The sequence below is a fragment of the Lactuca virosa genome, chromosome 8 (genome assembly GCF_052849685.1).
Source record: "Lactuca virosa cultivar CGN04683 chromosome 8, Lactuca_virosa_CGN04683_v6, whole genome shotgun sequence".
Classification (NCBI taxonomy): domain Eukaryota; kingdom Viridiplantae; phylum Streptophyta; class Magnoliopsida; order Asterales; family Asteraceae; genus Lactuca; species Lactuca virosa.
In genome coordinates this window covers 218,945,394-219,017,482 of record NC_136433.1, presented here as the reverse complement: position 1 = coordinate 219,017,482, position 72,089 = coordinate 218,945,394, and the positions used below count along the sequence as shown (strand labels likewise).

The window sequence follows — 72,089 nt, the reverse complement described above, 5'->3', positions numbered from 1 at the left end:
CAGTGGGAGGAAAATTGATCTTGAAGAGCTTCAAGAGTCAAGCGATGAAGGAACCTCTAACACTAGCGCTCAACCTGAGGAAGAGATTCCCGTTGAACCGATTGACGAGTCATTACCTCTAAGACGTTCCTCTCGAGTTAGAAAGGCACCGGAGTTTTATGGTTTTCATATTACTACGGAAGGTGATACGTTTATTTGTGATAGTACACTGGTAATTTGGATGAGCCTACTAACTACAAGGAAGCCATGTCGGGGCACGGGTCTGCAAAATGGAAAGAGACAATGGACAGCGAGATCCAGTTCATGTATAACAATAAAGTTTGGAACTTGGTTAATAATATACCAGGTCGAAAGACAGTTGGGTGCAAATGGATCTTCAAGAAGAAGACCGACATGGATGGAAAGGTGCATACATTCAAGGCACGGATAGTTGCGAAGGACTTTACTCAAACCCCGAAGGTTGACTATGATGATACCTTCTCCCCAGTGGCCAAGATCAAGTCTATTAGGGTTATGTTAGCTATCATTGCGTTTCATGATTATGAAATCTAGCAGATGGATGTCAAAACCGCTTTCCTTAATGGGAAGGTGGCTGAAGATGTTTACATGTGTCAGACAGAGGGTTTTGTGGATGCTAAATACCCCAATAGAGTATTGCAGCTTGAGAAATCCATTTGTGGATTAGTGCAAGCGTGTCGTAGATGGAATCTTTGCTTCGACGAGAAAGTCAAAGAGTTTGGTTTCTCTATAAGTGAGGATGAGTTCTGTGTGTATGTCAAGGCTAGTGGGAGTATAGTTAGCTTTCTAGTATTATATGTCAATGACATATTGCTCATAGGAAACGACGTTCCAAACTTGCAGGAAGTTAAGTCCTGGCTTGGGAAGTGTTTCGCTATGAAGGATCTAGGGGAAGCTGCTTACATTCTGGGGATAAGGATTTTGAGAAATAGGAGTAGAAGACTAATTGGACTTATTCAAAGTACTTAGTTGGATAAGGTTCTAAAATGTTTTAGCATGGAAAATTCCAAGAAAGCAGAGCTGCTAATCTAGAGTAATACCAAGCTGAGTAAGACTCAGAGTCTGAGTACTGATGCCGAGATAGCGGAAATGAGTCGAGTTCCATATGCTTCCGCCGTTGGCTCGATCATGTACGCTATGACATGTACTCGCCCTGATGTGGCTTTTGCATTGAGCATGGTTAGCTGATATCAAGGGAACCCGAGTAGAACTCACTGGATAGCAGTTAAGAACATTCTTAAGTACCTACAAAGGACTAAGGACTGGGTCCTTACACTTGGTGGGAGTGATAACTTGAGAGTGACAGGGTAATGTGATGCCAGCTTTCAAACCGACAGATATAACTTCCGCTCTCAGTCGGGCTGGGTGTTTACCCTAAATGGAGGAGCAGTTACTTGGAAAAGTTTCAAGCAGGAGACCGTGGCTGATTCAACGTGCGAATCAGCGTGCATAGCAGCGAGCGAAGCATCGAATGAGGCGATATGGTTGAAGAACTTCATTGGAGACCCTAGAGTTGTACCAGCCATAAAGGAGCCCATGGAGATTTTTTGTGGTAATGAAGGAGCGGTTGTCTTAACCAAGGAACCAAGGGATCATGGTAGATCATGACATATCGATAAAAAAATACCACTTCATCAGACATCAGGTAGAAGAAGGACTCCTCGTGGTCAAGAGGGTATCGTCAGAAAAAAAATCTTGCGGATCCCCTCACAAAGGGTTTAAGTAGGATCAAGCACGGTCAGCATGCGAGGAGCATTGTTCTGAAGGACGATATTAGTTTTAGTGATTAGATAGATGTTTCGAAACTTGTAATAGATAAATGTAATTGACATTTTGGTGATTATATAATGGAGATTTATATAAAAGTATTGTTTACTATCTTGTGTAGATTGTTTACTATTGTTTCACTTTTGCATATTTTATTTCTTGAATAATTAGATTGTTCAAATTATCCACATTTAATCATGCTTTGGAAGTAAGTTATGAGGTTAGACTGTCATGAATTGGTTTGTAGATTGTCTAAGTGCTTAGACATAGCAAAAGTTTGCTGCAACATTCATGAGTACTCTTGAAATAAGATTTGAGTATTGGATTAAACCCATGCTCATATGAATCACTTCATGGAATTTATCACGAGTGATTGTGAGACGATAATATCGTATAATCTTTAAACCGATATATATGAGTTGTAACACGCCGACTCCCAGGTATAAATTCTCAAGTTTAATATTCATTTTTGGGCCTACTTGACGAGTTGGTTGCCCCCAACTCGTCATGTAGAGGCGGATATTGGCTACATGGTTTATGGAAGCTACTTGACGAGTTGGAGGACCCCAACTCGACGAGTAGCTGATGTGCATGAGAACCCTAATTTTTAGGATTTGCACCCTAAAGGTGTGTTGTTGGTGCATTTCTTGAAGAGATTTGAAGAGCTAGCAGCTTGGAATGAGGAGAGGCTTGTAGATCAAGTGTCTACATCATTTTGGCATCCATTTGAAGGTAACAAGTCGTTACCTTCACCATTCTAGTTCTAGATCTTCTCATTCAAGGGTTCAAGGCCATATCTAACATATTTGTGGGTCATTTTGGGTATTAAGCATGATCTGAAGTTGTAACTTCAGATCTGGACTCCTCTAAGTCCTCATGGTCATAAAGTCATCGAATTTATCTAGCCTTGGCCCTTCCCTTTGGCATACACCTCTTCCTTAGCTTGGTTTTGGCATTTAATGCCTTGCATGCACGTAGAGCTTGCAACTTTACGTGGTAACTATGCTCTAGGAAGTTAGATCTACAGTTTAGAGCTTTGGGGTAGCTTAAAAACGTCTGAATGAGAAATGGCTGAAGGAACTCGACGAGTTGGATAGCCAACTCGACGAGTGAAGATAGGTTTTCCCGTTTTCTGGATTCTACATGAACTCGGCGAGTTGGGAAGGTGACTTGACGAGTCAGTTAGGGTTTTCCCGACATATTAGACACTACATGGACTCGACGAGTTGTCTGGAAACTCGACGAGTCAAATGGGATTTTCACGGTTCTTTGAGTTCTGAAGGAATTCGACGAGTCGGGTCAACATGGACTGTTAACCTTGACCATTGACCTTGCCTTTGACCAACGGTTGACCAGTTTGACTTCTGAGGGTATTTTGGTAAATTGGGTATTTATGGAAATGGATCATTGGTGGTTGTAGGTGTTGGTGTTTGGAGCCGTATTTCGGGAATTTGACATTCAATTCCGGTCTACATTGTGAGGTGAGTTGTCCTCGCTATACTAACAGGGTCGAAGGCACCAATGCCGACCCTTTTCGGATTTGTATCCGGGTTTATTGCATGATTATATGCTTAGTGACCTGTTAGGTCGGTATCCTGGTATATAGGATGATGCTATATTAGTGACCTGTTAGGTCGGTATCCTGGTATATAGGATGATGCTATGTTAGTGACCTGTCAGGTTGGTATCCTGGTATAAAGGATGATGCTATGATTAGTGATCTGTTAGATCGGTTTAATTGTTGTATATGCTAGCATTTGATATTTATGATTTGATTGTGTGATTAGGGATGGGTTAAGGCGTACTTGCTTTGTGTTGAAGGCCAACAAACCCAGGGCGGACCTTAGAGACCGTAGACCCGTTAAGGGTGTACTAGTCAGACTGGATGCCCGACGAGCGGTCCGGATAGACTGAAGGCCCGCGAGGCGGTCCAGACGTGTTGATGGCTCGGAAAGCGGTCCAGATAGGCTGATGGCCCTGTGAGGCGGTCCAGTCAGGCTGATGGCTCATTATGCACGCTGTTTGCTTACTTGCCATGATATGGCTATGATTGTATGGTGTTAGTATTTTGGGGGAACTCACTAAGCTTTGGGCATACAGTTTTGGATTTTGTTTTAGGCACTTCAGATGACCGCGGGAAGGCAAAGGCGTGATCGTGCACCTCCTCGCACTTTTATGATTTTGTTTCTAGGATCTCTGATATGGAATTTTTTTGAAAACAATTTTTAATAAATCATGGTTTTTGAATGTTTGAAAAAGTTTTAAATTGGCTTGAATTTTATGGATGTTACAAGTGTTGGATAAGGTGTCTAAGTCCATAACTATATTTGAGATGTACTTGACCCGACTCGGCATGGTCCATTTGGGTTGCACTTCACCCAAACAAGTTATATGGATAATCTTTTCAGAATAGTATAAGTTATGATTTATTAATATATTATAAGTTCTAATATATTAATATGAAATCATATTATTTAATTAGTATTGATCTAAAATTAATTTAGAATTAATTTGGTGATCAAAAGGGTGGGCTAATTAAATATGGGCTCTTGTATTTATATAGTGTGGGCTAATGCTTATTTAGAATGGGCTAGGCGTGCATGGAAAGTCCATGGAGCTTTAACCCATGGATCTTATGGAAATGAAAGGTCATGGGTATTAGGGTTTATATGAATGTAACCCTAATCCACCACACTATATAAAGGGGTCCTTGGCACTTGAAATGACACTAGTGTGTGTGAGAAATAAGGTGTGGCCGATTTCTAGAAGTGTGCTACTACTCTCTCAAGTTTCCAAAGTTTGTGGTGATTTGTGACTTCCATTTGAGGCATCCACATTATTGGTGCTAGGCTCTCAAACTCCAAGCAATCAACCACTACCAAAAGGTATGTAATTCTACTAGTGTTTTATGATTCAAGTACCCCATAACATACTAGTTAGGATGTAAACCTTGGAAAATTATTGTCACACCCCCGAACCGGGACGACAGAAACGTCCGGGGGTGGTTGACGTCATTGTATAGTATCATAACAATTGAATATGAATGAAGCATAGCAACCAAACATCATACATTAGAAATACACACTTACATAGTTTACATATTGAACTTGTTCATCAGTTACACAAAAGTAATAAAAGTAAAATTTCTTGAAGCCACACCACTCGATCTCCTAGTCGAGCATATTACCTGCTACTGGATTCCTGAGGATACAAGTCGATTTGAAAAGCGTCAACTAAAAAGTTGGTGAGTTCATAAGCATTTTTGTATAAAATGGTTTTGTACTTGTTTAGAGTAGTTCTCATAGTGATTTCATAAAATCTGATATTTTATAAAAAGAAATGGTTTGAAATATTTGTGTCCGATCTTATATTAATGCATGTGTATTAATGTTTGCGAAAATAGAAAGAGAATGATTCCACAAAACCCGATGTTGTCTGCGATAGAAAATGCTGGAATATCAACCCCCGTGGTTGAGTACCAGTGCGTATAGATTACCGTTTTATCAAAAGAAAATAGATTGGTTTCCCGTTTTATCCAAAAAGAACATAGAATGGTTTCCCGTTTTATCCAAAAAGAACATATAATGGTTTCCCGTAAATTTTATAATGATAATTCCTCTAAGTGAGCCATTATAACCATACTTGATAATAACAATTTCGCCTGTCATGACGTCTATTAGACGCCAACTTGCTTAAGGATGGTTTGTCACCCTAGACTGGCCTAGTCTAACTGTAGCGAACAGCTCAGGTGTGGGGTGTCACCCCCGTATAGATCTATACACAAACTCACGCTCTCGCTCCGGGAGACTCTGGTTATAACTACAGGCTACGTTTGTACACTCATATGGTGCCAAACGAAACGTCTCACTAGATCCTTAATCAAAGTTTACGCGGAAAAAGAAGAAAAACATATAAAACTCATTCCCAGGCCCAATGAACCATGTAAGTGAACCACTAAGGCATCGCTAAACATGTAAGTCATTTCAAGGCCCTATAGGAATGAGATTATATAACTTGGGCCCAAAATATATGTAAAAGGACAACTAAGGCCCATTTCACATGTAAGGTATTTACAGGCCCAAACAGCACGCAAATAGAATCCAAGGTCCGTCGCACATGTTAATGGGTCAATGAGGCCCAATAACATATAAATAGTATTTAGGACCTATCAAACATATTAATGGGTTACTAAGGCCCAATAAACGTGAAAATAACCTAATTAGCCCGTTTGTTATTATATTGCTAGCTTTAGCTTGATTATTTACTAAATTGATATAAAAAGCCCACTTTTTGTAAAAATGACGTTCTTGGCCCAATAAGCCACAAACTTTCAATTAAGGCCCAATTTTAATAAAAATAACACTTTAGTCCCCCTTTTGTTCAAAACTTGTATTTATGGCTAGTTTTTGGTAAAGATAACATTTTTAACCCATTTTCATCAAGAATATCATTTTTGGCTTGATTTTTGTGAAAATACACATTTTTCTGGTTTTTGACTTTTCTGACCCGGTTGTTGGAAAATTTGTAGAAAAATCATCGTAAGTCGAAATTTGGATCCGTAAACTCTGGAAGTTTGGAAATTTTGTCTACTTTGTTCACAATTTTTCTCATAATTTTTAATTGCCTCAAACAAGTGGGAAATTGCTCACCTTCACAGGCTGGTCCGAGATTATTTTAAATATGATAGGCAGTTTTGTAAAATTCACCAAAAATTGTAGAAAATCGTATGAAAACGTGAGAGCAGTCATTTTAAAGGTAATAACCTGAACTCTTTGCATGTAAAACAGTTTTGAATACCATTAAGGGGGTCAAAACAGTTCGAAACTAGACCATAACGTTCCTGTTAAAGCTGAATTTTTGAGTTTAGGTTATAGATGTTTGAACACAACACTTGTTTTTGCTATTTAGGGTGTATAATCTCAGATCTACAAGTTTACATATAATATATGAGACAAAACATACTTTTCTCATGGTTTTTATGAAGATCTAGGTGATAAACTTCATTTTCAAGTAAAGATCTAAAAGTTAAACACATAAACATGCACATATACATAGATCTAACACAAAAGCACTTGTATCCTCCCCCAAAAACATTATAAAACCGAAAACAAGGGGGTATGAAGCTCACATGAGAGTTTTTGAGATGTAGATGAAGAAGGAGACGAATCTTTGAACCTAGCTTGAGTTTTTGGCGAGATCTCGAAATGGAGGTGGTTCAAGGAGCTTAGAACTTGTTCTTTGATGAAGAAGAGCTCGAAATCTTCTTAGAGAGAATAATGGAGCTTGAGAGGAAATGAGATGGAACAAAATTTGAAGTGAAAGTGGTGAGGAGGGAGTGTTTGGACGAATTTTTAGATAGAGGAGGGGAAATAGAGAGGCTTGGGTTTATGGTGGACAAACATATCATGCCTTGAAGTATGGTGGTCAATGCTTGGAAACATGAGAGGTAATGTTGTGGTGACAACTCCTTTGTCCATCACCTTTTCTTTTTTTTTTCTTTTTTTTTTCTAGATGGGCCAACCTACCCAAAGGGGTCCTCGGCCCAAAAGAGTGGCCCAAAAGGAAGGGGATTTCGGCCCAAAAACCAATTGGAGAAGTTATCGGTCCATTAGGGCCCAATAAAAAAAGTCTTGGTCCAATAAGAGATTTGGTCTGAAAACTCTTGGGCTAAGGCCCAAAGTTGAGTAGAATTAGCTTATTCGATCAAGTTCTGGGTTTATATAAAGTGGTTTCTACTTGAATTACAATTCTTGAATGTGTAACTTATATAGTGGTGAAGTTTGATTTAAGTCAAAGGTAGGGTTACAAGGTTACACTAAGAATTTATCTTGTATAAGGATGGAAAAAAAATAACCCTAATTTTGCCAGTTGTGACAATTATTATTTGCATGTATTCTAGAGAAAACATAGATCCAAGGTTTCTAGGGTTGCATGTACACCATAGGAGTGTTAGAATGCTCAAAACCCTTCAACAAGTTGGTATTAGAGCCTTGGTTTGAGTGAATTGGAGGAACACTCGTGTGAATCCAGTCTCAAACCCAAGAAAAGATTTTAAAATGTTTTTCAAATGGATTTCAAAATAATAAAGGAGGATGCAGAGTGTACGATCAGCCGGAGCTAGTAAGTAGACCCCAAAATACCATACGGATATTTGATATTATGATATGATAGAATGTCACACCTCCGAACCAGACGGCGGAAACGTCTGGGGGCTTGCGCGTGACTTCATCTTGTAATATCATCACAATTGTATATAATTGAAACAAGACAACGCCATCATCATACATATCAAGATACAACCAGCATTGTTTACATCAAGTACAATATCATAAATTACATGTTCAAAATATTTAATGTATGATGATAACAAAATATAATAAATTCCACCATTTCCTGCTGACCTTTCTGCTTAACGATTTCCTGAGAATACAAGTTATTTTGAAAAAAGTCAACATATATAATGTTGGTGAGTTCATAAGCATATTTGAATGAAAAGTTTTGAATTGTTTGTAAACACCAGAAAATCCGATACTTTCTGAAAATGGTTTGAACGTGATGTATCAAAATCAAGTATTAATGCATGTGTGTTTTCTGTATTTGGAATGTATATAGAACGTAATCCAGATAAAAACTTTGTATTTTCTGTAGCAAGTAAAAGGTATGGTTTAGCTATATATTACCCCAGAAAATCCTATATTTTCTGCTTATAAAAGTGTTGTGGTCTCAACCCTAAGACTGAATATCAGTGTGTGTATGTTCTTGTATCAACAAGATTTTATAGGTGTTCCATAAAATTATGTTGGTGACGATCTCTATGTGAGCCGTTTTAACCATACTTGATTATGACGAATTCGCCTGTCGTGGCGTTTTTTTTAGGTGCCGGCTTGATTTAGGTAAGGTTTGTCACCCTAGACTTGCCTAGTCTAGCTGTAGTGAACAGCTCAGGTGTGGGGGAGTCACCCCCGTATAGATCTATACACAAACTCCCGCTCTCCCTCCAGGAGACTCTGGTTATAACTACAGGCTACGATCATACACTCTAAGGTGTCAACCGACATGTCTCACTAGATCATTAATTGTTTTCACACGAGTATTGAATTACGCTATGTATAATGTTTTCGTACATATAGTTAAGATTTGCAAAGCCCAAAAAGAATATGTATGTGACTGTATAAGGCCCACCAGACATGTAATGGAGCAGCTATGGCCCGCTAAGCATGTGATGTATGGACTGGGCCCAATAAGCATGTTAATGGGTCACAAAGGCCCAATTTAACATGTAATAAACATATTAAGCCCAACAAACATGTAAATGGGCCACAAAGGCCCAAATGGACATGTAATGAATATATTAGGCCCAATATCACGAAATTAACATTTTTGGCCCAAAGTATAAAATAATATTATTTTCGGCTCATTATTGTAAAGATTTACATTTTCTGCCCATTTTTAAATAAAATGACACTTTTCGTCACAAGTTTTATAAAAATGACATTTTCGGCCCATGATTATAAAAATTTACATTTTTGTCTCACTTTTCATAGAAATTACGTTTTTGGCCCAAGTTTTGGAAAAATTGCATTTTTAACCCATGAAACCGTAGGTTTACATTTTAGACTCAAACTTGAGTTAATTGACTATTTAGTTCATAAAAATCGAGATTTTTACAATTTAGGCCCAATAAAACCGAAAAGCCCATTTTTATGGCCCAATATATAAAAATTTGCATTTTTGGCCCTTTTATTCCCAAGAATATCATAAAAACTCGTTTTTGTATAAAAGTGACTCTTTTAGTCTTTGTAAAACCGAAAGTGTCATAAAAATCTCATCTTTTTGTTTATTTGTCAAAAATGGTCCTATTTCAAGATTTTGTTTCATTTTTCCAACAATCATCACATATGTACACTTTCATTCCCATGTTATGGTGTGTAAAGTGTTATAGTTTGTAAATTTCACAATCTTTTGTTATAGATTTCGAGATCTATCATATTTCATCACATAATCACAACATAAACCAAGAAAATCACACATAACATGCACTAATAGATTGATCTACACATATGTACTTGTATTCTCCCCCCAAAACAAAGTAAAACCGAAAACAAGGGGGTATGAACTCACCTTGAGGTTTAGATTCGGTTTTTGATGAAGATGTGAGAAGATCTCATCCCTAGGAAGCTTTTTGAGAATGATTTTCGAACTTAGATGGTCCTAGGAAGCTAGAACACGAAATGAACCATGTAAGGGGGTGTTCTTGGCTTAAAAATGGAAATCAATGACATATGTATGATGACAACTTACCAAGTAGATGATGCTTGTTGAAACACTCTTGGTGTCTCACCCAAGATCACGAAAAATGGAAAAGGAAATGAGAGAGTTTCTCTTTGAGCTTGAGAGGATTTGAGAGGGAGTTTGAATAAATTTTGAAGTGAGATATGGAGAGGGGGGGGTCTCGGCCGAATATAAAGAGAAGAGAGAGAGAGAGATGTGAGGTGATGTTGCATGGAAATCCACCATGCAACAAAGATGTGTCACTTGCAAATTAATTCCCTCTTTCTCTTTTTTTTGTTTGTATGCATAATGGGCAGAGAATTGGGCTAAAGAGAGATGTGGATGAAATGATTTTGGGCCCAATATTGGCTTTGTGTTGAATTTTTGGAAGCCTAATAGTATTTTTCGGCCCATTGGGTCCTTAGGGGGGGTCTACAGCCCAATAGAAGTCCAATAGGTAATTTATGGCCCATTAGGACTAATGGAATCATTTATGGCCCAACAAGGCCCATTAGGGATAAGAGAGCCCTTTTAGGTCCACATGGCCCACAATGCTAAAGTTTTACAAGTGTGAGTCTAATTAGAGCCCAATTAGGGTTTCTAGGCCCAAGATAGTCAAGTTGAAGGTTTAGTGGTCCATTAGGCCCAATAAGAGAATCCCAGTTCATATTAATCTTGAACCAGAATTTTTAGGGTTTTCAACACATAATTGACTATAAGAGATGTATTGTATAAGATTTTGAGCTTTACTGAAGAATGTTAATTAAGTTTGTTGTCATTGAGTGGGCATAGGTTACACTATAAAATTAGGGTTACAAGTATCACAGTAGAGAATGTTTACATGAGACTAGAATTTCCTAGCCAAAATGCTAGTTGTGACATCATCCCCCCGTTAGAGGGAATTTCGTCCCGAAATTCTTTTGAAAGATGGACTTAAGAATGAGAGAATAGGTGAGGGTACTTCTGCTTCATCTGGTCTTCATGTTCCCATGTGAATTCCGGTCCATGCTTAGCGTTCCATCGAACCTTCACAATCGGAATGTGACTCTTCTTCGTACGCTTCACTTCCCTATCCATAATTTCGACTGGTTCTTCGATGAACAGGAGATTCTCGTTTATCTCGATTTCTTCCAAAGGAATGACAAGAGTTTCATCTGATAAGTACTTTTTCAAATTCGATACATGGAACACGGGGTGTATATTGTTGAGCTCCGAAGGTAGCTGCAGCTTATAGGCTACCAGACCAATTCGGGCAAGAATCTCAAACGGTCCGGTGTACCGCGCGTTCAGTTTTCCCCGTTTCCCAAAGTAAATCATTCCTTTCCCGGGAGAGACTTTCAATAGTACCCGGTATCCGACTTGGAATTCCATAGGCTTTCGTCGTTTGTCAGCATAGCTCTTCTGTCGGTCTCGCGATGCTTGAAGTCGGGCTTTGATTTGGATTATCTTTTCGGTCGTTTCCCAAATGATCTCTGGCCATGTGAGGGTGCTGTCTGGTGATTGTCCTTTTTCCAGTTGGGTGTCACCCACCTCAGGCCAGCATAGAGGCGATCTGCATTTACGACCATAAAGAGCCTTAAAAGGAGCAACCTTGATGCTCGTGTGATAATTGTTGTTGTATGAGAATTCAACCAAGGGCAAGTGGGTATCCCATGACTTGCCGAAGTCAATCACACAGGCTCGTAGCATGTCCTCGAGTGTTTGGATGGTTCGTTCGCTTTGGCCATCGGTCTAAGGGTGATAAGCGGTGCTCATGTCCAACTGTGTTCCCATTGCCTTCTGAAGTGACTGCCAAAACTGTGAGGTAAACCTACTATCTCGATCCGAGATAATAGACACCGACACTCCATGAAGCCTTACGATCTCCTTGATGTAGATTCGCGTTAGCTTTTCCATCTTGTAAGATTCTTTTATTGGCAGGAAATGAGCGGATTTTCTTAACCTATCAACGATTACCTAGATAGCACCCAACCCGTCTGCTGTCTTTGGTAATTTGGTCACAAAGTCCATAGTAATCCTTTCCCATTTCCACTCGGGTATCGCTGGCTGTTGCAATAGTCCCGAGGGCTTTTGGTATTCCACTTTCACCTTGGCGTAAGTGAGACACTTGCCCACATAAGTGGCGATCTTTGCCTTCATATTTGGCCACCAATAATGCTGCTTTATGTCTAGGTACATCTTATCCGAATCCGGATGAATGGAATATCGTGTCTTGTGGGATTCGTTCATGATCATTTCTCTGAATCCCCCAAGTTTAGGGACCCAGATTTTATTCATGAAATAGTAAGCTCCGTCCTCCTTGACTTCAAAGTTCTTGTTCATCCCACGCAACACTTCATTTGCGATGTTCTCCGGCTTCAATGCATCTGTTTGGGCTTCCTTGGTTTGCGAGGTTAAGTGGGATTGGATTGTTATTGTTAAGGTTTTCACCCGGTGACCTGAGTATTCTTTTCTGCTCAAGGCATCGGCTACCAAGTTAGCCTTACCCGGGTGGTACTTGATCTCACACTCGTAATCATTTAGCAGCTCAACCCATCTTCGCTGCCTCATATTTAATTCCTTCTGATTCAGAATGTGCTGGAGGCTTTTGTGGTCGGTGAAAATGGTGCACTTTGTACCGTAGAGGTAGTGCCTCCAAATCTTTAGGGCGAAGACCACCGCTCCCAGCTCGAGATCATAAGTGGTGTAATTTACTTCGTGTGTCTTTAGTTGCCTGGATGCGTAGGCTATCACCTTCCCACGCTGCATGAGGACACATCCCAACCCTTGATTCGAAGAATCGCAGTAGACTACGAAATCTTCGGTTCCCTCTGGTAAGGATAGCACTGGCGCACTACAAAGGGCTCGCTTCAGGGTTTGGAAGGCGGTTTCTTGCTTTTCTGTCTAGTTGAAAGACACACCCTTTGTTTCAACGTGGTAAGGGGTTTGGCTATCTTAGAGAAATTCTGGATAAATCTCTGGTAGTAGCCTGCGAGATCCAAGAATTGACGGATTTCTGTTGGGGTTCTCAGGATATCCCAGCCTTCAATGGCCTTTATCTTGGAAGGATCTACGTGAATCCCTTCCTTGCTGACTACATGACCCAAAAAGTTTACACTGCGGATCTAGAATTCGCATTTGGAAAGCTTCGCATAAAGTCTTTCAGCTCTTAGGGTTTCCGATTTGGCGGAGATGTTGACCATGCTCTTCTTTGCTTCGATAGTAGATAAGAATATCGTCGATGAATACAATCACGAATTTATCTAGGAATGGGCGGCAGACTCGATTCATGAGGTCCATAAATGCAGCGAGGGCATTTGTTAGACCGAAGGGCATCACGACAAATTCGTAATGACCGTATCGTGTTCGAAAAGCAGTTTTGGGAATATTCTCTTCCCGAACTCGGAGTTGATGATAACCTGATCTCATATCTATTTTTGAGAAATAACTAGCTCCTTGAAGCTGGTCAAATAGATCGTCGATTCGTGGAAGTGGGTACCGATTTTTGATGGTAAGCTTATTTAGTTCCCTATATTCGATGCACATTCTAAAGGATCCGTCCTTTTTCTTGAAAAACAAGACCGGAGCTCCCCAGGGTGAGAAGCTTGGTCGGATGAACCCTTTGCTCATCAGCTTGCTTAATTGGCTGGATAACTCCTGTATTTCGGTGAGAGATAACCTGTAGGGTGATTTGGCAATTGGTGTGGCTCCTCGTATTAGGTCGATTCGGAATTCGACCTGTCTTTCTGGGGGTACTCCCGGAAGGTCTTCGGGAAATACATCCGGGTAGTCACATGCCACTGGAATGTCTTGAATGTTTACTTCTTCTTTGGTCTTATCCACCACATGAGCGAGGAATGCGTAGTTCTTCCTGTGTAGGCACTTTTGTGCCTTGATGCACGAGATAAGGTGAAGATTTGCACCAGATTTATCACCATATATTATTAGGGTTTCGTGATTGGGGAGATGAATGCGAACGGCCTTCTCGTAACACATAATATCAGCATGGTGGGGGCTTAACCAATCCATGCCGATTATCACATCAAAACTCCTAATATTTACTGGCATCAAGTCTATTTGAAAGGAGTGATTGTTTAATGTTAATGTGCACCCTACATAGATATCTTTGGTTGTTTCAGTTTTCCCATTAGCCATTTCCACCGTGAAGGCGTCGTTGAGCTTCTGGGGTTGTTGATTTAGTAAGTGTTTGAATTTATTACTAACGAACCTTTGCTCCGCCCCACTATCAAATAAGATGCATGCGTACGAGTTGTTAAGTAGGAACGTACCAGTAACAACTGCTGGGTCCTGCACTGCTTCACCTTGACCCATTGTCAACACTCTTTTTTGGAAGTTCCTACCCCCTGATTGTTTGCCTTGGGGAAGTTGCGCCGTAAAAGGCCGGTTTCTCCACACCCATAGCAGGTGTAACTGGCCCCAACATTGTTGTTGTTACTGTTCTTGCGATTGATATTGTTGTTGTTGTTTGACTGTTGGTTTTGTTGTGGATAAGCCCTGCAGTATCTTGCAATGTGACCCTTTCGGTTGCAGCTTGTGCAGTGCATCTCTCTACATTCTCCATGATGGTGGAAATTGCATTTGCCGCACTTGGGTAGGGTCCCTGTGTATTGCTTGGTATTATTTGGTGTGGATGAGGCTGGAGCATGTGGTGTTGTGGTAGCTTGAGTAGCGGCATGGACAGTCACAGTTTGTTGTTTCTTTGATGATTCAGAATTTTGTTTTCCCTTCCGCTTGTTGTTTTTCCCCTTCTTGTTCTCACATTCTTTCTTAACTTCCGCTTCTCCTGCTTTGGCACCCTTTTGTTGCCATGATCGTACAGTTTCTTGGCCAACCACTTTGCATTATCATACGTCTCAGGTTTTGCTGCAAATTACATTCCCTTGGATTGGCGCGGTTAATCCCCAGATGAATCTCTTGATCTTCTTCCCTTCGGATGTGATCATTCCGGGACACAAGAGAGATAGCTCACTAAACCTTGATATGTATGCATCGATGTCGGAGTTTTGAACCATGAGGTTCCACAGCTCTTGTTCCATTTTTTGGATTTCTCCCCTTGGACAGTATTCAGCCAACAACATTTCCTTAAGCTCCTCCCATGGCATCGCGTTTGCCACCGGGAGTGTCATGGATTCTACGTGACCATTCCACCAGGAGAGAGCTTGATCAACGAATGTGCAGGCCGCAAACTTGACCTTGTACCCATCCGGACATCCGTAGATTTCGAACACTGATTCCACCTTCTCTATCCATCGTTTCAGGGTTATTACGCCTCCCGTTCCATTGAAGGTTCGAGGCTTGGCATTGGTGAAGTCTTTGTAGGTGCAGGTTCTTGTGGTTTCGTGGTTTGTTCCCTGATTTGTGCTTCCAGTTCCCTGCCTGTTGCCTTCTCCGTGGTTTCCGTTGCGAATCTACGCAAGTGCTGCAGTTACCGCAGCCGACACTGCTGCTCGGAATGCAACTGAGTTTATCTCTGGTGGAGTCAGTGTTGCGTTGTTTCCACGGTTTGGTCTTTGAGGCATCTTTAGGTCAAAGAACGGAAAGATGCTGAGTACCTATTGCACTCCCAGTTTTGAACGTCAGAGACTCGGCGAATCGATTTGTGCATCTAAGTGATTCCATGTATTAACATAAAACAAGGAAATAAAACACATAGCAGATAACAACGCCACGATAAAACATAGAGCATTTCCATTAATAATAATCATTTTTAATACATGAAAATTTGCCAAAAGGCATACAGTACATGGGGAAACATATGATTCCAACAGCATGACGACCCTATGAGTAGTATAATCACTTAAAGATATGGTCGATAGTACATAGAGTAAAACATAAAAAGAAAATCATAACGATAGTACATGAACAGGTACTAGTCGCGACGGGGTGGGTCTGGTCACGAAATCACATGCCGAAATGTCGTGCTACAAGATCTGCTAGCTCGGCCATCTCCCTAACTACCTTGTCTCTCTCATGCTCGGCTTGCACAACTCGGGCTTCTGTCGCTAATAGTTGTTGCCGAAGAGTGGCAACCTCCTCCTCTAGGGAGTGAGTCCTATCTACGGGATCCCGTGGCACTGTGGAGTGATCCTGTATTGTCTCGGAAGTGGGAGGTTCACTAGGTACTTCATTAGTATCTCCACCCTCCTCTGTGACCTCATCGAATTCCTCAAACTCATAGCCCGTCTCCACGTACTCTTCGGGCCCGATACCGGGGGCCGCCTCCACCACGGGGTCTTCCTCAATTATTCTGTGGGCCACTAGGTTCTGATAGAAAAGAACGCCCTGATGTGCTCCATCCATGGTGACTGAGCGAGAAACTGGAAGTGTGAAGGGAGTGTGTATATATAGTATTACCAAAATACTCCTATAGTATTTTAATCATTTGTGTTTGAATTCCTGAGAAGTTTTGGATACGAGGTATGTTTCTAGGTCAATTTCCCGCCATGATTACCCCCAAACACATGTTGGTCATATTTTGAATAAATATAGTTGATCAGGCTATATTTATCCCTAATATGACTACATAACTACCCGGGTTTAATCACAGTGTTCCATTTCCTCCAGAGACTTTTAGTGTTATAGTTTTAATGTATACCTAGGTATGCATTTTATTCAGAGTGTTTTAGTCCCATTGTATTTATAGTTGCATATCAAGTATGATTAGATATGCCAGTTTACTATAAACAATGCTCTGATACCAATCTGTCACACCCCCAAACCAGACGGCGGAAACGTCTGGGGGCTTGCGCGTGACTTCATCTTGTAATATCATCACAGTTGTATATAATTGAAACAAGAAAACACCATCATCATACATATCAAGATACAACCAACATTGTTTACATCAAGTACAATATCATAAATTACATGTTCAAAATATTTAATGTATGATGATAACAAAATATAATAAATGCCACCATTTCCTTCTGACCTTTCTGCTTAACGATTTCCTAAGAATACAAGTTATTTTGAAAAACGTCAACATATATAATGTTGGTGAGTTCATAAGCATATTTGAATGAAAAGTTTTGAATTGTTTGTAAACACCAGAAAATCCGATATTTTCTGAAAATGGTTTGAACGTGATGTATCAAAATCAAGTATTAATGCATGTGTGTTTTCTGTATTTGGAATGTATATACAATGTAATCCAGATAAAAACTTTGTATTTTCTGTAGCAAGTAAAAGGTATGGTTTAGCTATGTATTACCCCAGAAAATCCTATATTTTCTGCTTATAAAAGTGTTGTGGTCTCAACCCTAAGACCGAATATCAGTGTGTGTATGTTCTTGTATCAACAAGATTTTATAGGTGTTCCATAAAATTATGTTAGTGAGGATCTCTATGTGAGCCGTTTTAACCGTACTTGATTATGACGAATTCGCCTGTCGTGACGTTTTTTTAGGCGCCGGCTTGATTTAGGTAAGGTTTGTCACCCTAGACTGGCCTAGTCTAGCTGTAGCGAACAGCTCAGGTGTGGGGGAGTCACCCCCGTATAGATCTATACACAAACTCCCGCTCTCCCTCCAGGAGACTCTGGTTATAACTACAGGCTACGATCATACACTCTAAGGTGTACATGTAACCCTAGAAACCTTGGATCTATGTTTTACTATGATACATGCAATTTTGATTTTCCAAGGTTCATAACCTATCTAGGATGGCATGGGGAACATGGAATGTAAAAGCTAGTAAGAAAACATACCTCTCTTGTTGCTTGAATTCCTTGAGAACCTTGTGAGCCTAGCACCCCAAATGTGATGCCTCAAATGTTTCACACAACACCAAAACACTTGGAATAACTTTGAGAGAATATCCACACAGACTCAAAATTCGGCTAGCCCTCTTCTTATTTCTCTAGTGCCAATTTTGCATGGTATGGGGTTCCTTTTATAGTGTGTCACAAGTAGGGTTACACCATGTAAACCCTAATTGACATGGCTTTTCATTTCTAGGATCCATGGGTTCAAAAACACCATGGAGCATGCATGGAGTATCTTATGGGTTTTAGCCCGACTTGACAAACCATGGATCATAAGCCCACTATTCAAGAATGGATGATTTACACAATCAACCCCATATATTTAGTTAGTCTCTTTTTGATCACAAGATTAATTCTAAATTAATTCTTGATCAATACTAATTAAATGATATTAATATATTAGAACTTATAATATATTAATAAACCATAAGTGTCCTTTCTCTCATTTTAGTCTACCCAAATGTCATGATGCCATGCAACCCAAATGGACCATGCCAAACCGGGTCAAGTACATACCAGAAATAGTTATGGACTTAGACACCTTATCCAACACTATGCTCTAGGAAGTTACATCTACAGTTTTGAGCTTTGGGGTAGCTTAAAAACATCTGAATGAGAAATGGCTAAAGGAAATCGACGAGTTGGATAGCCAACTCGACGAGTTAAGACAGGTTTTCCCGTTTTCTGGATTCTGCATGAACTCGGCGAGTTGGAAAGGTGACTCGACGACTCGGTTAGGGTTTTCCCGACATATTGGACACTGCATGGACTCGACGAGTTGTCTGGAAACTCGACGTTTCAACTGAGATTTTCACGGTTCTTTGAGTTCTGAAGGAACTCGACGAGTCAGTAAGCTGCACTCGACGAGTCGGGTCAACATAGACTATTGACCTTGACCATTGACCTTGCCTTTGACGAAGGGTTGACCAGTTTGACTTCTGAGGGTATTTTAGTAAATTAGGTATTTATGGAAATGGATCATTGGTGGTTGTAGGTGTTGGTGGTTGGAGCTGTATTTTGGGCGTTTGACATTCAATTCCGATCTACATTGTGAGGTGAGTTGTCCTCGCTATACTAACAGGGTCGAAGGCACCAATGCCGACCCTTTTCGGATTTGTATCCGGGTTTATTGCATGATGATATGCTTAGTGACCTATTAGGTCGGTATCCTGGCATATAGGATGATGCTATATTAGTGACCTGTTAGGTCAGTATCCTAGTATATAGGATGATACGATGTTAGTGACCTGTCAGGTTGGTATCCTGGTATAAAGGATGATTCTATGATTAGTGATCTGTTAGATCGGTTTGATTGTTGTATATGCTATCATTTGATATTTATGCGTTGATTGTGTGATTAGGGATAGGTTGAGGCGGACTTGCTTTGTGTTGAAGGCCAACAAACCCAGGGCGGACCTTAGAGACTGTAGACCCGTTAAGGGTGTACTAGTCAGACTGGATGCCCGACGAGCGGTCCGGATAGACTGAAGGCCAGCGAGGTGGTCCAGACGTGCCGATGGCTCAGAGAGTGGTCCAGATAGGCTGATGGCACTGTGAGGCGGTCTAGTCAGGCTGATGGCTCATTATGCATGTTGTTTGCTTACTTGTTATGATATGGCTATGATTGTATGGTGTTGGTATTTTGGGGGAACTCACTAAGTTTCGGGCATACAGTTTTGGATTTTGTTTCAGGCACTTCAGATGATCGCGGGAAGGCAAAGGTGTGATCGTGCACCTCCTCGCATTTTTATGATTTTTTTTCTAGGATCTCTGATATGGAATTTTTTTGAAAACAATTTTTAATAAATCATGGTTTTTGAATGTTTGAAAAAGTTTTAAATTGGCTTGAATTTTATGGATGTTACATGAGTTGTTGTTTACGAGTTGGTTGTGTATTGATGATGCATAAACACATCAGTAACTTGATGTTATAAAACATGTTGTCGTGTATGATTTGATGAGTAAATAGTAAAAGCATACAACTCAAAGTTTATCTGTTCCTTTTATCCTAAGAGGGTAAAAGAGATATCTTGGGCCCCTCGATTTTTTTATGTTGACTTATGTGTCATGCCCGGTAAGGACTAAATTGATGTGTTCAATTAAGTTCTATGTCAAACAAATCAGAAGTCGGGAAACAAATTATTGGACACTGAGTATGACTATGTTCCTTGTCTTTGTCCACACGATATCTTGCAGAACGGAGGATTATATGATCCCTTATCTTAAGGACGCATCATTGACTAGGTCAGAGTTCGACAGCGGCTTTTAAGAGCTACGATTGCTAATCAGATTTTGAAGTCATACTTGCAGTTATAGGTACTAGTTTATCCAAGTGGGAGACTGTTGGATTAGGTGTCTAAGACCATAACTATAATTGGTATGTAGTTGATTTGATTGTAACATGGTCCTTTTGGGTTGCCTTCACCATAGCAACTAGACAGGATGAGTTTTGGAGAAAGAGGTTAATTAATGGTTTATTAATATATTATAAGAATAATATATTAATTAGTAATCATATTATTTAATTAGTGTTTGATCATAAATTAATTTGGAATTAATTTAGTGGTTAAAGGAACTGATTAAAAGAACGGGGACTGATAATGTAAATCAGTGATAGTTGCAATTTTGGGCTGATGGACTCTATTGAAATGGGTGGATGAAAATCTATGGCAAGCCCCATATAATTTTCGTCCAAGGCCTATCATATGGGGGTCCATGGACTTAAGCAAGAAAATTAGGGTTTACAGCTGAAAACCCTAGCAGCCTCAACTATAAAAGGACCCCAACTTCTAGAAATCGACCACTTGATTCCCAAGAGAAACCCTAGCCGATTTCTACCTCCTTCTACCTCATTCTTTGCTTGTGGTGTTTGTGATTCCATTAGAGGTGCAACGCTTGGGGCACTAGGCTTTCGAAGGTCAAGGAATTGAAGAAGGATTACTTGTTGTTACAAGATAACAAGGAAGGTAAGATCTAAACCCTATTAGTTTCGATTTTATATCTTAGAATTAGGGTTTTTGCTTTGGAAATCTTATTTGCATGTATAACTTGAGAAAAACCTGGATCCAAAGCAATTAGGGTTGCATGTGCACATATGAATGTTGTAATGCTCAAAACCTATCAGTTTCGAGCGTGCAATAGCCCGAGGGATCTCATTCTCTTGTCGGGTACCAAAAAAACTGCTCACAGGAAAAGTCTCAATAATCTATATCTGAAAGAACCATGCATTAGAATGTTAGCAAACGAAAAAATAATAACAAATTGTTAATCATTTACTTACCTTAAAAGCGTATAAAAAGCCGTTTAGGGTGTATGTCATTTTTTGAGGTTGTTTCCTTTTCGATTCGACTAGATGTATATGCCTCTCAACCTTATTGAATATAGTAATTATTGTGAGTACAATTGATCACAAATTATCTTCCCCCATGGATATATGCGACATAAAAAATTCCCAATTAAATTTGTAAAAAGATTGGTAATGATAATTAATTATAATTCGTAAATATAAATTAACGGCATGATACCTGCTGAATACATCAAGGATGGATAGCAAAGCGAAATACTTATCTGTTACAGGCTGTTTAGGCCTCCATTAAAACCCTTCTCTAACAGATATATAAGACATACACAGACCGCATCCTTGTCTAATAACTCATTAAGGTGTTTTTTGTTTTTTCGAAGAGAAAATTCATAAAGTCTGTGGACCACCTCTGCAACCCTTTGAAGCAGAAGATGTGGACCAAACGGCTACACCCTGTAATAAATGTCTGTTTGCTTTCTAACATCTTGTAACGCTTGGTAATTCTCCAAGGTATTATTTATATATATGTTTGGTTAATTAATTTAATTGGTTTGGGCTTGGACCCGTTGGGTCCTTATGATTGGGCTTAAGAGTGTCGTACGCGGGGCTTTCCACTCTAAGTACGCAAAGCGTACGCATGCAGTCCCCAAAACCCTAAAATTTAGGGTTAACATCTATATCAAGAACATTATGCCCTAAAGCCCAGCCACCCTCTCACCCTTAAGCAGATCCCACGAAACGCTAATCCCTTGTTTGTGTGTTTTGAGCTTAGAAGACCATTTTGGAGTGCATCTTGGTGTTTTGAAGGAAGGTGGCCATTGTTGAAGCATCATCAAAGGAGAAAAGGATTATAGATCTAGAACCTTATCAACATTTGGCATTCAAATATGGTATAAAGCTTTGAACTTGGTGTTTATTTGCTTAGATCTCTTGTGTTGGGTTTTATGGACCTTTTTGGTCCCAAGGATGAAGCTTTATTGTCCAAATCCGTTTCCTAGGCTTAGAGTTTCCACTCTCAGTGCTATTTGAGTTCTAGAATAATAAAGTTGCCATTTTGGGGGTTGAAATCCACCCATGCATGAGTTAAGGTCACTTTCATGGAAGTAGAATGCCATTTTTGGAGTTTAGGCTTATTTGGGACATGCCGAGTCACCAAGTCAGTGACTTTATGGGTCAAGACGTCTAGTAGAGCTCAGATCCGTGGTTTGGACCAGTAGTTGGAAGCATTAAGTGCTTAATGACCAAAAGGGACTTAATAGAAGAGTACGATGGGCGTACAAGTCGGTACGCGAAGCGTACAGGTCATGAACCCAGTACGTGTTGCGTACAGTTGAGTACGCCCTGCGTACTCAGTCGAAATGAGCTTCACACATGCGGGCCTCGGTTTGTGTCGGTTCTTGGACTCCTTAGCTTTGGGCCTTATTGGGTCATCAGAAATCAGATTTTGGGCTAAAAGTATGTTTGGACTTAAGGGAAGGCCCATTTGAGGAGTTTGGCCTAATTTGGAAAATTGGGCCATTGGTGGGCCACTAATGGGCTTTGGAAGGCTATCTAGTGATTGGGCCTTTGTGTATGCATTTGGGCCTAGGTCATGGACTAGTTTAGGTCAGGGGTACAATGGTCATTTTATATCAAATTTAGATTAATGGATTTTGACTAAGTGCTATTTTGGTAATGATAGTTTGGGGAGTCGACAGAACAGCCGTTAGAGATTTCTTACCGTGAGATTCAGCATTCAGGTGAGCTTTCCTCCGGTTTGAACAGGTCGAAGGCACCAATGTCCGCCCGGATTTATGATTGTATATATTCCGGACTAAAGCCCGATGTCGGGCAATGCCCGATGTATGTTTATATGTTTTCTGGATTACGATCCGATGTCGGGTGGTGCTCGAGGAATGTTTGTATGCTTGATGTCTTCTTGATTCTTGCATGTGTCTGTATTTGTATGTTTCCGGATTACGGTCCGATGCCGGGCAATGCCCGAGGAATGTTTGTATGCTTTCCGGATTATGGTCCGATGTCGGGCGGGGCCCGAGGAATGTTAATATGTTTATGTTATGTGACTATCCTATGTGTATTTGTTGATATGTTTATATGTATACCAAGCTTTGCTCGATGCCGGGCGGGGCCCGATGCTTGACACTGTCCGATGTCGGGCGGGTCCTGATGAAGGGCGGGGCCCACAATATGTTTATATGTGATTGTGTGTATGCTATGTGGTAGTTTGGGGAAACTCACTAAGCTTCATGCTTAGAGTTTTCAACTTTGGTTTCAGGTACTTGTGGTAGCAAAGGGAAGAGCTCAGGATGATTGCATTGCACACACCATGATGTTTTATCCTGGGATGTTTACTCTGATGTTTTGTTATGGATATTCTGTTTTATAAACATGATTGTGATGTTTTGGATACTTGACATATGTTTTGACGAAAGGTTTTGATAACTATGGTTTTATTTGATAATTAAAAATGAAATTTTTGGGACCATATTTTATGTATGTTACAAATTGGTATCAGAGCCTTGCTTTGAGGGATTCGAGCGCACTCTCGGGTGTGTCTGAACTCAAACTAAGGACTTGGTATGAAAATTTTCAAGAGAAAATCATTTGTATAATAAGGAATTTTAAAAGAGAAAGGGGTGTGGTGTATGTAATCGGCCAAGCTCAAGTAAGTTCTCCCAAATTACCCATACATGTTTATGTTATGATATGAATTGTGAATATGTGAACTGCATGGTAGATTAGGGCTAAGGATCTAGGAAGGATGTGTTGTATGCCTACTGTATGAGCTTATTGAACTGCATGCTAGTACTGATTAGTCAGTGATATGATGGCCTGATTAGGATACGCTTGGTTTGGGTTACTCAATGCTTGAATGTTGCTTGCTTTGTGCTTTTAGGAGTCCTAGTTACCTTTAACTAACTAGTAAACAAATATGCTAAGTTACATATTACGAGGGCTAAATAATTTCAGAAGGTTAGGTTTAGCCGTATTTCGCAGCTCTCGTTTGAGTCTAACCGTTGTAGGGAGATACCTCTCATTCGAAGAATTATCTGGTATTAGTAATATGTAATGGTATTCGCGAGCTAGTTAGGGAAAGATAGCAGGGAATTATTATGCAGCTGATGGCGGAGAGTGGGACGGAGATTACCCTAGGGTAAGCCTAGGATGAAATTTGCGCGGAAAGCAGTAGTAATGAAAGGGACTTGGTGGAGTCAAGGAAATTCTTGAGGAAAGTACAGATAGATGTGGAAGGTAGTATGGGCCCGTACTACTGAAAGTAGAGGATCCGTATTCGATTCTAGGAAGGCTGCAATGAACCCATGGAACTTGTAGTGTGTGTGATCCCTTGAGTTATGATGAGTATTGTGATAATTATTGTGGTGAATTTTCAGTATGGTGACGCTACGCACTAGACCAGTTGGCAGTTCTGGCGCCGGCGAGGGATCAAGATCGGGCTTTGGATCCGGGCAGCTCGATGATCAGATATGGGAGTTTATTTCATCTGACATCATGCGTCGTATCATTAACTAGACTCCTGTGATCTTCAGTACGGTTAAGGAGGGCATTTTGGAGATTCTTGATGAGAGGATGAATGCTTTCCGCACTGAGATGGCATCAGTGATGGGGACACGCACGTTGACATTCAGGGAGTTCCGAGCTTGTAGAGCTCCATACTACCATGGGGCTAGGAACCCATTGTTAGCAACATGTGGTTGGCAGATGTCGCCAATGCCTTTCGCACCAGCAGATGTCCTAAGGGGGACAAGGTCCGACTTGCTTCCTGCTCCTGAAGGACAGGGCGCAGGATTGGTGGGAGGAGGTTGGACGAGTTATTAGAGATGATGCCGCTATCTATGCGATATCCTGGAGTGATTTCTCGACAAGGTTCATGGCAAAGTTTGCACCACTGATTGAGGTGCAGCAGCTGGCACGGGAGTTCCAGGACCTCCAGCAGACTACTAAGACGGTAACCAAGATCACCTCCATGTTCAGGGAGACGACCCTTCTTTTTCCACAGTATGTGGCGGATGAGAAGATGAAGAAGGCCCAATACCATGAGATACTGAGAAGTGATATCCGACAATTTGTTAGCTAATCCAACTGCAAAACGCTGGAGGATATGATAGCGAGGGCTTGGGAGAGGGGGCTGGATTTGGATATGGAGAGGAAGAGGAAACCAGATGGGGTTCAGGCAGGGAGTTTGGGCAAAAAGCCCAAGGTATCGAATCACAGATCGAGGATCCAGCAGGGCCACAGCCGCTGTGGCAAGTACGACAAGTTGCACAAGGGGACGTGCAGGGCGGGTAGTTCGGGGTGCTTTAAGTGCTGCCGAATTGGTCATGTCAGTAGGGATTGTACTGCAACCACCACCACCACCACAATATCTGATCCGATTTGCTTCGAGTGCAATCAGAGGGGCCAAAAGAGGTCCCAATGCCTGAGTTTAGCAGCAACAGGATAGGTGGCGGCACCCGTTCCTGCTACATTGAGGATTACCGATGGCCGTCAGGGCCAGACGGAGGCGCCTGTGGCGAAGAGCAGGGCCTTCCAGCTGATAGCAGAGGAGACATTTGCGGCTCCCGATGTTGTGACGAGTATGTATCTTCTCCTTATCTCTGTATTTATAGTGATTTTTCTCTTATGTTTATGTGTTTTGTTATAGGATCGTTCCTTGTGAACGGTATATCAGCTCTGGTATTATTCGATTAGGGGGCTACCCGATATTTTGTGTCGCTCTCACTTAGAAAACAATTTCTTAGGGCTCCGGGGGACTTGGACTGTCCCCTTGATGTAGAGCTTGTGGATGACAGGATCGTTCGGGTCGCGAGGGTTCACTGGGGATGTACACTGCTGTTGTTCGATGAGTAGTATTCCGTGGATTTAGTCCATATTCCCCTGCGAGGGAATAAGGTTATCGTGGGTATGGACTGGTTGAACTCTAATGTGGCAGTGATCGACTGCAAGCAGTAGCTAATGCGAGTTCGAACCCCAAGTGGGGGAGGCTTGGTGATTCAGGGTGAGAAGCCACAGTGTGGACCGACTTTGTGTTCAGTAGCGAGGGCGAGACACTACCTTCAGTAGAGTTGCGCAGGATATGTCGCCTATGTCATGGATGCCCGGAAGAAGGGTAAGGCGACCGTGCACGATGTACCGATCGTACGAGAGTACCCGGAGGTGTTCCTAGAGGAGTTGCCTGGGGAGCCTCCGGAGAGGCAGGTAGAGTTCAGGATTGACCTAGTTCCAGGTGTGGCTCCGATAACCAAGGCACCATATCAGTTGGTTCCTCCAGAGATGCAGGAGGTGTCTACACAGCTGCAGGAGCTGTTAGACAAGGGATTTATCAGACTGAGCAGTTAACCATGGGGAGCCACGATACTGTTTGTGAAGAAGAAGGACGGGTCACATCGGATGTGTACATTGATGGGTTTGAGCCAAAAGAACATCCTATGTGCTCATGCAAACCCTAATGCTTGGATCTAGGTTTCTCTATTGAACATGCAATTCATCCAAGACTTAAAAAAACCCTAGATCTAGTGTACATAATTCTAAATTAACATAACAAAATAGATCTAGATGATTACCTCTTCTTCAAAGCTTGAATCTTCTTGTCCTTGGAGCTTAGAGTCACAAATGTCACTCCTCTAATGGCTTACAAACACCAAAAGCAAGAGGATGATCTTGGAGAGAGGTTGAATGCTATAGATTTCGGATCTAGTACTCTTATGAATAGGGTTAGCCGATTTCTGAAGCCTAAGGGGTCTATTTATACTTGTGCTGCTAGGGTTTCAGTCAAAACCCTAATTGGATAGCTTAGGCCTTAAGCAGTCCACAGAACCTTATAGAATAAAGGCCTTGGACGAAATTTAGATGGGCTCTCACTCTAATTTCGTCCACCCCTTAATTCCATAAGGATTCTCATCCCAAATCAACTATCACACAATTGACAGTTCCAGTCCCCTTTATTTAATTAATCTCTTTTAGTCACATAATTAATTCTTGTCTAATATTAATTAAACTATATGATTTCTCTTTTAATATATTATTCATATAACATATTAATAAATCATAATAACCTCTTTATTCATAAATCATCCTATCATGTTGCTTTGGTGAAGGAAACCCAAAAGGACCATGCACAACCGGGTCAGATACTTACCAAATATAGTTACGGGCTTAGACACTAATCCAACAGTCTCCCACTTGGATAAGTCTAGTAACTACAAATGTAAATACAATCTGATTAGCAATCGTAGCTCTCAAAGACGCTGTCGAACTCTGATCTTATCAGCAACATGTCCATTAGATAAGCGATCATATAATCCTCTGTTCTAGATATCGTGCGGACAATTATATGGAACATAGTCATACTTATTGTCCAACAGTTTGTTTCTCGATCTCAGATTCGTTCGACATAGAACTTAATTGAACACAGCAATTCAGTCCTGACCGGGCCCGGTACATAAGTCAAACCAAATCATCGAGGGGCCCTGATATCGCTTTTATCCTCTTAGGATAAAAAGAACAGATAAACTTCGACATATATGCATTTACTATCCACTAATCAAATCATACACAACAATGCGTTTTATAACATCAAGTTACTGATCCGTTTACGCATTATCAATGCACAACCAATTACCAAACAATAAACCATATATCTAGGTTTTAAGACCATATGATATTATCGTCTTGCGATCACTCGTGATAAATTCCATGAAGTGATTCCAGCAAGCGTGGGTTTATTCCAATGCTCAAATCAAGTTCATAAGCACTCATGAACGTTGCAGCAAACTTTTGCCATGTCTAATACATTTTAGACAATCTGCACACCAATTCATGACAGTCTTCATTCATACCTACTTCCAACATATGAACGACTGTGGACTGTTCGAATAATCCTATTATTCAGGAAGTCAAAACATGCAAAATGAAACAATAGGTAAACAATTAACATAAGACAGTAACATTACTAATAAATAATACTCTTTTATTTAATCATCAAATGTTAATTACAATTTATCTATTACACGTTTCTAAACTATCTAATCTAAACTAATATTGTCATTTAGCCCGATGCTCCTAGCGTGCTGCAAATGTTTAACCCTACTCAGTCCCTTCGTAAGCGGATCTGCTGGGTTATCTTCTGACGATACCCTCTTCACTACAAGGAGTCCTTCCTCCACCCGATGTCAAATAAAGTGATATTTTCTATCGATATGTCGAGATCTGCCATGATCCCTCGGTTCCTTTGTCAAGGCAACTGCTCCTTCATTATCATAGAAAATTTGCATAGGCTCATGTATGACCGACACAACTCTAAGGTCTCCAATGAAGTTCTTCAACCATATTGCCTCCTTTGACGCTTCTCTCGCTGCAATATACTCTGATTCGCACGTTGAATCAGCTACAGTCTCCTGCTTGGAACTTTTCCAAGTCACTGCTCCTCCATTAAGGGTAAAGACCCAGCCCGACTGCGAACGGTAGTTTTGCCTGTCGGTTTGAATACTGGCGTCACTGTACCCTCGCACCCTTAAGTCATCACTCCCACCGAGGACTAAAAACCATTCCTTGGTCCTCCGAAGGAACTTCAGAATATTATTGACTTCGGTCCAATGTGCTTTGCCATGGTTCCCTTGATATCTACTGACCATGCTCAAAGAGAAGGCCACATCAGGGCAAGTACAAGTCATAGCATACATAACGAACCAACTGCGGAAGCGTATGGTACTCGGCTCATTTCTGCTATCTCGACTTCGGTACTCGGACTTTGAGTCTTACTCAATTTGGCATTACTTTGGATTGGTAACTCTCCCTTCTTTGAATTCTCCATACTAAAACATTTTAGCACCTTGTCCAAGTAAGTATTCTAACTAAGTCCTATTAGTCTCTTACTTCTGTTTCTCAATATCCTTATTCCCAGAATATAGGCAGCCTCTCCGAGGTCCTTCACAGCAAAACACTTCCCAAGCCAAGACTTAACCTCCTGCAGGGTCGGGATGTCGTTTCCTATGAGCAGTATGTCATCGACATACAATACGAGGAAGCTAACTATACTCCCACTGGCTTTGACATATAGACATGACTCATCTTCGCTTCGCAGGAAGCCAAACTCGTTGACTTTCTCGTCGAAACAAAGATTCCATCTGCGAGATGCTTGTTTCAATCCATAAATGGATTTCTCAAGCTTACACACTCTATTAGGATGCTTCGCATCGACAAAACCCTCTGGCTGACTCATGTAAACATCCTCATCCAACTTCCCATTAAGGAAAGCGGTTTTGACATCCATCTGCCAAATTTCATAGTCATGAAATGCAGCAATGGCTAGCATCACCCTAATAGACTTTATCTTCGCAACTGGTGAGACGGTTTCATCATAGTCAACTCCGGGAGTTTGAGTGAAACCCTTCACGACCAATCGGGCCTTATAGGTGTGCACATTCCCATCTACATCAGTCTTCTTCTTGAAGATCCATTTGCACCCGACCGTCTTACGACCTGGTACATTGTCAACCAAATTCCAAACTTGGTTGTCGTACATGGACTGAATCTCGCTGTCCATCGCCTCTTTCCACTTTGCAGACTCGGGGCCTACCGTGGCTTCCTTATAGCTGTTAGGTTCATCCAAATTCACTAGTGTACTATCACTAATGAACGTATCCCCTTCGGTAGTAATATGAAAACCGTAAAACTGGGGTTGAACCCTAAGCCTTTCGGAACGTCTAAGAGGTAAGGACTCGTCAATCGGTTCAACCGAAGTTTCCTCCTCGGGTTGAGCGCCAACGTTAGAGGTTCCTTCATCGCTCGATTCTTGAATCTCTTCAAGATCGATTTGCCTCCCACTGTCCGCTTGGCTTATGAGTTCTCGCTTTCGAAAAACCCCTCTCCTCGCAACGAAGACAACATTGTCACTCGGTCTATAGAAGAGATATCCAAAGGACTTCTACGGGTAGCCGATGAAAATACACCGCTCACTACGAGGTTCGAGCTTGTCGTGAGTCTCGCGTCTTACGAAAGCCTCGCAACCCCAAACCTTGATATGTGCCAATGAGGGAGCTTTCCCTGTCCACATCTCGTGAGGTGTTTTGGAAACCTTCTGCGTAGGGACTAAGTTAAGGATATGGCCGGCAGTCTCTAAGGCATACCCACAGAATGAGATAGATAGTGAAGCACGACTCATCATGGAACGAACCATGTCTAGCAAGGTTCGATTACGCCTCTCAGACACACCATTCAACTGCGGTGTCCTAGGTGGTTTCAATTGCGAAACGATTCCGCATTCCTTGAGGTAGTCGTGGAATTCAAGACTTAGGTACTCTCCTCCTCGATCGAATCGAAGCATCTTGAGTTTCCTGCCCAATTGATTCTCCACTTCTTGCTTAAACTCTTTGAACTTTTCAAACGTTTCTGACTTGTGCCTGATCAAGTAGATATACCCATATCTGCTATAATCATCGGTAAAAGTCACATAGAAGCGGCTCGCATTCCTTGTGGTGGATCTAAAGGGCCCACACACATCGGTGTGTCTGAGATCCAATAAACCCTCACCCCTTGCACAACTGCCAGTGAAGGGTGACTTGGTCATCTTTCCAAGTAAACAAGACTCGCACACGTCATCGTCCCTAAGGTCAAATGACTCCAACACTCCATCCTTTTGGATTTGGGCTATGCGTTTCTTGTTGACATGTCCAAGACGACAATGCCACAAGCATGCTTTATTCAAACTATTGGAAGAATCAATACACAACACATCATTTCCTAAGTTATCTACAATCATCACAGTTTCATATATTTCGTTACAAGGCAATACTTCAAAATATAAAACACCATTAAGATAAGCATAAATAGAACCCTTTTCATTATCAAATGAATATCTAAAACCTTGTCTATATAAACCATGAAATGAAATGATGTTTTTTTCCATATCTGGCGAATAGCAACAATTATTTAAATCTAAACCTAATCCATTACTAAGCACTAAGGAATATACTCCAATCTTGGTGACAAGCGACGATCTTCTGTTTCCCATGATTAGATTTATCTTCCCATGCTCTACATCCCTATTTCTTCTTAGTCCCTGCAAATTAGAACAGATGTGAAAACCACATCCTGTATCAAGAACCCAAGAAATAGCATGCGATGAATCATTAGATTTAATAGTGTAAATACCTGCGAAGAACGGCTTGATCTTCCCATCCTTAATAGCTTGCAGATATTCTGGGCAGCTTCTTTTCCAATGCCCTATCTTGTGGCAGTAGTGGCACTCTGCCTCCTTGGGGTTTGAGTTGGGTTTAGCAGAACCAACTTTGGTTCCACTAGAAGAGGTACCATCTTGGTACTTTCCCTTGTGGTGGCTCTTTGAGGGAGCCTTCTTCTTCTTACCCTTCCCTTGACCAATTGCCAAGACTGGGGCAGCAACGGGAGCAGGAGTTGATGCAACAAACTTATCTTTGAGATTGCTCTCAGCAGTCCTTAGCAAGCCTTAAAGCTTGCTGAAAGTGACCTCTTCCCTATTCATATGGTAGGTCATGCAGAACTGGTTGTAGCAGGGAGGCAAGGAGTGAAGGATGATGTCAATTGCCAGCTCTTCATCAAATTTAACATTCAACTTTAGCAGGTGATCAACATATCTCTGCATCTTTTGCAGATGAGCGGTAAGGGACTCTCCATTACCCATTCTGGCAATGATCATCGAAGTGATGATCTCGTACCTTTCTTGCCTAGTGCTCTGGTGGTACCGGTCCAACACGTATTGATGCATTTCATTGGGATACATGTCCTCACAGGACTTCTGGAGTCTTGTAGTCATGGTCGCCAGCATGATGCAATGGACTTTCGTAGCATCACGCTCATGGGCCTCAAAAGCGGCGATCTCTTCAGCAGTGGCAGTGTTGAGGTTGATTTCCTTTAGCTTCTCATCGAGGACATACTCTTTGTCCTCGTAACGAGTGACCATTTGGATGTTGCAGATCCAATCATTGAAATTGGACCCGTCAAAGATCACTCTCCCATACAAGTTCATGAGTGAGAACGAGCCCGAGGAATTCGAGCCGGAAGCATTGTTGTTGACGTTCGACATCTGAAAAAGAAAAAGAACAAAGTTTGATTAGAAATGAATCCCCAATTAAACACTCAAATGAGAAATTAGGGCTAGGATCCAACAACATTATTTACAAATTAGAAGAGGGATGCCGTAATCTAACAAGTAAATAATTTGAAGGTAAGTGAATGACAATTCACTAATTCTCCACCATGAAAAACAAAAAAGAGATTAAGTTTTAAATGTATTGAAAACTCCTAGTTCTTTTTGAGATTCATTGAACTTTTCAATGGCATGTTTAAATCTCGATATGCCCTTCAAGTTTGTGACTGGGATGCCGAGGATCACAAAGCGGGTGTGAATAACCATGCAAACATACATGGTGCCCTCATTGTTATAGTCACCTATTCGATGTGTCAGTTAACCACACATGCTCCATCGAACTATGACAAACAATGAGTCACCCTATGCCACCTTTTCTTAGAACCCAATTAGTGTGCCGGTTAACCACACACGCTCCACCAACATCTTAGCAAGGGTACAAAGTGTAATTGCATGGAATTGCATCAATTCACTTTTGCCTAAAGTAACTAAGATTGGGAATTTTGGAAAACATTTAGTTACTTTTATTAATGAGGAAAGCATTGCCCTATCCTACCCGTTCGGCTAACGACCCTCCACCAGTCAAGGAAGCGGTGGGTAAGAGTGGATACCCATTAAACGACCATTTTATAGGCCATAACCTTATACCCCCCATATAGATCGACTTCGTGAATGAGGCCTACTAACGGTAAGACTAGCATTTAAGTTATACATATATATGTATTAATCTAATAAAGTATAAGGTTGAATTTTAAACTTGTAAAGTTCTACGGTTTGAAATTTAAATAGTTTAAATTAAACTTTTAATCAAAAATTTAAATTTCAAAACTAGAGGACAAGTTTTGAACTTTTCAAAACACAAAGGATCAAATAGAAAATAATTTAAAATTAAACATTTAATTTAAAGATTATCTAGATTTGATCTATTCTATTTTATTTGCAAGATAATTCAACAATTAATTTAAATAATCAAATATTATCAAATAAAGAATTTATTATTCAAACAATTTGTAATTATCTTTTGATTTGGTAAGGATAATCATAAAACAGTAATAAAATTCGAATTTTATTAGTAAAAAACGATTTAGGTACTTATCCTTAAGCAAAACAGCAAGAAATCCCGAAAATCTCTTTGTCTGACAGCTAAACTCGTCGAGTTCTCATTGGAACTCGTCGAGTTCATCCAATTCGTCGAGTTCCCAATGGAACTCGTCGAGTTCATCAGAAAGCCCAAAAACCAATTTTAAAGCATGAATGAACATACAAGGCATCAATACAATAGAAACCAAACAAAGCTCTGATACCACTGATAGGTTTGAGCCAAAAAGAACATCCTATGTGCTCATGCAAACCCTAATGCTTGGATCTAGGTTTCTCTATTGAACATGCAATTCATCCAAGACTTACAAACCCTATATCTAGTGTATATAATTCTAAATTAACATAACAAAATACATCTAGATGATTACCTCTTCTTCAAAGCTTGAATCTTATTGTCCTTGGAGCTTAGAGTCACAAATGTCACTCCTCTAATGGCTTACAATCACCACAAGCAAGAGGATGATCTTGGAGAGAGGTTGAAGGATATAGAGTTCGGCTCTAGTACTCTTATGAATAGGGTTAGCCGATTTCTGAAGCCTAAGGGGTCTATTTATACTTGTGCTGCTAGGGTTTCAGTCAAAACCCTAATTGCATAACTTAGGCCTTAAGCAGTCCACATAACCTTCTAGAATAAAGGCCTTGGACTAAATTTAGATGGGCTCTCACTCTAATTTCGTCCAGCCCTTAATTCCATGAGGATTCTCAGCCCAAATCAACTATCACACAATTGACAGTTCCAGTCCCCTTTATTTAATTAATCTCTTTTAGTCATAGAATTAATTCTTAATTAATTCTTGTCTAATATTAATTAAACTATATGATTTCTCTTTTAATATATTATTCATATAACATATTAATAAATCATAATAACCTCTTTATTCATAAATCATCTTATCATGTTGCTTTGGTGAAGGCAACCCAAAAGGACCATGCACAACCGGGTCAGATACTTACCAAATATAGTTACGGGCTTAGACACTAATCCAACATATAGATTAACGGGAGTTGAATAAGATAACGGTGAAGAACCGTTATCCCCTCCTGAGGATTGATGACTTATTTGACCAGCTTCAGGGTGCATCTTGGTTCTCCAAGATTGATCTGCGATTAGGTTATCACAGATGCAATTCAGGGACGACGATGTGTAGAAGACAACCTTTCATACTTGTTATGGTCACTATGAGTTCGTGGTGATGCCTTTTGGGCTCACCAGTGCTCCTGCCGTGTTCATGGATCTCATTAACTGCGTGTGCAGACCGATGTTGGATCGGTCTGTGATAGTTTTTATAGATGATATCTTTGTGTATTACAAGACTCAGGAGCAGCATGAGGAGCACTTGAGGGAGGTGCTGGAGACACTGAGGAGGGATAGAATTTTCGCAAATTTCTCCAAGTGCGAGTTCTGGTTGCACTAGGTGCAATTTATGGGGCACCTTGTCAACCGGAATGGTATTCTGGTCGATCCGACCAAGGATGAAGTGGGAGGTTCTGAGGTCTCCATCCGAGATTCGGAGTTTTCTTGGTCCGACGGGTTATTATCGGAGATTCATCTAGGATTTCTCCAAGATTGTTGTTGTATTGACTCGACTGACCAAGAAGTTGGTGACATTCCGTTGGGGGCCTGAGCAGCAGGCAACGTTCGAGACTCTCAGACAGCGGTTGTGCGAGGCACTGATTCTGACCTTGCCGGAGAGTGTCGATGATTTCGTGGTTTACTGTGACGCTTAGATCACGGGTATAGGTGCATTACTGATGCAGCGGGGCCGCGTGATAGCGTACGCTTCGAGGCGGTTGAAGCCTCATGAGGCGAATTACCCGACGCACGATTTGGAGTTGGGGCTGTGGTTTTCGCCCTCAATATTTGGCGACATACCTCTATGGGGTTCGTTGTACCATTTACACAGACAACAAGAGTCTGAGGTATCTGATGGACCAGTCGAATCTAAACATGAGGCGGCGTCGTTGGTTGGACTTGGTGAAGGATTATGAATGTGAGATGCTTTATCACATGGGGAAGGCCAATGTGATGGCTGATGCTCTCAGCCGCAAGGCGGTCGCGGCTCCGATTCTGGATGTATGCCTAAGGATGAAAATGATTAATCCGTTGCTGGAACGGATTTGGGAAGCTCGGGTCGAGGGTATGAAAGAGGAGCACCGAAAGTGTGAGCGGATCATAGGTTAGGTGGCTTCATTTGATTATGATAGCCGCGGGTTGTTGACCCTGCATCGGAGGGTGTGGGTTCCTTACTAGGGCGGTGTACGCCAGGTTCTGATGGATGAGGCTCACAAGTCGAGATTCTCCATTCATCTCGGGGTGACGAAGATGTATCGGGATCTTCACCCTGATTATTGGTGGCCCTGCATGAAGCGGGATATAGCATGGTATGTGGAGCGGTGCTTAACTTGCAGGAAATTCAAGGGCGAACACCAGCGACCACACGACAAGATGCATCCGTTGGAGATTCCCGTGTGGAAATAGGAAGACATCACCATGGATTTCATCACAAAGCTTTACAGGACTGCACGTGGAGTGGATTCGATTTGGGTCATCGTGGATCGGTTGACCAAGAGTGCACATTTCATCCCAATCCATGAGAGTATAACGACTGAGAAGTTAGCTGATATCTACGTACGCGAGGTGGTGGCACGTCATGGAGTGTCGGTGTCGGTTGTGTCAGACCGAGATGTTTGCTTCACTTCCAGATTTTGGAAGCGGTTTCATGACAAGATGGGCACTCGTCTTCACTTCAACACAACTTTTCACCCTCAGACGGATGGGTAGAGCGAGAGGACAATTCAAACTCTTGAGGACATGATGTATTCGTGCATATTAGATTTTGGCGGGAGTTAGGATACGTATCTTCCGTTAGCGGAATTTTCATATAACAACAGTTATCACGCTAACATAGATCGACCTCCCTTTGAGATGCTCTACGGGAGGAAATGTAGGATCCCAATATGTTAGGGCGAGGTCGGTCAGAGAGTCATGGGGAGTACCGAGGTGGTACTCAAGGCTACTGAGATGATCCAGCAGGTCCGGAGCAGGCTCCAGACAACTCAGAGTCAGCAGAAGAGCTATGCCGACAGACGCCGATCGGACTTAGAGTTTCAGGTAGGGGATATGGTTCTCCTGAAGGTGTCACATTGGAAAGGTGTCATCCGGTTTAGGAAGAGGGGCAAGCTGGGCCCCAGGTACATCGGTCCTTTTAGAGTTTTGGCTCGGGTGGGCCACGTAGCTTATCGACTTGATCTTCCAGCCGAGCTCAGTCAGATTCACAACACATTTCATGTCTCCCAGCTACGGAAATGTTTGGTGGATGATTCCACGGTTGTGCCTTTGGATGATATTCAGGTGGATGACCGCCTGAATTATATCGAGAGACCGATAGCGATTCTCGATCGGAAGGAGAAGACCTTCAGGAACAAGATCATAGGGCTGAATAAGGTACAGTGGCAGCACTGAAAGGGTTCGGAATGGACATGGGAGCCCAAAGAGGAAATGAGGGAGCATTACCCCGAGTTGTTTGAGGCGACGAACTTCGAGGATGAAGTCTGATTCAAGTAGGGGAGAATTGTAACGCTCGGTAATTCTCCAAGGTATTATTTATATATATGTTGGGTTAGTTAATTGAATTGTTTTGGGCTTGGACCCGTTGGTTCCTTATGATTGGGCTTAAGAGTGCCGTACGCGGAGCGTACCACTCTAAGTACGCGCAACGTACTCATGAGATATGGTCGCGGACGCCATGCACATACGCGCTGCGTACCGAAGGGTACGCGCAGCATACGCATGCAGTCCCTAAAACCCTAAAATTTAGGGTTAACCCGCATATAAAGAACATTATGCCCTAAAGCCCAGCCACCCTCTCACCCTTAAGTAGATCCCACGAAACCCTAATCCCTTGTTTGTATGTTTTGAGCTTAGAAGGCCATTTTGGAGTGCATCTTGGTGTTTTGAAGGAAGGTGGCCATGGTTGAAGCATCATCAAAGGAGCAAAGGCTTATAGATCCAGAACCTTATCAACATTTGGCATTCATATATGGTATAAAGCTTTGAACTTGGTGTTTATTTGCTTAGATCTCTTGTGTTGGGTTTTATGGACCTTTTTGGTCCCAAGGATGAAGCTTTATTGTCCAAATCCGTTTCCTAGGCTTAGAGTTGCCACTCTCAGTGCTATTTGAGTTCTAGAATCATCAAGTTGCCATTTTGGCGGTTGGAATCCACCCATGCATGAGTTAAGGTCACTTTCATGGAAATAGAATGCAATTTTTGGAGTTTGGGCTTATTTAGGACATGCCGAGTGACCAAGTCAGTGACTTTATTGGTCAAGACGTCTAGTAGAGCTCAGATCTGTGGTTTGGACCAGTTGTTGGAAGCGTTAAGTGCTTAATGACCAAAAGAGACTTAACAGAAGAGTACGTTGGGCGTACAAGTCGGTACGCGTAGCGTACAGGTCATGAACCCAATACGTGCTGCGTACAGCTGAGTACGCTCTACGTACCCAGTCAAAATGAGCTTCTCACATGCGGGCCTTGGTTTGGGCCGGTTCTTGGACTCCTTAGCTTTGGGCCTTATTGGGTCATCAGAAATCAGATTTTGGGCTAAAAGTATGTTTGGACTTAAGGGAAGGCCCATTTGAGGAGTTTGGCCCAATTTAGAAAATTAGGCCATTGGTGGGCCACTAATGGGCTTTGGAAGGCTATCTAGTGCTTGGGCCTTTGTGTATGCATTTGGGCCTAGGTCATGGACTAGTTTAGGTCAGGAGTACAATGGTCATTTTATATCAAATTTAGATTAATGGATTTTGACTAAGTGCTATTTTGGTAATGATAGTTCGGGGAGTCGACAGAACAGCCGTTAGAGATTTCTTATCGTGAGATTCAGCATTCAGGTGAGCTTTCCTCCTGTTTGAACGGGTCGAAGGCACCAATGTCCGCCCGTATTTGTGATTGTATGTATTCCGGACTAAAGCCCGATGTCGGGCAAAGCCCGATGTATGTTTATATGTTTTTCGGATTACGATCTGATGTCGGGCGGTGCACGACGAATGTTTGTATGCTTGATGTCTTCGTGATTCTTGCATGTGTCTGTATTTGTATGTTTCCGGATTACGGTCCGATGTCGGGCAATGCCCGAGGAATGTTTGTATGTTTTTCGGATTATGGTCCGATGTTGGGCGGTGCTCGAGGAATGTTTATATGTTTATGTTATGTGATTATTCTTTGTGTATTTGTTGATATGTTTATATGTATACCGAACTTTGCTCGATGCCGGACGGGGCCCGATGCCAGACACTGTCCGATGTCGGGCGGGGCCCGATGAAGCGCGGGGCCCACGATATGTTTATATGTGATTATGTGATTATGTGTACGCTATGTGGTAGTTTGGGGAAACTCACTAAGCTTCGTGTTTACAGTTTTCAGTTTTGGTTTCAGGTACTTCTGGTAGCAAAGGGAAAAGCTCAGGATGATTGCATTGCACACACCATGATGTTTTAGTCTGGGATGTTTACTCTGATGTTTTGATATGGATATTCTGTTTTATAAACATGATTGTGATGTTTTGGATACTTGACTTATGTTTTGATGAAAGGTTTTGATAACTATAGTTTTATTTGATAATTAAAAATGAAATTTTTGGGACCATATTTTATGTATGTTACACATCTGCAAACAGCTGCAATAAATTGAAATTTAAATAAACTGATTGTACAAAGTGAAAATAGTTCTCAACACCGAATTTTTAATAATTCTAGGCTGAAAACATTGAAAGAATACTAAAAGAACATGTAAAAAACAAAAATATAAAATTTCTAAAAAAATCTAAAAAAATGTAAAAGAAGCGATTAGTTTTTTTGGGATATATACACTAAAGTCCTAATATTTTCATCGATTTGACGAGAAAGTCATAAAATTTATTTTTTTTGACAGTAAAGTCCTAACTACTGGCAGTTTTTAACACTTTTACCCTTTTTTTCCGGTTAGCCGGTAATTAGGACTTTTTTGTCAAAAAAATAAAGTTTAGGACTTTCTTGTGAAAACATGAATTAAGACTTTACTGTAGAAAAAATAAATTTTAGGACTTTCTTGTCAAATCGTTAAAAATGTTGGGACTTTAGTGTATTTTCGTAACCCAAGAACTTTTAATTGTGACTTTTGTTGCAACACCACTATTTTTCTTACCATCGTCATCTTTAACTTGATACAAACACGATCAGGAGAAACATATGCAAAAGAGAGAGCGAGAAAGGATGAAAAGACTTGTAACAAATTTTTCTTGCTTCGCCGCCAAATCTTGAACTAAAAAGTGGGGACAGATTATACAAACACAAGCAACACATGTCTAGTCCAAAGGGTGTGAATGTGGAGATGGGATATGAAGGGCAATTTGTTTTTTTTTTTTCGGTTTCTTAGTCTCCATTTTTGGGACTGCAAAAATCCAACACAACCCTGGTTCTTTCTTCTTTCTTGATTATCTCCATTTTTTTCAATGTCAGTTTGTTGAGATTAAAAAAACTATTTAACAAAAAGCAAACATTAAGGATTTCAATAGGATCTAGCTGACTAAAAAATGTTTCAATAACTCTTATGCTTAAAGAGTATCATACCATTAAATTTCTAACATAAAAAGGGATATATACACTAAAGTCCCAATATTTTCATCAATTTGACAAGAAAGTCATAAACTTTATTTTTTTTACAGTAAAGTCCTAATTCACGATTTGACAAGAAAGTCTTAAACTTTATATTTTTGACAAAAAAGCCCTAATTACCGGCTAACCAGAAAAAAGGGTAAAAGTGTCAAAAACTGCCGGTAATTAGAACTTTACTGTCAAAAAAATAAAGTTTAGGACTTTCTTGTCAAATAGATGAAAATATTGAGACTTTAGTGTACATGTCTCTTTTTTTCCTAGAAAAAACTAATTTTAAAGAACATAAAAGAAGAAATTTATATAAAAAAATTAAGAAATTATTGCAAACAATATCTAGAAAATTCGTAAAAGAATCAGACATAAAAAAGATGCAACCAAAACTGAAAATATTATTAAAAGAAATGGTAAAAAAAATTTCAAAAAATCAAAGTTCATTTTTTTTAAAAAAAATCAAGTTATAAAAAATTATGAAAACTATAAAAAAAAATTGTATCAAATCCGTAAATCAAATTTTTTAAAAAAAATCAAAGTTAAAAAAAAATCCAAGTTTAAAAAGAAAATCAAAGTTCAAAAAAAAAATCAAGTTATACCAAATTTCTAAAAAAATCACTTGGAAAAATGAAAGCTAAAGAGGTTTGAAGAGGCAGGTCAAATGTTGTGCCGCACAGAACAACCGTAGAGGTTTTGTAGTCTGAAGCCTTCCAAAAAAAAACTGCTGCCAGAGGGCAAGTGGTGCGCGTATGCTACGCCGCGCAATAAAAGTGGTCTGAAGTGTTTTAAAAATAAACAAAAAACAAACAACCTCTAAGCGAATGTTTAAACACCTTCATCATATCATCTAATTTCATGAAAACATTTCACGCGACCATTGGAAAAATATGGGAATGAGATGTGGCACCAGAACTAGAAGCAGCAAAATAGTCACCAAAGTGGCAGTCGGTGACATGACAAAACTCTTTCTTTCCGGAAGACAGTTCATAACCCCCATTCTCAAAAACCATTTCGTGTATTCGGGGGTCCGTGCTAACTTCGTGGCAAAACACGTAATGTAGAAGCAAATGATCCCCATCCACCTTAGGAATATCTAGCCACCTCCCAAAACAAGAATTTCGAAACATAGTCTCGCATGCCGGTCTGTCTTTCAATGTCGCAAGAATATCCCCACCGATTTTGGGTTTACAAGACAGTATAATGGATACATCAAAAACTATGTCGTGTTCCTAACCAGTTCCTCGTGTCCCGGACCAGTTCCTCGTGTTCCTAACCAGTTCCGGAATGTAATTTTATGTTCCGAAACATTGGATTTGGATGTATAATGACCATATTTTAAAAGCTAAACTACTTTTGGGTGAGTCCTAATGCACCGACATCATTTATTGGTACTCCGGAACGCGGTCAGTTCATTCCGGAGGTGTTATTCACATTCAAGAATGCAATGTTTTGTCCCGAAACACTACTTTTTGATGAATAATCACATTATATAAACGACTAAAGTAGGTTTGAGTTTGTCCTAATGCACTTGCATCTTCTACTGCAACTCCGGAACGTTGTCATTTCATTCCGGAAGATGTAAATATAAACAAAATCTTAAGTCGAACTAAATGACTTACCTGTAAAACAACCGAGTCGTAGTGATCGTCTTCCATATTTTTAGTCGGAGTTCCGAATTAGTGTGTCAGAATCGGAAAGTCGGAGTGGCATGTCGGAAATTGGAATCAAAATCAAGGAGTCGAAGTGGCATGTCGGAGTGTATCGGAAAGTTGAGATCTGGATTTTTTTGGAATATATTCCGGAATTCGAAATTCAAAAATTTGGTCTGAAATACGTACAAATACCCCACAATGGCTATTCCGAAGGATACCTGATGAGCCAGCCCACCAAAAAACGAGTCCGAGTTCATTTAGGAAGTGCCCACTCTCCAAAAAATGGTTATTTTGCAAGAATTATTTAAATGAGTTATTATTTTTAAAAATACACCAAAGAAGTTAGTTTACTCAATTTCCCATTATATATATATATTAAATCCAAAGGAGCTTAGGAATAGTACCTTTTAGGCTTTAAGTTTTTGCTACAAAAGTTTACTGAATTTGACACTTTTAGTCCCTAAAGTCAAAATTTTTACATTTTTGCCTTTTAATTAAGTTTTTCTGCCTTAAGGTTTTTTCCACAAATCTTTAATGACTTTGACACCTTTAGTCCTTGCAGTCAAAGGTTTTACATTTTGGTGTTTTTGCCACAAATCTTTAATGAATTTGACACTTTTCGTCCTTGTAGTAAAAACTTTTACATTTTGACATAAAAAACACAGAAAACTTCCTTTAAAATTTTGCCACCATATTTTCCCAACTTTGACAATTTTAACATAATTGCCACAATATTTTTGGATTTTCTCCACCAATGTCCCTTCTTTTCGTTGTACACTTTTGACATCTAATTTTAGGGGTTGTCGACTTTCTCCCCTATTTATGGTGATTTACAATTTCAGCACATATTTTTTAAAGTTGGCCAATTTTTTCCATATTACCCCAAAAGCGGTGTAGCCACGGGTTCTTTACTAGTTTATTATTAACAAAGCATGTTTTTGGAGATTACTCATTTTTTTTTCCAAGGTAACTTCCTCCATATTTTAACAGAGCGCGCTTTCAGCTTCCATTGTCGTCTCGATCCTTCTAGATCTTCTTCGCTGCCGTGTCATTAGACACTAGCTCGCAGATTCACTAAACTACTAAAGCGAACATTCAAATTACTTTTTCGTTTGATCCCATCAAATAAAACCTCCAGAATCTTGACGCAACACAGAGAGATCAAGAAACGATGTTCGGAGTCGTGTTCCCAAATCGTAGTTTCCCGATGGACATCTCTACTTTTACCCAAATCGACACCTTTCACTGGCTCCTAGACATGAACACATTCGTTGGTAATGTCCAAAGTTCACACACACAAAACACAGTAATCGTTTTTATCAGTAACTAACCCTCAAATTCCATCACTTGCAGGTGAGGCGTATGATTCAATCCGCGAAGTCTGCATCTTTCTTCTCAATAATTTCACTCTTCCACCCGACAAAGCCCTAGCTGTGTACATCCAATCACCTGGGTCCCCTTTCCAATTCGTCGGCGCAGTAACCCTAGCCCGCCCTTCCGCCGTCCTCTCCCTCCCCTGGCCTGATCCAGGCGGAGAAGGACTTCACAAACAGCTCACCGCCCCCGACGCCGCCCCTCTCTCAGCCAAAATCGGCGTTTCCGTTGAAGACCTGGCCTCTCTCCCATCACTTGATGTGGCAGCGGAGAAAAGGATTGAGCGGCTGGCTATGAAGGTTGGGGAAAATTTGTTTAATTTTATGCAATCGTTTTGTGGAGTTGATGGGAGCAAATTGGTGGTGCCAATGGATATATTGGATCGGTGGTTTAAAAAGTTTCAAGAACGGGCGAAACGAGATCCTGAGTACTTGAAGGGATTTGCTTTGTAGTGTGAATTAAGGTACACTGCCTTTATTTTTTTTTGTCAAACAAGTTTTTGTATTTTGCATTCAAAGTGTTCGATCAAATGTCTGTGACATAAGAGCTTGAGTTTTAGTGGCAGTCTAATTTAATTTGTGAGCAATCTTCTTCTTCAAACATAATATTTCAATGTATTACTTGAACATGTGATGATTCTCAAGAACAAAATGGGCATAAAAATCATCTTTTTAAGTTGCAAATTGGATTGTATAACCTTTTGAGACACAATGTGTGATTGTTTTAAGGTTTTACATTGAGTGATTGTATTTGATGGGTTTTGATCAAGGTTCTAAATAACGTAAGGCGTGACTTGGCGGCAATCTCAAGCCTCATGCTTTTCCGAGCCTTGGCGAGCCACGTCGTTTGTAAGGCGTGACTTAAGGCGGCAATTTTGTATATAATTCATATTTTTATATGTATTTTCTACTATTATTCATTTTTATACACATATACAAGTCAAGGCGGCGTTTTGGTAAAGCTTGGCGGCACATACAAGCCTTGGAGGCATGGCGCGTCATGACGGAGCCATGACGAGCTTTTTAGAACCTTGGTTTTGATTGAACATGCATTCTGTGTGTATAGTTGAGGCGAAGTTGTTTATAACCTTTTAATTGAACTTCGAGCTTCATGAAACTTGGTCTTTGGATTAATATGATAAAGAAAAGACTGGTTTTAGGGGGTGTTTGGCTTGTCTTTTGAGAGCCAAAAGTTCTTTTTGGAAAAGATAAGATGCAAAAGATGTTTGGTAAAAGCATTTTAAAAGCAATTTTTGGATTTTTGATATAAGGAAAACTGACTTTTTGGAAAAGTCATGAAATCCTGACTTTTTATAACTTTTGCCAAAAGGACTTTTGCGTCCCAAAAGATAAGCCCTTAGAAAATATGCTTATAATACCACTTATTACGAAAAACATAAATATATGTATGTTTTTTCAACACCTCAATAACAAATAACAATTAGTGGTGCTTTTTTTTTAATGCTTTATAAAGAGCAAATAAATTCGTTTTAATTATCATCGTACAATGAGTGAGATGACAAACGGACAACAAGCTGTGCCGCTAAGCCTTTTTGAATGGTAAAGTTAATTCTTTGAAAAGAGAAAAATAATAAGCCAGTAAGCCTCCAAGTATCGATTTAATGATAGTGATTTTTCCGTCAAATGATAAAAGGGTGTTTGGGAATTTTGAACTTCAAAATGACTTTTAAGCGATAGAAAAATAATTTTTAAAAAAAGTGTTAGTATTAGTTTTTGTAGCGGAAAAGTCAATAAGTCAATAATTGTTTTAAAAATTGTTTTGTCTTTTTATATACTACATTTTAAGAGAGATAACCCAAAAAGTCGGAAGAAGTTTTGAAAAGTTAGAAATCATAATTTATTGAAATTTCTTTTTTAAGGATTTAATGAAAAATAATTTTAAAAGATATTTTCATATTGGCAAATACTTTAATACTTTTTATGACTTAATTTTTCAAAAAGTCAATAATTTATCAAAAAGTCAATAAATCAACAAATTGTTTTTAGACGAAATCCCAAATAGATTTATTTGTGCCTTCCAAGTTCCAACTTGAAAGGCCTGTTTGGAATTTGTCTACAACTGGTTTTTGGTCCTTCGATAAGTTCATATTTGCCCACAACGCCCTAAGTATGAGAAAAGAAAGATAGTCGGTTGAGGTTGTAAAATGATTTTTATAGAAGATAACTTTATTGAATCCATCCCAATGCCAAATACTCTATTTGTGGAGAAAATTAACTTTTGTCCCTCAATACCGAAGTTAAAACATCCAAATATTCTTGCTAGGTTGTGAATATTTGAGGAAGACCAATCGCCCAAAAGATGACATCGTTGGGATAAAATAAGTGAGATCAAACTGACCAATTATTTGGTGTTACACTCACATCATATGCTTCTATGCAAGTGCTCAAGAAAGAAAATCATAGAGCCTCTTCTTCAGATGTAAATCAGTAGAATTTAAAGAGCATGTTGCAGGACTTTCAATTAACTTAAGAGTGTAATTCAGTTTCAAGCAAATTCTACTAATTTTCAATTGGATCAATATACATGTTCAAAATTTGATTGTAAATTTGATGGGTTATGAATGCATTTCAGTTTGGTTTAATACCAAACAAATTGGCTTCAAAAACTAATGACTTCAACAAAATCAAGAAAGACATTCATGTTGAAGTTTTGGGAATCATAAGTCAACATCTATATTCAATCATTAGTAAAACTTTAGTAACACCAAGAATAGTCATGATCTAAAAAGCTCAAAACTTTAAGCACACCCAAAATCTCTTCAATTCTCGAATGACAAATTCTTCCAACAGTAAACTTCTCAACACACCCTTTAACTTCAATCAAACTATGTCCAACCTCCTTCTTCAACAAACTATCTTTCAACTGTTTTCTTGCATCTGCAACACCTTCCCACATGCTCTCTGAAGCATATAAATTAGACAACAACACAAAAGGCGAACTAGAAATTTCTTGAATCTTCAACAAACGTTCACCTGTCCTTTTCCCAATAACAAGATCACCATGTACACGACAAGCAGACAATAAACACCCAAGAACAACAGGATCATCTTCAAAACAAAATCTTTCCATATACTCTTCTGCCTCTTTTACCCTTCTTGATCTCCCAAGTAAGTCAACAATACAAGAAACATGCTCCACATTGGGAGTAATCCCATAAGTTTTCATCATCTCATTGAAGTAAAACTTACCCTCATTGACTAATCCTGTGTGATTCAAAGCTGCTAAAAGTGCAACAAATGTGACAGAATCAGGTTCTATGTGTAAACCCTTCATTTGTTTAAACAATCCCATTGCTTCTTTCCCTAATCCATGGTTTGCAAATCCTGCCATGAGGGTATTCCAGGAAACAAGATTATGGAACCTCATTTGGTTAAAATAAGTCACTGCGTATCTTATAGAACCACATTTTGCATACATGTTTATAAGTGCATTAGCAATTCCTATATCTATATCATGGTTGATAAATCTTGTTCTGATTAAATTTCCATGAATTTGTCTCCCTAAAAGAGATGATGTAAGCCCAGAGCATGAAGAAAGGGCACTCGTGTACGTGAACTCATCTGGGATTGAACTATATGTTTCTATCATGTTCTTAAAGACGATTATACCCTTGGCATGATCAAGGGCATGATTACATGCTGTGATGAATGTGTTCCATGAAATCATATCTTTTTCCTTAATTGACCAAAAGATCTTCTCGGCTTCTTCGATTAGAGTAAACTTTGAGTACATTTTAATAAGCACATTGCCAACAAAAGGAATGGAATCAAGATTCAGCTTGATTGCCTCACAATGTAATTCCATTCCGATCCTTAAGTTATCTGTGGTGCTACAGTTTCCTAAAAGAGGTACCAAAGTGAAATGATTTGGAATAAGACCTTGTTGGATCATAAGTTTGAACATCTCAAATGCTTTCTCAACTTGTTCGTTTTCTACTAACCCCGTAATTATAGCATTATATGCAACAGTATTTGGTTGTTCAGAACTTTTTGTAAAAACTGATAATGCATCATTACACTGCTTGCATTTCATGTACATTGACAGAAGTGAATTAGATACAAAAGAAATGTTTGAGTAGCCGAGAATCACTGACTTTGTATGAATTTGTTTACCTATATTAACAGCTGAGAGGCTAGCACATGCACTAATAGCACTAGCGAACACAAACTCATTTGGGAGATCAACTTTCATACGAGCGAAGAGTTTGATTGCCTGTAAAGGTTTTCCGGCCTGATCGTAACCAGAAATCATAGCAGACCAACTCACAAGGTTTCTTTCAGGCATATCATCGAACACTTGGCGAGCGAATTCCATCTTCCCGCATTTTGCATACATATTGAGGATATGATTCGAGATGATAACATTAGATTCAAGACCCATCTTGACGGCAACAGCATGAAGGGAAAATCCATATCGAAATGCTCTTGTTTTGGAGCATTTATGCAAAATCGAACTCAGAACTTCAGGTCTCATTTATAGGGTAAAAAAACAATAGTAAAAATTGTGAGGTTCATTCCTTTTCTAAGTGCCAAAAGTCTATTGCTTAACTCTTCTGGAAGTTGAAGCTATGCGCAAGAATATTTTGCTGGTTGCATATATCGAATTTCTGGATGCCCGAGAAGAAACGCGTTCATTGGTGTTAACAAATGTTTGTTTTGAATTAATTTTTATTTTGGAGTCATTTTATGATTTTTTTATTTTATTAATTTTATATAGTATTTAAATACAATAATAAATGCATATTAATTTTCTTTAATAAATTTTCTTTTTACTTTCAAAATTACTAAATTAAAGTTTCATTAATTTCATTTATTTATCTATCTAAATTATTTTTTTAAATTTAGAGAAAAAAACACTTTAATTTTTATAATTCAGTATTTTTTTTTTATTTTTCTTATAAATTCAAACTTCTCAGAATTTTAAGCTTTTCAAATAAAATTATTTTTGCCAGAATAATCTAGATCATGTGATCATCTAAAATTATAAAGATGGAACCATAAAGTTTATTTATGGCTATTAAAAGTTTTAAAGTTTTACTTGATGTGATATTATATTTGTTGTAAATATAGTGAGTCATAAAATCTATGTGCATCGATGTAACTATTAATCAAGGTATAATGAAATTTGGTAGAATTATAGAAATGAAGGATTTGCCTCTATTTTGTATATTCCCAAGTCCATTGCAAAATGAGATTGATGTAGAGCCTACTATTCTAATAAAACATCATGTTCGAAGAAAAAATATTCAATGAAAATAATAACGAAGATGAAATAAAATCAGTTAAAGAGTGTTTTAGATATAATTATTGTTAGATGTTGTGGACATGAAAGTTGCTTCGTTAAATAACATATTTGACCATTTAAAGAAATTTGAAAGTATTTCTAGATTTTTATATGATTCAAAAGAATCGAAGTCACTGGATGAAAAAAAAAACATAAAAAAATATTGTATCAAAGTGTTGAAATTGACTTTGCCTAATAATAATATTTACGATTGAAATTTGGGAATTTGTTGAAGTTGTTGATTGCTATCATAATGTTTTTATTCGGTATAGGTTCTTATTAAATATACATGTCACAAGAAATGTTGAATGATTTGGTTATTTTACGTATAACTAAAGATATGTTAGACAAGGTTGATTTTGATACCTTTATCCATGTATGCATGTATGTATGATTCTACGTGAGCTATACATAAACAATTGAGTAGTTTGCTTATCTTTTCTCACTGACACGACCCCAATGCATACGTGGGCATGGAAGTACTCGACGGTGTAACATGCAATGCAACCCTGTATTTGCTTCCTTTTTCCCATTCTATCTTTATACCACCTTATGCAATCCTAGTTCATTTTTATGCAAATCCCATTCTTTGACCATCCACAAGGATTATTTGTCCAAACAAGTTAATCCTTTTGCATTATGTTCCTCAACAAAGTTCAACATATCATGCATTCTGATGTTAAATCTCCTAGATCCACAAGTTGTTTTCAAAAGAATTAGTTTTGCCATTCAGAAAGAGATAGCGGCACAACTTGTTGCCCGTTTGCCTTCCGTCGATATGTATTGACATTTTTATCGACGTTAATATGGAAGTAAAAGATTAAACAAAATAATATATTCAATATCTTTGATACAAACTCTAAACACTTTTATGCAACATAAGTATTTTTAAATACTCATAACCTTTTCATTATATGTCCAAAAGATCTCATCCTTTTTGCCATGCCTTCTTTGTTATTGAGACTACATATTACAACCGCTAATTCACTGACACACAATAACTGGATTTACATAGCCATTTATAAGAGGTATTCATTCATTTATCATTTCCAACACTTATATTCCATATCTAACCCACGACCCGATATACGTGTATTCCAAGATTTACATATTGTGTATTAACTTATATGTGGGTCGTGCGTAATATCACAATTAATCTTGCCTTGTTACTTCTCCAGCATTTATTTTGAATCATATACACAAATAATTCATTTTTTCCACATACAACTCATGAAAATTACAAATACATTTGATTTCATAGTTTTGTCCCACTTTGTAATTTCAGTAGCAATATACTTGAAGTCGTATCCAACCTTTGTGAAATCTCATATATTTCTTGCCCCGGTGCCATACTGCCATTCTAATACATACCGATGAACAAGCTAAATTTCATATTTCTCATCATGTGAAGTAAGGTAAAGATCAACACCTCCATAAACCCCCTTTTGTCCCATTTTCCTTCATCTTTAATAATTTGATATTCAACATCTCCCATGAACTTAATCATAACACTTGGTATTTTAGGTTACACAAATCTAATATTTTCGCAAACTGTACATGCTAAAAATACCAAAAATTTACTTACAATCTAGCCATTTTCGTAGTAAGGACCGGTGAGGTGAAACGATGTTTTGTGCTTTTTATTATTTAAATCTTAGGATGTGTTTGGCGCACCACAGCTAGCTGATAAGCTAGTTTATTTTTCAAGTTTTTTTATGTTGTCGTGTTTGGTAAGCCAAAAAGTAGTTTATAAGCTAGCTTTTTTAAAAGCTACTTAGACTAGCTTTTTAAAAGCTTTTTTTAAAATTTCCAAATACATCTCCTTAATTAATTATAGAAACACATACTCTTACATGTCATTTTATGTAATTTTATATATTTCAGCTAGTTTTAACAAACGTTATTTTTTATCAGCTAGCTTTTCAGCTATCAGCTAGCTTTTTATTTAATAGCTAGTTTTTCAGCTATCATCTAACTTTTCAGCTAACAGCTAGCTTTTCAGCTAGTACACCAAACATAACCTTAAACATATACAATACATACAACTTGGAACATACAAAAAAAAAAAAAAATTATTTCCGTCGGCCAGTTGTTTTTTCAGCCATATCATTAAGAGCATATCTAGTTTATTGAATTGAAAGTAAAAAGTAGAAAGAATGATTTTTTTTCGTTTTTCTCCCTTTTCTCATGTTTTTATCCAAAAATATTAAATTAAATTATTAATTTTTCCAGTTGGTCATGAAACGATTGAAATTGTTCCAAATAATATTTCTTTTTTTGAAATTCTTTACTATTGTAGAAAGGTCACGATCCAAACATCGAGATATCTGCACACGTGTCTATTACTTTCTATTTGCCATATCCGTACACCATCCACTAAAACCGCTTATTCGACATCGATAAAATCAAGCCGTTGGATCATTCGACATCCCATTTAGTCAACAAATCGAACGGCCGGTAATACCTTCGCTAACCTTACCCGATTTATATCCAAAGCCACCTGTTGCTCCTCCTCTCGTCGCAAAATTCTAACAAAAATGGCTGTGATGAACGGTGGTGCAACGGAAAAACCCAACGGCAGCGTGTTATCATCGCCTCCGCCGTCGGTGGTTGAGGATGAAAAAGAGAAATCTTTTACCACCAAATCGTTATCAGACAAATCTGAGGTTAGCCACGGTGAATTAGGAGAAGATGTAACTTTGTGCGGCGTTTTCAACCACCTTACCGAATCCATTTTCGATCCGAATCCTGATCAAAATTCAGGCGCTGGTCGTCCTCCTATGGCTAATCGGATCAAGAAATCGTTCATAGAAGCAGCTCCTATGTTTCGCGAAGCTACCCTGAGCACCCGCCGCGAGGTTCTTCAATGGACTCGTCGCGGTAGTCCTCTCCGAGCTCTATTGGTTGTGTCTGTAAGTATTCGATCTTATTTTGGACAACAATTTTGTTGAAATTATTATGTGGTATTTATTAGCTTTTCAGATTCAGCTGATTCTGGTTATATAGCGTTACTTTATTACCTTTTTGTCTACATTCTTAACTTAAATCAATTTTGGCTTCATTTATACCTCGATCTTACTAGCTTTTGAAATAAAATCCAACATCAAGCTTGTTTCTTTAATTTGGTAGATAACTTTTTGAGTTGAAATTTTGATCCAAAGGCTTCGAATTTTGATGATGATATGTCAGTGAATCCAATTAGGTTAAATCGAATAGAATAGCGGTCTCTACATTCTGTTTGAGCTTGCTTTTGGGCATCATTCGTGTAGCTGCATTCAATAGTCAGAGCTTCGGCCTAATTGTTAAACCCTAACCCTAAATTGTTATATCCTGCTTACGATTCCTGTTTTTTGCTCTTGCATTCATGTAGATAGATGATGTTTGGGATGAAATAGATAAAGTATTTATGATCTTGAGTTGTAAAGATGGAAAATTTATGACACTATTTCTTGTTCATGAAAACTGGTGTAGGGTGGGGCAGTGACTCTTCTAGCTTTGACCGGAATACTGGTGTTTATGCTGTTCTTCGTGGCGGCAACTGTGAATGCAATCGTGATCTCTCTTCTCATCTCCATGGCGGCAGTTGGCGGCTTTTTAGCAATTTTCTTTTTTTGTTTGACAGCTTTTTACATTACCACTTTGTTTGTTGCTGCTTTTGTTACCTTCACTGTAACAATCTCATCCATCATTGCTGCTTTAGTGGCTGCAGGTATTTCATTCTTATTTTTATCCTTTTTGCCTAAATGCAAGAAATAGCAACGTATTTTTATTTATTTGTGTATTAAAAAAATCTAGTCTTTTTGAGTAAAAAGATTTAGAAAGTTGTAATGATTTGGTTTTTGTGGTGACAGGTTGGATTGGGTTGATTTGGATGGTGTGGTTGGGCGTGTCAAAAAGCGCCTCTTTTGCGAAACGTTCGCTGAGTGTCGATGCTCAGCACAACACTCGCAATTATAAAGAGTCAGCACCAGTTGTAATCAACTAGTGGCCACTGGCAGTCTGGTACTGATACTGACACTGGCACTGACACTGCAGTTTCATGGGAGTTGATATACCGGTAGTTAAATAAGTCATGGATGTCGCTGTTTGTTACGGATTCTAAAATCTATAGTTATGTAAATATTATATTGCTTTTACATCTACGAGCACTTAAACCCTTTAGAACCACTAAAAAAAATACGTAGTTTTGAGTCAGGATAATGACTTAAAATGGTAACACTCTCTTGATTTTGTGGGCCCTAGTTTCCTAATTTGAATGAGCTAGTGAGTACCTAATTTACGTGTCACATGATACACTATGATACTATACCTGGTTTACTTCTCACATGATATTGTTTTGTGTTTGGATCATGGGATTTTGACAGGATTGGAGTTTAACTGGAATTTTGACACGTAATGAATGCACTATACATAACTACATTCATAAAACTAATATTTGTTATAATGCCCACAAATTATAAATTAAGAGACAGAAAAATATGAAGAATCCAATAATAATTTACTAAATAATATTTCATAACAAATGTTATAAAATAAACACCCGGAAACTTTCTTTAGTCCCCACTTTTCTTTCAGGCACCCAATTGAGACAAAACCAACATTGATAGCTACAGTGTGTCGTCCCATACGACAAACACATATGATGCAGTACATCATTTGAGGAACGAAATTTGCAATATCTAGTTAAAAAAATGCTTTGTAATGAAATCCACAACCATATTATTCAGATTATTCAAATGACGATTTAAATAACACTTTCATGTTCTTTATTCCGAGTTACAAGATATCCAATAACGACATATCACTGTCCAAAAGGCCTTTGATTATAGCAATCAAGATTGTCCCCAGGACTAACACCTAAAATGCTACAATACCTTCTATAAAACCCAATCCTATCTTCCACCTTGTCGTTCGTACCTTGCCCACATTCCAAACCACCATTAATGATATTTGTGATGACACCATAACCCGAAACCCGACCCGCTGACCTATCTGCAGCTGAAGGGGTCCATCTTCCTGTGATCACATCATGGCTCGATGGCTTATCAGCCTGTGGAGTCATCCAGTACCATATCGCTGACTGAAATGATAAGGTTGGGTTTGTGGCTAAGAGATCGGGGTTGTTGATCAAATCCATTCCAACTGAACGTCCAAATAACCCGTAGTTGTAGTTGCTGTCAGAATGTTAATTAGATACAATATCAGAATAATTTTCCATTTGTAAACCTAGTTTAATAAATTTATATAACATAAAACTTATGGAATAATAAACGAGATGGATTAGAGAAGCTCTAAGAAACTAAAAACTTACTGAGAGAGTTGGATAGGTCCTCTACCGAAATATTGTTGAGGACAAGGCCATTCATTGGAGTCACAGTAGCTACTCGTTGGATTTTCTTCTCTTACAAAGCAATACCCCCATGCAAATGGACCATCGGGTGCACTTGGCCAACCACCTCCACCTACACAACCAAATCCATCCTTTACTTTAACACAAATAACTTAAATACATTTTCAGTCTGATCAGTCAATTACATGTCAAATTACAATACAAAACGTGACCGAACAAAGAAAAAATTAAAATACCTGTTGTTTCATGGGAGGTTTGAGCAAAGAAAGCGGCGAGTTCTCTTTTTCGGACTTCATCATTTCCTGTTGTGCCAAATCCATTAAATGCATTTGCAGCATTTATAAAAGCATTGTAAGTATAAAATCCGTTGCCACGACATCTTGGGTCGTTTCGATACTTGAGCATTTGATCAAATACGGATCCAGTAATAATGGAACCGACACCACCAATGGTAGGTGGTGTTACACCCCCGGTACACTGACTCTGACAGTTATTGGCAGGCGAGCAGTGTTCGGGGGTGTTTCCACAGAAACCGTATTGGCTACAACAGTTTCCGTTTGAGCATGGTGCGTTGCCGGCTTGTATCCCACAATCTTGAGCTGAGATGATTGCTAAGGGTGTGGCCAAGAGAAAGATGATCGTTAAAAACCGAAAGTTGGACATAGTTATGTGTGTTGTGATGGAAGGAGAGGATGAGAATTAATGTGTGGAGCTTGGAGTATTTATAGTCATGTGTAGTGTTTTTTTTTTCCTTCTTTCTTTTGTGACCACTGACCAAGTCAAATTGTCATATTTGTTGACCATTAAAATTCAAAGAACTGGTTAATTAAAGAGGTAAAAATCAACAACAGCCAATATGCCATCAGCCATCATCAAATATTTATAAGGTCCATACTTTTATCGTTATTTTCATAATAATTTAAGTAATTATATTCAAAATTTTAATTATATAATAAATATTTTGACCATTTTTGTTTCACCCACAAAATTTATTTTTGGTTTATTAATAATAAAACATAACTCAAATTAACCAATTTTTATATAAATATAATGAAATTGATGTTTTTGAATACCATCTTTTTGTGAACCAACTTCAAATTGTTTATGGGGTTTAATCAATCGATACAACCTGAGGTGATCGAAGGTTTCTCTAAGTATTGTTTAAACTATATTGTATTTTTTTTAGGTTGAATAAAGGAAGCTAAATAATAATAAATAAGCGGTTTACATTTTGGCTGATAATTTTTGGAAATATGTATTGTAAAAGATAAATTATACTTTTTACAAAAATAATACTTTTTTTTATATAACTGTAATATAGTTTCAAAAAAATTTGATGTAAAATTGTGAATTTATAAGATTGTATTTACATAACAAAACTTTTGATGTAAATAATAAACACTAATTCTCAAATATTTGATATCCATCTTTTTGTAGAAACTTGGTGAAATAATGGTCATATGGTATTTTTTTTTTCTTTCATTGACCAAGTATTTGGCATATTTGTCCTTTTGACCATGCAATTGATAACTATTTACTACTTTAAAAGATGTTCTTATTAAAAAAGGCTTCCTTTAAGGTGGTTATTTTATTTTGGTGAATACACGAAAACATTTTGTCTTGTTTTTACAAGCGACGTATGCTCCCTTTTGACCATTTTTATTGAAATCCCATAATTAGAATTTAAGACATCCGAACAACTGCCCTTAGCAGATGAACCAACATATGATGGTTAAAATCACATATATCTAGAGATGCAATGAAATAACGAGTACTATTTTTTGACGTTAAAGAATATCAAGACATGTTCATGCACCTTGTGAAGCATCTAAGTCCAACAATAGACCCGGAAATCTTATTGAAATGGGCTAGGAAGAGGTAGATGACGACAATCGAGCCTTTAATACCGACTGCATCACATAAATGACTTCTGAGCTATAGCGACGACCTGTCGTCGGCATAAGTATGTGACCGTTTTTACAGTTCGAGCAATAGCGACATGACGACTTGTCGTCAGTATACGTCAAAACCATTTTTACAGTTAAGACCTATATCGACGACATGTGGTCGATACAACCACAATATGTTTTTTTACTAATTCTATTATTTACCATTCCTGTTTTTTTAACAAATCCAGACAATTTGCAGCATATATCCATAATATCTAAACATTCAATAACTATTGTCAACACTGATTGTTCAAATTCAGGTCTAATACATACCAAAATGAGATACCACAAACAAACATTGTGCAAAATAACACAAAAGATCAATTATCATAATCTTCTTCCGTCTCCTGGTTTCATTGCACTCGGTGGTTAGTTTGGGGGTATTTCCTCGAAATATATTGAGATTAAATTGAAATTGTGGCATTGGTGGTGGTTGTAGGGGCAAAACCAATTTTTTTTAGGATGTTCCTCATAAATTAACTAGAATATATATATATATATATATATATATATATATATATATATATATATATATATATATATATATATATATATATATATATATATTAGAGAAACAAATTAAAGGCTAGCCAAATGAAGAAAATTACGACAGAGAAAAAAAATAGCATATATATATATATATATATATATATATATATATATATATATATATATATATATATATATATATATATCATAAGAACCCAAATGATATTTTATTTTTAAAAGCAAAAAAAAAAAAAATTGAAAATTTGAGGGTGGGCATGGGCTTACCCTAGCCCTAAGGTGGCTCCGCTCTTAGGTGGTTGGATGTTAGGAATTACGGCCGCCAATTAGTCATTATACCGTTTTTGCATTTGTTGCAATTATTCTTGCATTTATTGGGTTACACCAAATTGGGAATCACTCATATTTTGGGATTAAGATTGGGAAGATGTGAAAGCATGTTGATTTGGAATTAAACCTATGTTTGATGTTGGTTTCCTTCCACTGTGCGAGTATGTCTGCGTCTCGTCTCGATGGCACGATTGAGGCATTGAAGCTCATTTACATCTCCCCCTCTGCGAGCTCTTCTTGCATCTTCCTATATTCCTCTTGAATACTTTTCCTAAAATAAAGAAAACAATAAACATACATTAATTAAAACAAACAACTAAATTTAAACACTAAAATAACAATAATATACCTTAAACAAAAACTACAATAATAATAACATGTTTAAATAACGTATTAATTTTATTTATTACTTACCCAATCTTCTTATGCTCGAGGTGTACACTTAACCGAGCCTTCCTTGAAGCGTATCTATTTCCAACCCTCAATATGATGCAGCTTATGTCCTTTTTGTTCCAATAATAAGCCAAAAACACTAAATATATTTATATAGGTGTTAATAAAAAATTTATATAATACGAATATATATTATTACCTCTTTATGACATCTTTGAGCATTTGATATACAACCATGAATACTTTTATGTAGAAGTTTCATCCTAGAACCTTTATTTTTTATTCCTACATACGTCTATATCTCGTGGTAAAAAACAACAAATCAATCAACTCATTCCAAGTATTGGTGTCCCAATTTTGCTGTGGATGTCTTCTTACAGTTTCTACGTCCATATATCTTCCGACCTTATCAAAATGGCATTCCGCGTCATGTTTGCGTTCTCTATACGCTCTTTGGTAGTCGATTTGAATACCCGATCGAACGGGTTCCTACAAATTTGTACCCCAAAACCTATTAAGATCAAAATAGGTTTGCAAAAAACATATTTGATTAGTAAAAGAAATATTTAATAAGTGTAAAATTCAATACATATAAAAAGTATTGTATACTAACTTCTAACTCAAGATATATAAATTTTTTGTAGTTGTAGGAACACGATGCCAAGATGGATAATGCAACGGTATCTTTGATGCCACCTGATTTGAGATCAATGTAACTAACATTTGGTTGTTATCTCCCATGAATCGACATGACTCTCCGGTGGTATCAAGCTACACGACTAAAGGCTTCTTACCGTTATCATCATATGCTTCATACAAATTTAAGTTCCTTCCTAGGCCATACACATTCTTCGGGTTTGCTACATTCACACATAGAATTGGAAATTTAGAAATTTAGAACTTTAAAGATATATCCAATACTTAAGAATTTCATGTAACGTACAAGATTTGCAACTCGATCCTATCCTGTGTGTGCTCTCGTGAGGAGGTCTGTCCCTGCCATCTCCTTCTAACTCAGGATATACATAATTTTTGTAGTTGCAGGAACACGATGCCAAGATGGATAATAAAACAATATCTTTGATGCCACCTGATTTGAGATCAATGTAACTAACATTTGGTCGGTATCCCCTATGAATCAACATCTCTCTCCGGTGGTATCAAGTTGCACGACTAAAGGCTTCTTACCGTTATCATCATATGCTTCATAAAAATTTATGTTCCTTCCTAGGCCGCACACATTCTTCGGGTTTGCTACATTCACACATAGAATTGGAAATTTAGAAATTTAGAACCCTAAAATACTTAATAATTTCATGTAACGTACAATATTCGCAACCCGATCCTATCCTATGTGTGCTCTCGTGAGGAGGTCTGTCTCTGCCATCTCCTTCATGTCCCTTCGCGACATGTGATGCCATCTGTTTAACAAATATTATAAGCATTCAAAATATATAATAAACATACTTTAAACAAAACTTATAAGCAACATTTGAAAATTTAACAACTATCATATGCAATCAGGATATATAATAATTGTAACATGTCGTTAATCAGGATATATAATATATAGGTACAATATCGTCATCGTTGTCATAGTTTTCGTTATTTATTTCTTCTTAATTATCTGAATAATACATATCACCACTGTGTTCGTCATCATTAATGAAATCTTCATCGTTTATAGTTGGAGCAACATTCCTCCTAGCAGCCACACTTGACTCACCAACTTCACCTAAAGTCATTTGCATACGCAAGGGGCCTAAGTCAACAAACAAGGTAAAATAAGATGATCGAGTATCGTTCACGACATCTATCTCATTAACAACATCGATAGTTGGATGATCCCAAAGTTTTCGATGATGAACCTCTTCCACAACTCTCTAGTTATTGTTTCGACTAGGATATTAGAGATAAAACACTTGTTTAGCTTGTGTGGCTAAGATGTATTGTTGATCATCATACCAGTTTTAATGAAACACTATTAATGGTAGGTATTGATATCAACCATATTATTTTTAGTAATTAAACGCTCATTACTTAATAACGCATCGAACCATTTACCATAAAAGAGTACAATTGAATAACCATTTAAATACTCCAACTCTATGATTTCCTCAAGTTGACCATATAATGGTGTACCATCTTCTCCTAATGTAACAACACCACTATTTTGAATAGTGCGCTGGAGATCATGACTACACACGACAAATCGAACACCATTCACTATGCATGTAGTGTAAGAATATGCATTCAACAGACCATATGCCAACACATTTAATTCGTCAATACAGTCTGACGGCATACCTTTTTAGAGACGATAAATCTGTAAGGAAATATAAGATTTAATGTTTAAGTAATAATATAAATTAGTTTTACATTATAAATATATAAGGTATCTAAATTTCTTTCGAACCATGAAGGAAATTCCGTTTTAAAATCATTTTCAGGCGGTTTTGATTCGAATTCACTGGATGTGGGACAAAACAATTAGAATAGTTTAAATATATTATAACACTATCAGAAGTGTACTTAATAGATAATAAAACTTACGATTTGTAGCCTTTCATATCATCCTCATTGCAGTTGTTTAGTACAAACCAATTCAATGATTTTTTGGCCTCTGTACAAAGCTTAGCGATTTTCTTACTGGACATTGCTCGACATTGTGACGAGAACACAAAAAATATGTAACAACTTTGCCAGAAAGTTTAGGGAAAACATCTCACTACAATAATGGTATAACTTGGTATTGAGCTCCTCAAACAAAGCATCAAATTGTAGCTCTATACCTCGTCCCTCCTCATCTGTATTTTCTTCATTTGTATTTTGTTCTGCCATGACATCATCAATTACATCAAATATTTGATTAGTTGTTGGATTGTTTATTGGAGTGTTTATTGTTAGAGTCGAATTGTAGCTTAAATCTGAAGCATCATGTTTCTCATTGTGATGATCCCGCGTATTATACGATTCTAGAAATCCACGGTCATGTATGTGGGCATAAACCGTAGGGAACAACTGTCGATACATATCCACACATTTTTTGCACGGGCAACATACTTTTCCTTCAGATTTGACACGCTTCTTAGCAATCTCCATAGAGTTTTTAAGACCTTCCAAGAACTTTGAAGACATTCAGTCCTTCTCACTAATCCAAATCTTATCGATCCTCATTAAGGTTTCATTATTAAAAATTACATTTTATACTTAGTTACTGAAAGTTAGATTGTATTTTGGCTATAAAACATAAGTTAGAGATGAATGTTTACTCTACGAGAAGTAAAAATCGGACGGAATTGATAGAATATTCACAAGTATATAAAGAAATATATACCCTAGAAGTAAAAATCGGACGAAATGGATAGAGTATTCACAAGGGTAGGCTTCTATACCTACTTTTTGAATACCTTATCTCATATGTGAATATGTATTGCATGATTGTTTATTTGAGAAAAAATTGGCAACATTTCCCCTTAGCTCCAAAGTAGATAAAGAAATATACACCTGAGGAGCAAAAAGAAAATGACAACCAAATTTTCATTAAACAAACTATCATGCAATACACATTCACATCATAAATGAGATAAAATATTAAAAAAGCAGCCCCAAAACGTGAACATACCAAAATTAATTTCTAAATCAATTTCAGGCACGTATTTATAGGCTCTTGATGATTATAAAGAAGAAACTTAAACTAAAACCAATGATTCGACATGTTTTCATACTTTTGTTTGTTTTCTGTTATAGCATTGTACTTTTAATTTAGATTTTTTTTCTAACATAAATATAAAAAAGAAATGAAATAGAATGCTTTAATAAACAAACTAATAAAAATGTATTGCTATTAATAACCATTCAGTTAGGTTTTCTTTAATAACATCGTAATTTTTCTTAGTTTGCTTACTAAAGCATTCTATTTTCAATTCTTTTTTGTTATTAATTTTTTTATAATAGCATTGTACTTTAAATAATTAAGTTATTAGATTATACCTAATAACATTGTACTTTAAATATTTTTTTTTTGTTTTTTTTCTATTATAAATATAAAAAAGAAATGAAAATAGAATACTTTAATAAACAATCTAAAAAAAGTATGTTTTTGTTAATAACCTTTGTAGTTAGGATTTCTTTAATAACAACGTACTTTTATTAGTTTGTTTATTAAAACATTCTATTTTCACTTCTTTTTCAAATTTATATCTTTTATAACAATCTTCTTTTGTTTTTTATTCTATTATAGCATTGTACTTTAAATACTTTTTTGTTTTTTTCCATGATAACAATTTATTTTTGTTTTTTTTTTCAATTATAATATCGTACTTTAAACAATCATATTACCTAATTAAACTAAAATCATAATGATTACAATTAAGTCATTAACATTATTAAGCAGCAAATGAGTACCAACTCAGTTGGTAAGATGCATCAAGGTTTTCCCCTTAGGGAGTTTTCTCCTGGGAGGTGGTGTGTTCGAGTCTTGGTCGGACCAAAGTGGTGAAAAAATAGGGGGCGGAAAGGGAGGCGATCCCGCGCTACCCGCTTTGCGGACTTGAGTCTAATGTTCACGTGTACGCCAACATATATTAACTTCGTCGGTTAAAATAACAATATTAAACACTTTCAAACCATATTATCATGAAAATAAAAACATACTACGCACTAACGTATTAAGCACTTTAAAATACAACCCAATAACAACTATTCATTAAGTATTCACTTATAAACAAATTAATCACTTATCTTGAATATAGAAACACATTAAGCACTTATCAATTAAGTACTTTATCAATTAATCACTAAGCACTTATCATGTAATTAAATAAAAATAGTTCAAACACTAATCAGTTATGCACTTTATCATTTCGTCTTATATGTACTAAAATTAGTAAACCTAAACAACTAACACAATCATACATATTATACATTTTATACATTCAAAACAACTACTCAACATCAACAATTACCTAATCAAAGATTCTAAATACATAAAAACATCACCTAATCAAAGACAAAATTAACCAAAACAAAAGCTAGAAACATTACCTGTTCTTCTTGCTATGGTGCCCAAATTCCGGTGGTGGCCGGTGGTCACTGGAAAAATCCTAAATCAAAAGAAAAATCTTGAGAAATCAAAAACCTTACCTGCACTCGGCGGTGAAGGAGATTGGCTGGAAGGAGATGGTCGTCGCCGTCCTCCGGTGACAGCCTTTCTGAGAAACAAAGAAAAAACATAAAATCATTCACTAAAATCTCAAAATCCAACCTGAAAAAGAGTGCAATCGGAAATGATGAGTGGTCTAGAACTTACCTGCTGTCCGTTAAGGAGTGGCGCGGGGGGGGGGGGGGATCATCAACATCCATCATCGTTGAGAGATCGAGAAAGAAAGCTTGTTGGGCGCGACACTGCAAATGAACTCGAATGACTCTTGTTGAGGTTAAACCCTATGTCGACGCCAAGTCGTTGTTATAGGGTTAAAGAAAACTGTGTCGTATTGTATTTCTCGTGAACAAAAAAAATAATTAAAAAATTATATGTGCCGACGGCTTATCGTCGGGATAGAGTTCACACGGATCGACACATTTTATACCGACGAGATGTCGTCGGGATTGCTTTCCCAAAACGTTATTATTTCTCATTTCTGCACCACGAAATATAAATAAATGGAAAATTATAATTTACACAACCTATACCGACGACATATCGTAGGCATAGATTTTGAAAAAAAACGTGTAAATACTTTTTGATCCTGCCTGTAACATCCGGATCTTGAGGTACTTGTTATTTAAAATTATTTACGTTCTTGGGGTGCCACAACGTGGTGGAGGCACCACGATGACGTGTCAATGATTAATGAAACGCGAATCTGTTTTGGTCCCTATGGCATGACAGTGGAATAGCCACGACATAGTGACCGTTTGATGACTAAACCCTAATGTTCCAGATGGGCTATGGTTTTCTCATCCTCGGCCTCCATCATCCTCTAACCTCAGAAACCCTAACCCTATCCTCTCTTGGTGATTCTTGGTCCTTTTGGTGCTCTTGGTAGCTTGGAGAAGAAGAAGAAAGTGCTTTAGAGTGTGGATTTAGCAAGCAAGTCTCATCATCTTTCCCTTCTGTATTCTTTGGACCTATATGAGTGTCCAAGATCCAATCTTTTTGTTACTTGCTTCTAGATCTAGTCCTTTTGTCCCTTAATCTTCATGGTTTGGAAGTTTGGAAGGTTGGATTCCATAAATTTGGAAACTTTATGCATCCTTGTGGTCATCTTAGTTTTATATGTTCCAGATCTGAGGATCCTTGGTATTTGGGTCCCATGCACAAGCTTTGAGTGCATATTTGCCATGTTTTTGACCTAAAATGGAAGGGACATGCGTTGGACATGCATGTCCATAAAACTATGATTTTTATGGTCCATTAGGTATAGGAAACCCTTCTAGAAACTTTGGAGGAGTAACTCTAATGATTAAGTGCTTTATGGGTGTTTGCATGACTTGAGTTGCTTTTAAGGACTTAGGTTTTGAGATCTGACTTATTGAGATTTATTAATGGATAAAGTTGGAAGCTTTATCCATCAAGACTGTGGGAAGGACAAGATCTGAGCTTTGGAGCTCTTGGAATTGTTGGAAAACAGCTTAATATGTTAAGCTGTTCAGACCAGTCCCCATGGTGTGACCTTTAGGTTGCCACGACGTGGCGACTGGGTAAGGACCCGACTGTTTTTCGCTTTTGTTGCCACGACATGGCCAATTGAAACATCCCGATGATGAGGTATTTTCAATTTCATCCCTTTTTATGAATAGATATTGCATTTTAGTCCCTGAGTATAAGAAAAAGTGCAAAATGGTCCATAGTGGCATTTTGGTGATTTTGAGCTATGGGTAGTACGTTGGGCATACGTTGGGTACGCTGAGCGTATTAGGGCGGACCCTGGTACGCTGGGCGTACACCTCATACATAGGGCGCACGTGGAGAAACTCCAAACCGTAAATTTTTGTGGCAACTAGAAAGTTTTAGAACAAACGAGGCCTAAACTTTAACCATGTACAAGTGAATTTGCAAACGTAACTTTGATGTAATAGAACTTTGAAAGCCAAAAGGGCATGTTTATATAAGTTGATATATAAATATATACTTTGAAAACCATGTGGTAAAGAAACTTTGGAAACCATATTCATAATAAACCTTTCAAAGTCAACAAGGCTAACTAATGGTAGTTATAAGTCATCAAAAATCAAATAAAAAGGACATTAAGCATGGACTTTACACCCTACCTTGGAGTTTTCGGTTTTGGGAATCTAAAGTCATGCTATGGCCGAAAACTCATCCTAGAATCAAAAGCACATGCTAAGGACCGAAATCACCTTCTTTAGATGACACCAAGACCGAAAACACCCTTCATAGAAGCACCTCAAGATCGAAAACACCTAGTTAAGGCCCATTAAGGCCCATTAAGGCCGAAATCCCTTCTTAGATGAAGCTAGGACCGAAATCTCCTTGGTGTTTGCTGCCAAGACCGAAATATCTTTTGATTTTGGTTTAGTTTTGTCCGAAATCTCATGCTTTAATTAGATATTTTGGTGCCACTTGATTTGTGAATTGTTTTCCCAATGCGATTAATTACATTTACCAATGTAAACCTCACATCACCTTATCTTATTTCCTTCCTATTTATACACGATTTGAAGAACCATTTTCAACCCATTGCACAGTGAGTGAATTCACTTCACAAATCCTCTCAAACTCAAACTATATATCCTCTCAAATAACTTAAGATCAACAATCCCAGGAAGCTCTTCCAAGATAGTCTATAATAATTATTGTAAGTTCTTTTCATTTTATCTAGTGTTTATTCAACACTTAAAGTCAATAGTCCATTTTGATCCACACATTATTATGTGTTTAAACTATTAGGATACAACTAGCTTCACGTATTCTAGACCCGAAGATCATCGTTTTTACCTCGTTATCTAACCGCGATCACAGTCGAGGTGAGTTCATACCCCTACATTTTTCAAGGTTTTTTCTATGTTTTAGGGGGGAATACAAGTAACGCACAAGAAAAATTACGTTAAAACGCAAACATTTAAATATGTTATTTTACTGTTTTTACGAAAAGTGTTAAATACGCGAAACAGATTTACTACCAAACTCGTATATTTTTACATACAACGTTTTGATAAAAACGTAAAGATATGAAAAACAGTTACAAAATACATTACATTATTCTTAAAATTATATATATATATATATATATATATATATATATATATATATATATATATATATATATATATATATATATATATATATATATATATATATATATTGAGTACAAAACGTTCATTTCGTTAAAACTTTATAAATATAGTTTACGAAACTTTACCACCTTTATAATTCGTTGAGCAAAGACTGTAATTATATAAAGTACATATATAATTGTTTTACGTCATTTTCATAATTATCCTCGAAAGAGGGGATAATTACATATACAAACGTTTTCATTACAAAAACACGTACACTCGTTGAATAAATTTGTGATACATTGTCTTCATAGTACCTAATTGAGGTATACACGAAAGTCCTGTATTATAACCGGAATCTCTGATACGAGAGCGTGATACTTGTGTATAGATCTATACGAGACTGATGATCCCACACATTGAATACTAGCTACAGTCAGACCGGCAGGTTATGGGTGACAAATGTCATAAATAACTCGGCGCCTGAAGAACGACGAGGCAGACACTGCATCTTAAAAGCACGATTATGAAAACGCACATGGGGAAACGACTATACGTATATTTTACACGAAAACACATTTCTTCAAACGGTTTTATACATGAATAAAACTACATATTACTACTTTAAGTATGGAAAACACTAGTACATTTCGGTCTTGAAACTTTTAAGACTACAACTCATTGCTACAGAAAATATTGGATTTTCTGGAATAAACGCTATCATATTACAAGTGAACGGCTTACATCTCATTTATTAGAAAATATTGGATTTTCTGGAAACAAACACGATATCTTTTCACGGAAAGGCTTACCAATATAAACTCTTATGAACTCACCAACTTAATTTTTGACACTTTTTCAAACGACTTGTATTCTCAGGGAATCAGTAAAACAGGTAACCAACAACTTTTGAGGATGGGGCGCTAAGGCGTCAAACAAATCTTTTGTCATCATATTGTAATTGACTTTTGAAACTTGAAACACTTACGATGATGTAACTTTTTCAATTATATATATGATGGTTATGTTTGCTTTCTTTACTATTACTTAATTGTAATGATACAGTACATGAAAGTCATCCACCCCCGAACTTTTCCGCCATCCGGGTTTGGGGATGTGACAGTTTTAGGGTTTGGTCAATATATAAGCATCATTATAGCATGATCTATCATTCTCTCATCTGCCCCCACCTTAGATTTTCGACCCTCTAGCAAACCGTAAGTGAGTAGAGTATTTTGAGCTCGTTTGTGTGCCTTTTTGGTGTTCTTGAAGAAGGAGAAGTTGGTGAAAGGACCTTGAAGCTTAAAAGCAACTTAGATCTGGGATTCCACACATGATAGCAACCTCTAGGAGGTAAAAAGTTCATAACTTGATCACTCTATCTTGTAGATCTAGCCATCTCTTCCTTTAGGGCACTTTTGGTCCCAAGTATGGTGATTCTTGAGCATGACATGCTCTTGACCAAATAATTCGTCCTTTCGGACCTTATGAAGGGTCTTAAGTCATAAAAATGTGGTCTTGATGGTTAGTTTTACTCCATGCATGCTATAGAAGGTCTTAAGGCATTGAGATGTTGAGAGTTTGTGTTTTAAGCACTTAATGGACATGCAAAGTCATAAAGTTGGAAACTTTATGACTCTTGATAGTATTTTAGCCCTGGATCTGCAATTGGATGTGTTAAGTTAGATAAATAAGCACTTAATGGGTTAAGTATGGAACTGATGCGTACGCTGGGCGTACCGAAGGGTACGCTGCGCGTATGCAGATTTGGCCCCGACGTCTCGGACAACTAGTACACCCCGCATACCTCCAGAGTACGCCCCACGTATGAAGCCTGAGTCGACTCGGTTGTGTTGACTCAGTTGACTTTTTGATTTTGACCAATTTTGAACAAGGGTATTTTAGTGGAAATGTTATTAATTTAGAATGGAAATGTTTTGACATTTAGGATTGGGGTTGAGCCCATATTTGGGAGCAGAGTATTGATCAGCTATTTTTCAGACTAGGATGTGAGTTTTCCTCACTGTACATACGGGTCGAAGGCACCAAGGCCGACCCATTGGATTGATATCCTGGTTTACCGTATGTTGCTATGCTGTAGTGATCTGTTAGATCTATATGACCACCTGTATATGCTAGCTATTGATTGTTATGGTATATGTTGATATGTGATGGTGTACCGGGTTGAGGCGGTCCTGCTTTGTGCTGAAGACCAAGATACCCGGGGCAGTCCAGATAGAATAAAGGCCTGTAAGACGAACCAGTCAGGCCGAAAGCCCAGAGAGCGGTCCAGATAGTCTGTAGGCCCGGTGAGGTGGTCCATTCATGTTGAAGGCTCTATATGCTTGTTAATGTTTGTTATGTTTATGTGGTGGTACTTTGGGGGAACTCACTAAGCGTTATCTTAGAGTTAGTTTTGTTTCAGATACTTCATAGGACCGTGGCAAGGCGAATGTATGATTGTAAACATCCTGGGCTTTATATTGTTGATCTTGGGAGACTATGTCTTTAAATAATGTTTTGAAAACAATGGTTATGTAAACACCTTATTTTTTGGAAATGGGTTGTTTTGAAAAGTTCAAATTTGTCGTGATTTTTGACACGTTACACCTATGGATGGCGACGACGTGGCAATTCTATGATTAGGGTTTTTGGAGTTGTGGACTTGACCGTTGACCATTGGGGTTTACTCGTTGACTTTCTGACTTAGTTGAATTTTAGTCAACTTTTGAGTTTGGACTTAGTATGAGGTTGAGTTCCTACTGTCTTATAGGTGACTCATGGTGTCAGCTTTGATCTCGAGAGGGAGCTATTGTATTATCTGCTTGATTTCGAGGTGAGTTTCCTCACTGTACTCGTTGGTCGAAGGCACTAATGTCAATCCACTAGATTGTGTTATGTTTCCTTGTGTATAGGATGTTGCTATGCTGTAGTGATCTGTTAGATTGGTAGATCTGTGTGATTACATGTACTTGATGGTTATTGATTATTGTTTGTATATGTTGACATAGTACGGATGGATTGAGACGGTCCTACTTTGTGTTGTAGGCCAATATACTCTGGAGCGGTCCAACTTTATGCCGCGGGCTCGGGAGTGGTCCAACTTTATGCTGCAGGCTCGGGGGCAGTCCAGTCTTGTGATGTAGGCCGAGTATACATGCATTGTATATGTATTGTTATGTGAGGTATTTTGAGGGGAACTCACTAAGCTTTGGCTTACAGTTGTGAATTTAAATGTTTTTCAAAACTTATCGGATTGCGAATGTGGGACTGTACACACGCACATCAACGGTTTCATGATTCGAGATTCCGCAATATTTTCCTTATAACTCTGATTTTGAATTATGATTTTTGAACAAATGGTTTGACTTAATATAATTTCATAAAAATGAGTGTTTATTCTATTTTGAAAATGGAAATTTTTATTCCGAAATTTGGGCCGTTACACCACCGAAGCTATGACTACGGCAAGTCGTCGACAAAATACCTAGGTCAAACAAAGTTGGTCAACTCTGTGTACAACTTGTTGTTGGCATAACTGCATTTGTAGCGACAACTTGTGTCGTCGGCACATGGAACAATTCTTGTAGTGACCGCACACGACTCATTTTTCATGCAAGTCCGACCTTTTCAAAATAGAAACGGTAACTAATTTTTTCACGTTAAGAAAAATAAAGGCATGTTCATGCACCTTTGAAACACGCAAGTCTTACCTTTTAAAAATAAATTTGGGTAGGGCTGATTTAGTTTGACAATTGACAGGTTGATATTTTATCCGTTAATAATTTAATATTTTAACTATAGTTATGCAAATTATCTAAGAATAATACGAACCATTTTTATATTGCAAAAATTTACACGTTGTAAATGCTAAATACTTACTAAGTTACTATGACATGGTTGATTTTATAATTTTCAAGTTAGAATTTGTCGGCGTAGCTAGCATTTGTCGGTGGAGGCTGGAGCTATCATATGCAAAAGTGTGTCCTAAAATCCACTTAACTTTTTATTTTATTTAACATTTATATAAGAAAAAGTTTAGGCACTACCTTTGAAAAACATTTACGACGTACCTTGTATTAGGTAAAAAAAAAAAATCCTTAAATTTGCAAAACAATTAGTTAATGTTTATCAAAACTTATCCGATATAAAGAAAAAATATAATTGTTTGATGTTATAAAAATGAACAGTGGAAGATTTATAAGTATATTTGAAAAGCAACACAAACTCCTTCTACAGTGCATGTTGTGAAAATGGTTGTTGTAAGTGAGCTTTTTAAAAAGAAAAAAGACTCAGTCGTCTAAAGTAATTTATTTTTGCAAAGATCCGACTTTAGATGTGAAGTAGGTCGGTTATTAACTGGTTTTTAAGGTGTCCTGTAACACCCGTTTTCAATAATGGTTCGATTTAGGGCATTAAGGAGTCAAAAGCTTGGTTTTTGGGGAAACCGCGTGACCATAGGGTGGTACCGACGTGACTAGCCAAAGTGACGAACATGCATCTGGACTGCGGTCATGACATGACACGCATGTGATCACGACGTGAGAAGGGCTGCAACCCAAGCTCATGATCTTTTAGGGTTTCATTCGTATTTAAACCTCATTAACTCGATTTTAGGGCTCATTATCAGCCTCCATCACCCTCAAACCTTAGAAAACCCTAAACCTAATCCCTCTTGGTGGTTCTTGGCTCATTTTGATGCTTTTGCTAGCTTGAAGAAGAAGAAGAAGAAGAAGAAGAAGAAGAAGAAGAAGAAGAAGAAGAAGGTGTTATAGTGTGTTGATTCAACAAGGAAACCTCATCATCATCCCCTTGTGCACTTTTTGGACCCTTGTAAGTGTCCAAGATTCAAACTTTATGCTTCTAGGTTTTTAGATCTAAGTCATTATCCTTTTATCTTCAAGTATGAGCAAGTTGAAATGATGAGATCCCATAAAGTTGACAACTTTATAGATCATTGAAGCCATTTGAGTGTTATATGGTTCAGATATGGAATTTGGTTGTGTATTGGACCCTTGCATGAGTTTTGGGCATTTTTATTGGCTTTTGACCTAGATTGGATAGAAGACATGCATGGAGCATGCATGTCCAGAAAGTTGATATTTTTATGAACCTATAGAGTCCCTTAAAGCTTTCTGGAAAGTGGGAGTTGAAGACTTAATGGATTAAGGACTCAAATCATTAAGTGGTTGTCTCAGACTGTGGTCATGACGTGACATTGAAGATGTAACGACGTGACCGAGGAGGATTCCATGATTATATTCTCCTATTATGTTCATAATGTGACCAAGAAGGATTCACGTCATGATGCTTGCTAAGTGGGTTGTCCGTGACCGAGTTGGCTGAGTTGGAGCGAGACGAGTTGGAATCGGACTGAGTATGTTCTCACGACATGACCAGGGGCTAGTAACGACGTGAGGTTCAGTGCTTGATATTGTTGGTTGTTGACTTTGACTTTGATCGTTGACTTGTTGACCTGGGTTGACTTTTGGTCAAGATTGTTGGATGTAGTGTGTAGGCTAAGGTTGGACCTTGTATGTTTTGATAGGAGTGTGGTAGCATCTGTCGCAGGGCATTGAGCGGTGGTTTAGCTGATTTCACGAGTCAGGTGAGTCTTCTCACTATACCGTATAGGATGCTAGCTGTCTTTGTGACTCTTGCATGTGTATGTTGGGTTAGGCCCATTTATTATATGTTAGGCTAGGCCCATTTATTATATGTTGGGCTAGGCCCATTTATTATATGTTGGGTTGGCCCCATTGATATGCACGTTGGGCTAGGCCTATCTGCATGTTGGGATGGGTCCATTTGTATGTCTGGCTGGGCCCATTGTATGGTATGTAGTATTTTGGGGAACTCATTAAGCTTTGTGCTTACGGTTTGTGGTTTAAATATTTTCAGGTACTTCTAGCTCCAAAGGGAAGGGCCCGACTTGACTGCACCGCATCCAATGAAGGCTTTTCCCCACTGATTACTTTTGATTTACGTGATGTTTGAGAAATACATTTCTACTATGTTGGTTTTGGAATATATGACTTGATGGTTTTAAAAATGAAATTTTTTACTACTATTTTTGGGACGTTACATGTCCAACTGCTCTGGTTAAATTTGTTTTTTTTCTCGCAAACTGATCGGTTTTTTATGGTTCGACCCGACTCAGATCGCACAAGTATTGTTGATTTTTCGTTTTTATTAGCTTCACTTAATTAGAGAATCACGTGCTTTTATATTATAGATCTACCATTGTCTAACCATGTTCTTTTATTATCAAAATATTAAACATTTTACTTGTAACTAGTTAATAATTTGAAACATAGTTGTATAATTTAGAACATAGTTGTATAATTTGTATCGATAAATTTTGAAAAAATCATTATATAAATTGATAAATTTAAATATTATTAGTAAAACATTATAACATAAATTAAAGATTAATTGATACCAAATATTGAACCAACCAATATCTAGTTTTATTATCATATATTTTGATACTAAAAAGGTGAAATTTTTTTCACAAACAAATATTTAACCAATTTCTTTTTTGGCTTATCAAGAATAATTTTTTTTAACAAAAAATGTTTTATTGAAAAAGGCTAGTTAGATGCTACTAGAAAAAACTCAAGAAATATTACATGATCGCGTTTTTAACCCACACAATCCAATTATTAGTAGCGTCGAATCATAGTACTACCCTTGATGTTTTGCCTACGATAGCTAAGGTCTGGGATCCGGTTTGGGTGTGCGGGAGTAACAAGACACCGACTCCGAAAGGCTTTTATTTCTCTTTTATCAACCGTTTTTGGGACATTTTAAAAGAGAATGTTTTTGTGTTTTGTGTTGAATTTCTTTAAGACAAGTTGCATTCCTTTTGGATATATATCTTCTTTTATTATTTTAATTCTGAAAGTGTTGAATCGCTTGGTGATAGAGATTATAGGTCTATCACTCCGAGTGGAGTCTAATACAAGATCGCTCCCAA

General features: G+C 38.1%; 4 protein-coding genes across 4 annotated transcripts; 2 read left to right on the top strand and 2 right to left on the bottom strand.

The window, feature by feature from the left end:
• Positions 1-42,665: 42,665 nt before the first annotated feature.
• LOC145128544 (hikeshi-like protein) lies at positions 42,666-43,952 on the top strand. The gene is made up of 2 exons (XM_079063346.1): positions 42,666-42,933; positions 43,013-43,952. Exons 1-2 carry the CDS (start codon positions 42,831-42,833, stop codon positions 43,483-43,485), a joined length of 576 nt encoding a protein of 191 aa, XP_078919472.1. The 5' UTR covers positions 42,666-42,830; the 3' UTR covers positions 43,486-43,952.
• Positions 43,953-45,667: 1,715 nt separating this feature from the next.
• LOC145128771 (pentatricopeptide repeat-containing protein At4g33170-like) lies at positions 45,668-47,687 on the bottom strand. The gene has a single exon (XM_079063576.1). The coding sequence runs from the start codon at positions 47,525-47,527 to the stop codon at positions 45,749-45,751; it is 1,779 nt and encodes a 592-aa protein (XP_078919702.1). The 5' UTR covers positions 47,528-47,687; the 3' UTR covers positions 45,668-45,748.
• Positions 47,688-50,810: 3,123 nt separating this feature from the next.
• On the top strand, positions 50,811-52,473 carry LOC145134505 (voltage-dependent L-type calcium channel subunit). Its single transcript, XM_079069343.1, has 3 exons — positions 50,811-51,249; positions 51,809-52,046; positions 52,189-52,473. Exons 1-3 carry the CDS (start codon positions 50,875-50,877, stop codon positions 52,320-52,322), a joined length of 747 nt encoding a protein of 248 aa, XP_078925469.1. The 5' UTR covers positions 50,811-50,874; the 3' UTR covers positions 52,323-52,473.
• Positions 52,474-53,032: 559 nt separating this feature from the next.
• Positions 53,033-54,375, bottom strand: LOC145129963 (endochitinase B-like). The gene is made up of 3 exons (XM_079064804.1): positions 53,924-54,375; positions 53,649-53,799; positions 53,033-53,511 (listed from the first exon to the last, which is right to left on the bottom strand). Exons 1-3 carry the CDS (start codon positions 54,348-54,350, stop codon positions 53,139-53,141), a joined length of 951 nt encoding a protein of 316 aa, XP_078920930.1. The 5' UTR covers positions 54,351-54,375; the 3' UTR covers positions 53,033-53,138.
• Positions 54,376-72,089: the final 17,714 nt, after the last annotated feature.

Bases quoted from the DNA above. Each gene is read 5' to 3' on its own strand.
- LOC145128544 (XM_079063346.1), top strand. From the start codon at position 42,831: ATGTTCGGAGTCGTGTTCCCAAATCGTAGTTTCCCGATGGACATCTCT. The intron at 42,934-43,012 runs GTAATGTCCAAA...CATCACTTGCAG, and splicing joins AGACATGAACACATTCGTTG to GTGAGGCGTATGATTCAATC.
- LOC145134505 (XM_079069343.1), top strand. From the start codon at position 50,875: ATGGCTGTGATGAACGGTGGTGCAACGGAAAAACCCAACGGCAGCGTG. The intron at 51,250-51,808 runs GTAAGTATTCGA...AAACTGGTGTAG, and splicing joins GAGCTCTATTGGTTGTGTCT to GGTGGGGCAGTGACTCTTCT. The intron at 52,047-52,188 runs GTATTTCATTCT...TTGTGGTGACAG, and splicing joins TGCTGCTTTAGTGGCTGCAG to GTTGGATTGGGTTGATTTGG.
- LOC145128771 (XM_079063576.1), bottom strand. From the start codon at position 47,527: ATGAGACCTGAAGTTCTGAGTTCGATTTTGCATAAATGCTCCAAAACA.
- LOC145129963 (XM_079064804.1), bottom strand. From the start codon at position 54,350: ATGTCCAACTTTCGGTTTTTAACGATCATCTTTCTCTTGGCCACACCC. The intron at 53,800-53,923 runs GTATTTTAATTT...TTGGTTGTGTAG, and splicing joins AACCTCCCATGAAACAACAG to GTGGAGGTGGTTGGCCAAGT. The intron at 53,512-53,648 runs GTAAGTTTTTAG...ACATTCTGACAG, and splicing joins GGACCTATCCAACTCTCTCA to CAACTACAACTACGGGTTAT.